Raw genomic sequence first — 55,623 nt, 5'->3', positions numbered from 1 at the left:
CTCATGAATTGGCTAGGTTCACAGATCTAGGCTGGGCTCAGCTAGGCCAGGTTAGAACCCAGACTTATGGTTGGGTTCCACATATCTTAATTCTGGGGCCCAAGCTGATAGGGCATTAGCAACCTGGGGTATGCTTTCTTCTAGTGGCTCCCAAGAACATAGCACTGAATAGAAATATGATGTCCTTTTTTTTTTTTTTTTTTTTTTTGAGACAGAGTCTCGCTCTGTTGCTCAGGCTGGAGTGCAGTGGTACAATCTCAGCTCACTGCAATCTCTGCCTCCTGGATTCAAGCAATTATCTTGCCTCAGCCTGCCAGGTACCTGAGACTACAGGTGTTCACCACCATGCCTGGCTAATTTTTTACTTTTGTGGAGACAGGGTTTCACCCTATTGGCCAGGCTGGTCTTGAACTCCTGTCCTCAAGCAATCCACTTGCTGCCTCAGCCACCCAAAGTGCTGGGATTACAGGCGTGAGCCACCGAGCCTGGCCCATGATGTCCTTTTTAAGGCTACCCTATCCCCAACCAACTGGTGCACTGTAACTTCGGTCCACATTACATTGGCCAAAACAGTCCTATGTCCAAAGCCCAACATCAATGAGGAGGAAAAATATATTCTTTCTACTCTAGTGAAAGGTACGGCAAAGGTACATGTGAAATGTGTAGATATATCATTCTAGCACAGAGAGGAAATAAAGATTTGGGAGCAATGATCCAAACTACAAGATATAACTATAAAGACCCCTTGGATGTGTTGCACAATAGGAGAGGATTAGAGTACTTTAGCATCTTTTTTTTTTTTTTTTTTGAGACGGAGTCTCACTCTGTCACCCAGGCTGGAGGGCAATGGCGTGATCTCAGCAACCTCCACCTGCTGGATTCAAGCAATTCTCCTGCCCCAGCCTCCCGAGTAGCTGGAACTACAGGCATGTGCCACCACACCTGGCTAATTTTAGTATTTTTAGTAGAGACGGGGTTTCACCGTGTTAGCCAGGATGGTCTCGATCTCTTGACCTCGCGATCTGCCCGCCTCGGCCTCCCAAAGTGCTGGAATTACAGGCGTGAGCCACCACGCCCGGCCCAACATCTTAAACTCTCCATGAAAACACCCTTTTCTTTGACATAGAAAAGTAACTGTGGTCTTATGTAAATTGCTATGCCTGTATAGCATTAACTTTCTTATCCAATCAAACTGCTGCTCTTTGCTCCTCCAGTGTAAAAATTCTGGGGCCTGGAACTCACAAAGCTACCCACAAAACTCTCTGCTACATAATGGTAGCTTACTATCTATAGTAACTAGGCTGCTTTCAGTAGCTTATACTTTATATCTCATAAAATGAATAGCATAGAAATGGCTTTTCTAAGATAGTTCCATAGAGAAAAGATGTCATTAAAGACATTGACTTCCTTTGCATGCTACCATCCTCAAGACTTTCCCTTTATTCTTAGGCTTGCTTTCTCATGGTTATCATCTAGGATCATACATAGAAATACTACACACAGCCGGGTGCGGTGGCTAATGCCTAGCACTTTGGGAGGCCGAGATGGGCAGATTGCCTAAGCTCAAGAGTCTGAGACCAGCCTGGGCAACATGGTGAAACCCCATCTCTACTAAAATGCAAAAAATCAACAGGGCATGGTGGCGGTCACCTGTAATCCCAGCTACTCAGGAGACTGAGGCAGGAGAATTGCTTGAACCTGAGAGGCAGAGGTTGCAGTGAGCCGAGATTGTACCATTGCACTCCAGCCTGGGCAACAAAGCAAACTCTGTCTCAAAAAAAGAAAGAAAAAATACTACACACAATACACAGATATCAGCCTCAGAGGAAGAGTATTCATCCCATATGCTTCTTCCCATAAGCAAGTTAAACCTGTTCCCCAGAAGGCTTTCCATCATGATGTGCTGGTCAAACCTGGACCATATACTTGTTCTCAAACCATTCACTAGCCAGAAAAAGTGGCCTAGAGCAGGGGTCAGCAAAGGAAGGCCCACAGGCCAAATCCAGCTCATTGCCTATTTTTGTCCAGACTGCAAGCTAAGAATGTATGTGTTTTACATTTTTAAAGGATTATAGAGGAAAAAGCAATCGCAGCAACTGCTGCAGCTGTTGCAGCACTAAAGAGACCATATGTGGTCTAAATAAAAATTTTAGATTTTTGTCCAGCCCATAAGCTAAGAACATTTTTGGTTTTGATTTTTATACTTTATAAGGATTGTAGAAGAAAAAGAAGCAGCAGTCACAGAGACCACATGTGGCCTAAAGTCTACATTTTTTATTTGGCCCTTTATAGAAAATGTTTGCAGTCTCTGGCATAGACTGTCATGATTCATCTGGGAGGTGAGGAAAGACCATTAGAAGCACTGGGTCAGCCACATCATATATGTGTAATTTCCTTTTGCTTTCCCCAACCCTGAGGAAAATCTTAACCATTGCTGAATGATCCTGTTTGATATGGTTAGGCCTTGTGTCCCTACCCAAATCTCATCTTGAATTGTAACCCCCATAATCCCCACGTGTCAAGGGAGAGACCAGGTGGAGGTAATTGAATCATGGGGGCAGTTCCCCCATGCTGTTCTCATGACAGTGAGTGAGTTCTTATGAGATCTGATGGTTTCATAAGAGGCTCTTCCCCCTTTGCTCAGCATTTCTCCTTGCTGCCGCCTTGTGAAGTAGGTGCTTTGCTTCCCCTTTGCCTTTTGCCATGATTGTAATTTTCCTGAGGCCTCCCTAGTCATGCTGAACTGAATAAATGAAACCTCTTTCCTTTATAAATAACCCAGTCTCAGTCATTAGAGAAATACAAATGAAAGCCACAATGAGATACCATCTCATGCCAGTTAGAATGGTGATCATTAAAAAGTCTGGAAACGACAGATGCTGGTGAGGATGCAGAGCAAGAGGAATGCTTTTACACTGTTGGTGGGAGTGTAAATTAGTTCAAACATTGTGGAAGACAGTGTGGTGATTCCTCAAGGATCTAGAACCAGAAATACCATTTGACCCAGCAATCTCATTACTGGGCATATACCCAAAGGATTATAAATGATTCTACTATAAAGACACATGCACACATATGTTTATTACAGCACTATTTACAATAGCAAAGAGTTGGAACCAACCCAAATGCCCATCAGTGTTAGACTGGACAAATAAAATGTGGCACATTTACACCATGGAATACTATGCAGCCATAAAAAAGAATGAGTTCATGTCCTTTGCAGGGAAATGGATGAAGCTGGAAACCATCATCCTCAGCAAACTAACTCACAAACAGAAAAGCAAACACTGCATGTTCTCACTCACAGTGGGAGCTGAACAATGAAAACACATGGACACAGGGAGGGGAACATCACTGTGTGATGTGGGGGGCAAGGGGAAGGATAGCATTAGGAGAAATACCTAATGCATGTAGAGCTTAAAACATAGACAATGGGTTGATAGGTGCAGCAAACCACCATGGCACATGTATACCTATGTAACCAACCTGCACGTTCAGCACATGTATCCCAGAACTTAAAGTAAAATTTAAAAATAAATAAATAACCCAGTTTCAGGCAGTTCTTTATAGCAGTATGAAAATGGACTAATACACTGTTATTTACTGCTGCTTAGGTAAATTAAAGGAAAAGTTAATGTCTACATGTGTGTCAGAATGTTATGAGAGAGGTGTGGCCATTAGTTTCTGTTTATGAGGGCAATAATGTTTAAGTGAATAATCCCCAAATGGAGGGGACATCTCAAGGGAGAACCATCAGAATGTAAGGTCCAGAAGCCTTCCCTTCCACTGCTAGCATGTCACTCCATTACCTTCTGAGGTGTATAATTTGTGACCAGAAGTCTGTTGTAATTCCTCTGTAAGTAATATGCCTTTTTTTTTTTTTTTTTTCTGGTTGCCTTTAGGATTTTCTTTTTGGCTGGACACAGTGACTCATGCCTGTAATCCCAGCAATTTGGGAGTCTGAGGTGGGCGGATCACTTGAGGTCAGGAGTCCAAGACCAGCCTAGCCAACATGGTGAAACCCCATCTCTACTAAAAATACAAAAATTAGATGGGCATGGTGGTGGGCACCTGTAATCTCAGCTACTCAGGAGGCTGAGGCAGGAGAATCCCTTGGACCTGGGAGGCAGAGGCTGCTGTGAGACGAGATCATGCCATTGCACTGCAGCCTGGGTGAAAAGGGCAAGACTCCATCTCAAAAAAAAAAAAAAAATTAACTGGGTGTGGTGGTGCGTATCTGTAGTTAGTCCTGGCTACTCAGGAGGCTGAGGCAGGAAGATTGCTTGAACCCAGGTGTTCGAGGCTGCAGTGAGCTAAGCAGGTGCCACTGTATTCTCATCTGGGAGGAAGAGTGAGACTCCATCTCTTAGGAAAAAAAAAAAGATTTTCTCTTTATCTTTGGTTTTCAGCAATTTAAATATTATGTGCCTATGTGGGTGTATATGTTTCATCCTTTTGGAGGTTCTATGAGATTCCTGGATGTGTGGTTTGATATCTTTCATAATTTTTGGATAATTATTTGCTACTATCTCTTCAAATCTTTTTTTCTGCATCATTTTTTCTCTCTTTTCCTTCTTGGATTCCAATTATACGTATGTTGAATCATTTTGTTCCACAGCTCTTGGAGATTCTTTCTTAGTCTGTCTTAGTATCGCTATAAAGAAATACCCAACCAGGCATGGTGGCTCACACCTGTAATCCCAGCACTTTGGGAGGCCAAGGTGGGTGGATCACGAGGTCAGGAGATCAAGACCATCCTGACTAACACAGTGAAACCCCGTCTCTACTAAAAATACAAAAAATTAGCTGGGTGTGGTGGTAGGTGCCTGTAGTCCCAGCTACTTGGGAGGCTGAGGCAGGAGAATGGTGTGAACCCGGGAGGCGGAGCTTGCAGTGAGCTGAGATTGTGCCACTGCACTCCAGCCTGGGTGACAGAGCAAGAGTCCATCTCAAAAAATAAAAGAAATACCCAAGGCTGGGTAATTTATAAAGAAAAAAGGCTTATTTGGCTCACAGTTCTGCAGATTGTATAAGAAGCATGGCACCAGCATCTGCTCCTGGTGAGGGCTTCAGGCTGCTTCTGCTGATGGAAGAAAGGGGAGGGAAGCTAGCATGTGCAGAGATCACATGGCAAGAGGAGACACAAGAGACTGAAGTGGGGAGGTGCCAGGTTCTTTTTAACAATCAGCTCTAATGGGAACTACTAGAGCAAGAACTCACTCATTACCATGAGGACAACACCACACCAGTCATGAAGGATCTGTTCCCATTAGGCCCTGCCTTCAACAATGGAGATCAAATTTCAACATGAAGTTTGAAGGGGTCAGATATCCAAACCACAGCACTATCCCTTCTCTATCTGCTCTCACTTTTCTTTTTTTTTTTTTTACTTTATTTCTTTTAGTTTGGGCTCTTTCTATTGACCTATTTTTAAGTTCCCTGATTCTTTCTTTGGCTGTGCTGAGTCTACTCATGAGCACATTGAAAACATTCTTTGTCCCTGTTAACAAGTCTTTTTATTTTTAGCATTTCCTTTTTACACTTTCTTTTCATTTCTGCCCTCTTTTTTTTTTTTTTTTTTTTTGAGACAGCATCTCGCTCTGTCGCCCAGGCTCCAGTGCAGTGGTGCGATCTCGGCTCACTGCAAGCTCTGCCTCCCGGGTTCATGCCATTCTCCTGCCTCAGCCTCCCAGCAGCTGGGACTACAGACACCCACCACCACGCTTGGTTAATTTTTTCTATTTTTAGTAGAAACGGGGTTTCACCGTGGTCTCGATCTCCTGACCTTGTGATCCGCCCACCTCGGCCTCCCAAAGTGCTGGGATTACAAGCGTGAGCCACTGCGCCCAACCTCTTCCCTCTGTTTTAATTCCTCATCTGTTCATTCATGCTGTATACATTTTCTTTTCTTTTCTTTTCTTTTCTTTTTTTGAGACATGGTCTCACTCTGTTGCCCAGGCTGGAGTACAGTGGCACAATCATGGCTCACTGCATCCTCGAACTTTCTGGGCTAAGAGGGTCCTCTCACCTCAGCCTTCCAGTCCCAGCTGCTAGCTGGGACTACAGGCACATGCCACTACACTGACTAAATTTTTTGTGTGTATTTTTTGTAGAGATGGGGTTTTGCCATGTTTCCCAGGTTGGTCTCAAACTCCTGAGCCCAAGCAATTCACCTGCTTTGGCCTCCCAAAGTGCTGGGATTACTGGTGTGAGCCACAGCCCCTGGCCTATATTTTTAATTGAAACTTTAACACAGTATCATAATTATCTTAAATTCCCTGTTGGATAGTTCCAACATCTTTGTTTTTCATTTTTAGAGACAGAATCTCACTCTGTTGCCCAGGCTGGACTGCAGTGGTATGATCGCAGCTCACTGCAGCCTCAACCTCCTGGGCTCAAGCTATCCTCCCACCTCAGTCTCCCGAGTAGCTGGGACTACAGGTGCATGCCACCATGCCTGGCTAATTTTTGTGTCTTTTTGTAGAGACAGAGTCTTGCCACATTGCCCAGGCTGGTGTCGACCTCCTGAAATCAAACAATCTGCCTGCCTCCGCCTCCCAAAATGCTGGGATTACAGGCAAGGGAAAAAAAGCTTGGGGCATCTAAGCAAAAAGAGTAAGTGACTTATAAGAGAAAGAAAATAGAGTGCAGTAGCTCATGACTATAATCCCAGTGCTTTGCGGGGCTGAGGTGGGAGAATTGCTTGAGCCCAAGAGTTCAAGCCCAGACTGGGCACAAAACAAGACCCTATTCTTACAAAAAATTTAAAGAATTAGCTGGATATAGTGGCCAGTGTGCCTGTAGTCCCAGCTACTTGGAAGGCTGAGGTGGGAGGACTGCTTGAGCCCAGAAGTTCAAGGCTGCAGTGACTATGATCATGCCACTGCACTCATATAATGCTATTATTTGAATGTTTATCCTTTCCAAAACTCATATTGAAACCTAACCCCCAATGTGGCATTATTGAGAGGTGGGCCTTTAAAAGGTAACTGAGATCATGAGGGGTCTGTCCTCATGAATGGATTAATACATTAATGGGGTAATGCCTGGGTGACAGAGTAAGACCCTGTCTCTTAAAAAACTGAGAGATAGAAAATTAGATTCTCATCAGATATTAGTGATGCTTTATGCCAAAAAAAATGAAGAACCACACTTAAGATTCTTAAGAAAAGTGAATCAAAGTTTATTATATCCAACAAAACTGATAACAAACATAAAAGGCACAAGATGTTACCAATACTCAAGAACATGCAAGAATATGGATTCTGAGTCCTGCCTGAACAATCTATTAAAGAACTAGCTTCTTTAACAGAAAACCAAAGACTAGAGATATATCAATAAAAGAGCTGATGGTGAACATTCAATATGTAGTGCTTACTGACCTAAGAATGCATGAAGATTAGCTGGGCGCGGTGGCTCACGCCTGTAATCCTAGCATTTTGGGAGGCCGAGGCGGGCAGATCACGAGGTCAAGATCGAGACCATCCTGGCCAACATGGTGAAACCCTGTCTCTACTAAAAATACAAAAACTAGCTGGGTGTGGTGGCACGTGCCTGTAGTCCCAGCTACTCAGGAGGCTGAGGCAGGAGAATTGCTTGAACCTGGGAGGTGGAGGTTGCAGTGAGCTGAGATCATGCCGCTGCACTCCAGCCTGGTGACAGAGTGAGACTCCGTCTCAAAAAAAAAAAAAAAAAAAAAAAAGAATACATGAAGAGTAAAAGGAAGAAAATAAGGCCAGGTGCCATGGCTCACACCTGTAATCCCAGCATTTTGGGAGGAAAGGCAGGTGGATTGCTTGAGCTCAGGAGTTCGAGACCAGCCTGTGCAACATGGTGAAACCCTGTCTCTACAAAAAGTTGAAAAATTAGCCAGGCATGGTGATGGGTGAGGCATGCCTGTAGTCCCAGCTACTCAGGAGGCTGAGGTGGAAGGATCACTTGAGCCCAGGTGGTCAAGGCTACAGTGACCTGAGATCATGGCACTGCACTCCAGTTGGGACAACAGAGTGAGATCCTATCTCAAAAAATAAGAAAAAGGAAGACAATACAGTTTGTAATGGCTATATGTGCTTACAATATGGCTATTATAATACGAAATGTGGGAAAATATTTAACTGTTATCAGTAATCATATTGGGTGTGGTAGTATAAGTATTGTTATTCTGAGGCTGTTGTGTGTGTAATGTGGATGAATAAAATGAGTAATTATGGAATATTCCTTATGTGCTGTGAATCAGGATTCTGGGTGTGGAAATAAGGAGATACAGATGTAATATAGAAGAGGTTTAAGTAAAACAACCTAAATTGGAATTATCAGTATGCCCTCATTAATCACTTCACCCTTAAAATACATACATATTTCCTAGTTCTGTCCTACAAAAAAGGTCTCCAAATGACTGATATAGTAGCAACGAGCATCCTTAGCACTTGGACTGTTATTTATAATTATCATTCCCATTAAAAGGAAAAAGGCTTCTTGGAGAAATGACCGATTCTAGATCTAGGCAGGAAACACACCAGATAACTCTAAAACCAACTGTCACACAGCACTAGCAACACATGGAGTAAGCATAGAGGAAAGATTCACGTGCAGAAAACAGCACAGTACCGTATGGACAATCACTTATGCCCTTTTCCCTTCTGTAGTGAGGCATATTTGGGCTGGGCACAGTGGATGTATAGTAGAATATGTGTCAGGAAAGAGGCTTCTGGATAACTTTTTTATCTTTGTAGGGAAGCTGTGAGAAGGTAGAGACCATCTAGTAGACTGCAACAACAGGAGATTCCTGGCCAAGGAAATGGCCTTGTTAGCGGGGGTAACTTATACAATGCTATTGTTTGAATGTTTATCCCTTTCAAAATTCATGTTGAAAGTGATTCCCTAATGTGACATTATTGAGAGGTGGACCTTTAAGAGGTGACTGGATCGTAAAGGGTCTGCCTTCATGAATGGATTAATCCATTAATGAATTAAGGGATTTATGGATTAAGGGGTTCCCATGAGAGTTGAAATGGTGGCTTTATAAGAAGAGAGAGACCAGAGCAAGTATGCTTAGCCCCCTCACCATGTGATGCCCTGTACATCAGCAAGGAGGCCCTGATCAGATATGGCCCCTTTACCTTGGACTTCTCAGCCTCCATAACTGTAAGACATAAATTCCTTTTCTTTATAAGTTACCCAGTTTCAGGTATTCTGTTATAAGCAGCAGAAAACAGACTAAGACAAATACCAATGGTGTTGACATCTGCTAGATCTTGTCAAACTTTTAACATGCAAGGATTACTAGGATTTTGTTAACATGACGGTTTCTATTCAGTTTGGGCTAGAATTGAAGATTTTGCATGGTAAAAGAAGAGCTAGGATTTGTGCAGTTCCCTTGAGTTCATTAAGATGTGCCTTGCTAACCTCTTGCTAAATAACTGAAAAGGAGAGAATAAGCCTCCAGGGCCATCCAGGTTTGCTTTTCTTCACTGTTGTAAGTAAAATCTAAAAATATGTAATATTCTGTTAGAGTCAGGGCAAGGGGAATGAGCAGTCTGGAAAGAGAAGTCCTTTGTAGGTCAAAATATTTAGTAAAATTGCTGCCTCCAACAATTAGGAAAGCAGGAAATCTTCCCCAGCTTGTGGCTAGTGGAAGTATCTGAAAAGAGCCAGCTTGTGTATGTGGCTTTTTGTTGCCTTGGGTAAGGTGTTGCAAGTCAAGTGTGAAGTCAAGTTAAGAAGGGAATAAAATGTCCAGAAATTCTGAGCCTTCACTAAGTTGAAAAAGCCAACTGTTCATGTATCTTGAAATAGCAGAAGAAAAGACTTGGCTTACAGATTTTTCATAGCCCTTTAAAACTTCTTGGCAAACCCAACCAACCAACCAAACAAACAAAAACAACAGAAAATAAAAATAAGCTAAAGCCGAATCAAATGGATAGAGTTCTCTTCTCATTTAAGCCTACTGTTTCAGATTATTTCACAGCTGCCACAATTACAAAGAGGGCATTAAAAATAGGTTGAGCAAAGAAGCTAGGATTTAAGGCAAGTTTGATAACTACTTCGAGAAATAACTTTGGGTGTGTTTACTGGCATCTGAAACTGTCTGGAAGCACGTAGAACTTATTGAATATTCAATGGAATTATTTTTTTAAAAAAAAAGCAAACACCCAAAAAGCCTGGCCTACAAAAGCCCTCAAGTGTTCAAGCACTAAGGCATTCTCAAAAAGGAAATATACTCAACATCCAGTTAACTTGTATTCAGAAGGTAAAGCTTGCACCCACACAATACAACAAACAATAGAAATCCTCTCAGTAGAACCAAGGACTGACCAAAGAACTTATTCCATTATCAGGGCAGTGAGTATCCATACTTCCTTCCCAGGATTCTGCCATTGTTACGGACCAGTAACTGCTGTGTTTCCCATTCTTCCTTTGTCTGAGTTTTAACTGTGATTGGCCTGTTTCTGCTCCACTGTTGGTTTTTATTGGATGTATGGGCATAGGACACATCAGTTGTTTTACAGTGTATACATCTCTGGACCATGAAACACCACATCCCAATGTGATAGGTTTCTGCATCACCAGATATCCTGAATTTTTAGCTGATGTAGAAAATGAATGGGAAATTGAGCTTTCTTCCCTAGGGAGGGAGGAAGGAGGCTCTACTGTGAGAAGAAGCTATATTACTCAGGGTTCTGCGGAGAGACAGAACCAATAGGATATATATATATATATATATATATATACATATAATGATATGAGAGGGGAATTATTAGGGGAATTGGATCATGTGATATGTGATTGTGGGGGCTGAGAAGTCCCACATCAAGCAGTCTGCAAGTCAGAGACCCTGGGATTCTGGCAGCATGGCTTAATCCAAGTCTGAAAGCTTGAGAACCCAGGGCGCTGCTGGTGTGAGTCCTGGAGTCCAAAGGTCGGAGAGCCTGATGTCCAAGGCCAGGAGAAGAAGTGTGTTTCTCAGCTTCAGGAGAGAGAGACCAATTCACCTTTTCTCTGTTTTTGTTTTGTCTGGGCCCAGCTAACTGGATGGTGCCTGCCCACACTAAGGGCAGATCTTCTTCACTTAGTCCACTCAGACTTACATGCCAATCTCCTCTGGAAACACCCTCACAGACACACACTAATATAATGCTGTAACAGTTAGTTTTCTTGGTATTCCTTAATCCAATCAAGTTGATACCTAAAATTACCATCAAAGGACATGTGGATATTCAGGTGGTCAGAGGGACATATTGTAGTAGAGACTGCTGATTGTCCCTCTAAACTCATTCTTTCCTATTTCTGGGCACAAGGCTGCCCAACTGGAAATTAAATTTCTAGTCTCATTGGTGGTCATATGATTAAGTTCTTGCCAATGGAACATGATCCGAATTGATGTGGGCAATCTCCTAACTTTCTGATATGGTTTGGCTCTGTACCCCAACTCAAATCTCATGTTGAATTGTAATCCCCAGTGTTGGGGAAGGGACCTGGTAGGAGGTGATTGGATCATGGCGGCAGATTTCCCTCTTGTGTTCTGGTGATAGTGAATGAGATCTCATGAGATGTGGTTGTTTGAAAGTCTGTAGCACCTCCCGCTTTGTGTTCTCTCTCTCTCCTGCCGTCATGTGATGACATACTTTCTTCCCCTTTGCCCTTCCACCATGATTGTAAGTTTCCTCAGGCTTCCCCAGTCATGCCTCCTGTAAGGCTGTGGAACTATGAGTCATTTAAATCTCTTTTCTTTTTTTTTTTGAGACGGAGTCTCGCTCTGTCGCCCAGGCTGGAGTGCAGTGGCACGATGTCGGCTCACTGCAAGCTCCGCCTCCCGGGTTCACGCCATTCTCCTGCCTTAGCCTCCCGAGTAGTTGGGACTACAGGCGCCTGCCACCACGCCTGGCTAATTTTTTTGTATTTTTAGTAGAGACGGGGTTTCACCGTGTTAGCCAGGACGGTCTCGATCTCCTGACCTCGTGATCCGCCCATCTCGGCCTCCCAGAGTGCTGGGATTACAGGCGTGAGCCACCATGCCCGGCCTAAATCTCTTTTCTTTATAAATTGCCCAGTTTCAGGTAGTTCTTTATAGCAGTGTGAGAACAGACTAATATACATTCTTTTTTTATTTATTTTATTTTTGAGATTTCACTCTGCCACCCAGGGTGGAGTGCAGTGGCGCGATCTCGGCTCACTGCAGCCTCCGCCTCCTGTGTTCAAGCGATTCTCCTGCCTCAGCCTCCTAAGTAGCTGGGACTACAGGCACCCGCCACCACGCCTGGTTAATTTTTTGTGTTTTTAGTAGAGAAAGAGTTTCACCATGTTGACCAGGCTGGTCTCGAACTCCTGACCTCAGGTGATCCACCTGCCTTGGCCTCCTAAAGTGGTGGTATTACAGGCATGAGCCACCACGCCTGGCTGAGAACAGACTAATACACATTCTTAAAAGGGATTCCTTCTTCAGGTATTCTCTTTCTCTTTCCCAATAGAGGGAATATGCCATTTATCACACATGAAGATGGCAAAAATCCAAAAGTTTGACATCCTTTGTAGTCAAGGCTGTAGGAAGCTGCACCCCTATATATTTCTGGTAGGAAGGCAAAATGATCCCATTCCTATAAAGTGCAATTTGGCAATATCTACCAAAATTGTATGTCTATCCTTTGCCTCATTTCTGGTAATGTTTTCTACCTGTACATATATAATGTATGTAAAGGTTGTTCATCGCATTGATTAAAAATAACACGTCCTATAAGGATTAAATAAACTAAGGCGTACTCTTACTGTGTAATATCCTCTAGCTCCAAAAAGAGTGATTTTGAAAGACTGGACAGCTGATAAGATGTCCAGCTGTCTTAGTCTGTTTTCTGTTGCTTATACCAGAATACCTGAAACTGGGTAATTTATAAAGAAAAGGAATTTATATCTTAGAGTTATGAAGGCCAAGAAGTCTAAGGTCAAGGGGCCACATCTAGTGAGACCCTTCTTGCTGGTGGGGACTTGCTAGAGTTCAGAAGCAGCACAGGGCATCACGTGGCAAGGGAGTGACCTTCCTAACATGCTAGCTCAGGTCTCTTCCTCTTCTAATAAAGCCACATGTTCTCTCCCATGATAACCCATTAATCCATGAATAGATCAAGGGTTTTGCCCTCATGATCCAATCACCTATTTAAGGCCCACCTCTAAATACTGCCACATTAAAGATGAAGTTTCAACGTGAGTTGTTTGTTTCTCTTTTTTTTTTTTTTTTGAGACGGAGTTTCCCTCTTGTTGCCCAGGCTGGAGTGCAGTGGTGCAATCTTGGCTCACCGTAACCTTTGCCTCCCAGCTTCAAGTGATTCTCGTGCCTCAGCCTCCCGAGTAGCTGAGATTACAGGCACGTGCCACCACACCCAGCTAATTTTTGTATTTTCAGTTGAGACGGGGTTTCTCCATGTTGGTCAGGCTGGTCTCGAACTCCCGACCTCAGGTGATCCGTCCACCTCGGCCTCCCAAAGTGCTGGGATTACAGACGTGAGCCACGGCGCCAGCCCTCAACATGAGTTTTGGAGAAGACAATTATTTCAAACCAAAGTACCAGGAAAAGTGCAAAAAAACAAAAAAAAAACCCAAGGCAGAACAAATTATGTGGTGTTACTTGTGAGAGGTAAAATTTTATTTTACTAATATTTGCTTGTATTTGCAGAAATTCTATAAGAATACATGAGTATCGAATGTATACAAACGCAGGCGACCATATAATCTTCCATTGAAATGGAACGGTTTCTAGAATGAAAGGGAGGATGTTATTATTATTATTATTATTTTTTTTTGAGACCGAGTCTCGCTGTGTCTCCCAGGCTGGAGTGCAGTGGCGCGATCTCGGCTCACTGCAAACTCCGCCTCCCGGGTTCACGCCATTCTCCTGCCTCAGCCTCCCGAGTAGCTGGGACTACAGGGGTGCACCACCTACGCCCGGCTAATTTTTTTGTATTTTTAGTAGAGACGGGGTTTCACCGTGTTAGCCAGGATGGCCTCGATCTCTTGACCTCGTGATCCGCCCGCCTCGGCCGCCCAACGTGCTGGGATTACAGGCGTGAGCCACCGCGCCCGGCCGAAAGGGGGGGATATTAATCATTACTCCAGGACGACAGAGGGAAAATCGCTTTGTACTGGACAAACTGGAATGTCTGATCAACCATTATAAAGTGCACGGAGTGGGAGGAGGAATGGGGACTTTTTAATTGTATTTCTAAAAAGTATCGTCTGTGGTGAATTGGAAACAAAACTCATTCTTTACCACAGGCAGTTTAAGCGCTGCCTGAATGATCGAAGGACGGTAAACCACAGACGTGAGAAACGGAACTTTGCGAAAACGCAGTCGTTTTATGTACCGGCTACTCACTGGAGTTACACCAGAGACTCACTACTGGAGTTCATCAGCCAATCCAAAGTCCAAGCGTGAGAGCCAGAGCCTGTAGGAGAGACCTGGGCAGGCCTCAGACCTGAGGAGTGGAGCTCCGCATCACTCAACCCTGGGGGCGGAGCTAGCCCAGGCTCCCACACCAGACGCTCTGGCCCACACAGACGCTACTCTGTAGCATCTCAGGTTCCCTCTGGCTGCACTCTGGAGGACCACACTCGTTTTCTTTTTGGCTGCCAGAGGACCCGCATCCACCGCTGAGCTGGGAGAAAGATGGCGGCAGCCGTGCGACAGGATTTGGCCCAGCTCATGAATTCTAGCGGCTCTCATAAAGATCTGGCTGGCAAGTGAGTATTTCCCAGGAACGCGGGAGTACAGAGGTGGGGAAAGAAAGCCACAGCCTTAATCTCCTTAGGTTGGCCACGGCTCTTGGGCGTGAAGCTAGGAGCCGGCCTGACGTCCAAGGGGGCGGGCCTGAGGTCGGCTGGGGAGGCAAATGTTGGGAGAAGCAGAAAGCTGGAGGGGGACCTTGTGCAGGGGCCTTCGAGGCCATAGACTTGAGGTGATTGTCAGCTTGTTCAGTTCTTGATAGAATCCTTCTGATCCCTTAGGATTTTGGAAGAGCGGTCTGAGAGACGACTGCTACCCTGGCCTTAGCAGCCTTCCCTGGTACCTCTTCCCATCGCTGGCCGGCCTCACACCGAATCTGGCCTCTCTTTGGACCTTCCTCCTCCTTTTTTTTGATTCAGAGAAATGTATATTCTGGGGCCTTGATGCTGCGTTTTTCGGGGAGATGGCTTCTTGGGGCTGGCAGAGGTTGAGGCGGTATGGCCGCTGTCATGTCGTCCAGACCATTCAGACTGTCTTCTGTGGGTCCTTGTGTTTCGGGTATTTTCTCTGCCACCAACTCTGATGGCACATAGGCGGAATGTGCTCATATCGTGGGTCAGGATGTCTAGAGTAGTGATGTTTGCAGGAATCTGAATTTTGTCGAAATTTATATAGAATGCTTAGGTTCACTCCAAGTTAAAATGTGTGATGTGCCTGTTCTGCAAGCAGTTGTCAACAGTATTAAGCATAGGTAGGTAGACGTATATTGTTCATTTTCTCTTTGTAGATGTGACAGCATTGCTCTTTTGTAATGAGCATGCTTTCTGTTTAAAGTATGCCTCTCTAGGCCGGGTGCAGTGGCTCACGCCTGTAATCCCAGCACTTTGAGAGGCTGAGATGGGAGGATCACTTGAGGGCAGGAGTTCTAGACCAGCCTGGGCAACATAGTGAGACACCCCCCCCCCCGTCTCCGTAAATAAATAAGTAAATAAAGTATGCCTCTCAAGTTGATCTTAATGTTTACATCCTGACAGCTGAAATCACTTTGATGTATATTAATGGGATACACCTGTTCTAACCTGGTCATTGAAATTCTGTTTTAAGTAGGCTAGGCTGCCTTTTCTCTGGTGGCAAATGTAATCTACTTTTATCAGTGGGAAATTCAGCCGTATATTTTGGGCTTAACTACTTTGTGCTGCATTTTCCCACTCAGGAAAATGAAGATAATAATAGGACTTACTCTTGTCTGACATTATCTGAGGACAAGATGAGTATGTGTGTGCATATATACTTACCACACTTATATCACGTAGAACAGTACCTGACATATAGAAAGTGCGGTAAGATTGTTGTTGTTACTATTAAGCTGTCAGTAAATATATATTCACTTATTGTATGGGTTGGAAATAAGTTAAATATGTCTTCATGGCTCAATCCTTTTTGCTTGTAATTTTTATAGATATGGATGAAAGTAAAACCAGCTTATATTTTTCCCCATGCTTCCTTTACTTTTTATTTTGTTAAAGAAGAATAAGTGCATTAGTTATCAAAAGAAATAGAGCTTTTCAAGTATTTGCAGAATTCTGAAACTTAAGTATTTACTTCTTCAGGTCTGAATTGGAGATAAACAATAGTACTTAAAGCGTGCTTCAGTTATCTGTTGCTTTGTAACAAACCAAAAACTTACCAGTGTAAAACAACTATGATTTCTCAGGATTCTATGGGTTGACTGGACTGCTTTGCTGGTCTTGTCTGGGCTCACTCATGCAGATATAGTCAGCTGGCAACACACCTGGGGCGGGACTCACATGCATATCTTGCTCTTGCCTGGATCTCTCTCTTTCTGCACAGTCTCTCATTCAGTAGTTTAGCTTGGGCTTTCTTAGGTGCCTATGAGAGGGGAAGTTGCAAGACCTCTTAAGGATAGCCTAGGAAGTCTCACGTCAGTTCTCTAGTACTGGTCAAAGTAAATCAGAAGACCAGCCCAGATTCAAGGGGAGGGGAAATGGAGCTTACTACTACCTCTTTAGTGGCAAAGTTACATTGCAAAGGAGCCTGGACAGAGGGAGACACGATTCATTGGAAGCCGTTGCTGTAGCAATCTACCACATGGTGTTATTGTGAAGATTAAATGAAATAATGTGCTTGATAACTGATAGCCAGTGCAGTGTTAGCCAGTAACTCCTTCAGAGCTGCTTTCTGAGAAAAGTCTTGGCCTTGCCTGCATTTCCTATGTGGGCAAGAAGGTAGCAGGATATTTATCGTTACAACAACATCAGTTCTACCAGCTATATGCTTTAAGAGAAATACCCTTGAAATATATCAGTGTTTTTTTTTTAATGTATTTTTTCTTGTATGTACTTTTAATGAAGGTTTTTGGGTGTTTTTTTTAGGAGCTGAGTAACAAAGGATTCCATATTAAAGAATAATGGAATACATTGTTTCTAAAACATCAATACTGTGTGTTCCTAGCAATTGGGATACCTGTAACAGTAGTTGTTCAATAAATGTGGTTGAATTAATGAATAGCTAGAAAGGGGCAGTGCTTGTATTTGAATCCAGGTTCATCTACTCTAAAAAGCTCATTTTAAACCTACCAGACTATGCTCGTTTTCTTGTTAAAAACTCAATTAGAAATGCTTTCCCATAACTGTGAATTAACACAGCTGTCTAAAGTTTATATAAGAAATTAGCCAGAGGAAAAGCATTTCCTCCATTTTATAGGCTGCTTTTGTGCATATTATGCGTTGTATTTATTATCTCACATAAAGCTTTAGAATAGGAGAGCCACAACGGAGGATAGACTTTATTGAGGATAGCCTCAAAGGCCCCTTCTAACTCAGATTCTGATTCTCTCTTTGTTGTCCCAAACACAACAGTTTTAGTGGTTTTCATCTCTAGAGTGAAAGTTGATAACATCTAGAGTTTACTGTGCGAAGCACAACATTACTTACATTTAAAAATCCTTAACAAGTAGGAGTAGGTGATAGTAGGTGATATTATTTACATTATAATAAGAGAAAACCAAAGTACAGAGTTGAAATACCTTGCTCTGAGGTCACACAGCTAGTGGTGAAGCTAGAAGACAGTCCATATCTGCTTGCCTATGAGCCCTTAACTCTAAACAAACACATCTACCTTTTTGGCCTTATTTTCACAAAAAAAAAATTGACTACACTTCAGATAGTGATTATTTTTGCCTAGAATGCCTGTCTTCCTACTGTTATTAAATTGAAATACTTAGAATGTTTAAAGATCAACCCCATCCAATGATTTCTCTCTCCTAAAAATTATATTAGCACTTACCTGTTTTTTGTTTGTTTGTTTGTTTTGTTTTGTTTTGAGATAGAGTTTCACTCTTGTTGCCTAGGCTGGAGTGCAGTGGCGCGATCTCGGCTCACTGCAACCTCTGCCTCCCGGGTTCAACCAATTCTTCTGCCTCAGCCTCCCAAGTAGCTGGGACTACAGGTGCATGCCACCACACCCGACTACTTTTTTTTGTATTTTTAGTAGAGACAGGGTTTCACCATGTTGGCCAGGATGGTCTCGATCTTTTGACCTTGTGATCCACCTGCCTTGGCCTCCCAAAGTGCTGGGATTACAGGCGTGAGCCACTGCGCCTGGCCAGCACTTACCTGTTTTTAAGATTTTGTCTTTAATTTTGTTTAGCTTCATTATGATATATCTGTGGATTTGTTTTTACTTTTCTATGTCAGTTACCCTTTGCTGTGAAATAAACCCCAAAACTTAGGGCTTAAAACAACAGTCACTTATTTAGCTTATAATTCTGTAGGTTGGTAGTTTGGATTGGGCCCAGCTGTATGGTTCTTTTCTGCTCCACGTGGTCTTGGTTCCACATGGGCTCCCATGTGGGTCTATAGTTAGCTGCCAGCCAGGCCAGGTAGGCAGCTCTGCTTCTGTGGATTGGCTGGCTTGTTGGCTGGGGCAATATAGTTGACTGGGCTACATATCTCATTAGCCAGTATGTTAGTCTGGGCCTGTTCATGTGACAGCAGCAGGGTTCCAAAAGACAAACACATACAAGGCCTCTCGAGGTCTGGGCTCAGAACTAGCACTTCATTTCTACCACGTTTTATTGGTTAACCCCAGATTCAAGGGGTAGGGAAATAAACTCTACCTTTTGATATGAAGAGCTACAAAGTTGTATTGTAAAGGGACATGGGTACTGGGAGCGAAATTATATTGTGGCCGTTTTTTGCAAGCACTCTGTCACATTATCCTGGTTAAGCTTCACTGGGTTTCCTGAATCAATGGATTAAATCATTTCATCAGTCTTGAGATGTCTTCAGTTATATCTCTTTATTTTATTTTAGAGACAGGGTCTTGCTCTGTTGCCCTGGCTTGAGTGCAGTAGAGAGATCATGGCTCACTGCAGCCTTAACATGCTTGGCTCAAGCAATCTTCTCGCCTTAGCCTTCTGAGTAGCTGGGACTATAGGCACGTGACACCATGCCTGGCTAATTTAAAAACATTTTTTTTGGTACAGATGGGGTCTCCCTATGTTGCCCAGGCAGGTCTCGAACTCCTGGGCTCAAGGGATTCTCCTGCCTCGGCCTACAAAAGTGTTGGGATTACAGGTGTGGGCTACTGTGCTTGGCCTGTATCTCTTTAAATGTTGCCTCTGCCCCATTCTGTTTCTCCTCTAGGCTCCGGTGAGATCCCTGTCAGGCCCACTGACTATAACCTCTAGGCCTCTTACTCTGTCTTTTCCATTTCAATGCTTTATTCTGGATTAGTTCTTCAGGCCTACCTTCTAGTTTATCACTTCTTCAACTGTGTTTAATCTGCCGTTAAGTACTCCATTGAGTTTCTAAATTGGGTTGTATTTTTTAGCTCTGTAATTTCTGGTGGTTCTTTTTTCCAATGATACTTTTTATGGCTCCTGGTCTGTTGCTGAAACTTTAAAGCTTGTCTTTATCCCCATGAACATTGTAAGCATAATTGTATCATGCTCTTTCTGATAACTCCAGTCAGTATTTGACGTCGTTGGTTGTTGCGATTGTCTGTTGCTTTTGTTGATTCTAGAGAGAAATTTCATTACCTGAGGGTGCTAACAGTGTAGAATCAAGGCTTCAGAATTTTTTTGGTTTACCTGGGTGGTCTTGGGATAGAATTTGTAACCTTACTTCCAAAGTGTGTGTCTCCTCCTTTGGCAGAATATGGAACTTCCATTCCCATTTGTGCAGCTCTATTAGTCTGCCAGAAATGGCAGCTTGCTTCTCAGTGCTTCCAGCAGATTCGCAGCGAGCCCACCTTCTCCCTACAAGAAGTGCCACTCTACCTCTCAGCCATCTTTCCACAGTCAGCAAATGCCTTTAGACAGAATATATGGTTTATCTTATTTTCCTCATTTTCCCTTTCTTGTTAGGATTTTATGCAATTACATTTTTTTTCATTTCTTTCAGCTTTTTATGTTGGCTTTTTTTTTTTTTTTTTTTTGAGGGAGGGTTGGTCCAGTCATTTAGTTCACCATTACTGTAAGTGGAAGATCTGTTAATACCTACCTTTACCACCCATTGTGATCTTAAATGATGACTGTGGTACATTTTCACGCTTTATTTATCTCCAGATTCCTTTCAAGTGCCAAGAAATTAAGAATCAACATACTGAACTTTGGTTCATATACATTAAAGATGCTCAATTCACTGATGATAAATGGATAGGAGAGATGTATGATGCCTTAGTAATAAAACTTATTTTCCTCCATAAGTTTTTTTTTTTGTTTTTTGTTTTTTGTTTTTTTTTTGAGATGGAATCTCACTCTGTCGCCCAGGCTGGAGTGCAGTGGCATGATCTTGGCTTACTGCAACCTCCACCTCCCGGGTTCAAGTGATTCTTCTGGCTCAGCCTCCCGAGTAGCTGGGACTACAGGCACACGCCACCACGCCTGGCTAATTTTTGTGTTTTTAGTAGAGACAGAGTTTCACCATGTTGGGCAGGCTGGTCTCGAACTCCTGACCTCAGGTGATCCGCTCACCTCAGCCTCCCAAAGTGCTGAGATTACAGGCGTGAGCCACTGTGCCTGGCCAAATTTTTTTAAGGAAGAAAATATTTGGCACTTGTCACATTCTCCATATCAGTCACATTTCTCTTTGTATACTGAGTACTCATATAAAAAGCTATTATTATCTACGAAGCCTTCTTTGACAAATCTAGTCCATTTTTGTTTTACTCTCACTCTGTCACAGGCTGGAGTACAGTGGCTCACTGCAGCCTCCACCTCCTGGGTTCAAGTGATTTTCCTGCCTCAGCCTCCCGTGTAGCTGGGACTTACAGTCGTGCACCATCACACTCGGCTAATTTTTGTATTTTTAGTAGAGATGGGGTTTCTCCGTGTTGGCCAGGCTGGTCTTGAACTCCTGGCCTCAAGCGATCGTCTTCCTTGGGCTCCCAAAGTGCTGGGATTACAGGTGTGAGCCACTTCACCTGGCCTTACTCTCTTTTGAGTTAATATATTACCTCTTCATTTGTCATATTGCTTATATTCAGTTTTATCGTAACTTTTGTTTTTGTATTATTGTAATTTAATACTTTTTTTTTTTTTTTGAGATAGAATTTCGCTCTGTCACCCAGGCTGAAGTGCAGCAGCGGGATCTCTGCTCACTGCAACCTCTGCCTCCCAGGTTCAAGTGATTCTCGTGCCTCAGCCTCCCGAGTAGCTGAGATTACAGGCACGTGCCACCACACCTGGCTAATTTTTGTATTTTTAGTAGAGATGGGGTTTCACCATGTTGGCCAGGCTGGTCTCGAACTCTTGACCTCAAGTGATCGGCCCACCTCAGCCTCCCAAAGTGCTGGGATTACAGGCGTGAGCCACCGCACCTGACCATATTGTAATTTAACACTTGACATATTAACTTTTTATTTTCAATCTTCCCCTTTGTCTTCTCAGCCATATGATCTTCAAATACAAAGGTCATTTAAAAACTTTTTAGTATCATACACAGAATCTCATATAGCATCTTAAAATGCCTAAGGACTCAATTAACACTTTGGGATGATTTTATATGGCAGTATTAAATTTCTGTTTAAGTTCCTGGTTTAAAACAGGTTTGTTAGTCATTTTATGTTATTCTGAAAAAGTAATCTCTGTTGTTAGATACTAGAATTTACATATTAGAGAAGCAAGGGAGCATGTAATGTAGCCACAGTGCTGTACCTCACTTTTTTAAATTAATTAATTAATTTTTTTTTGAGACAGGGTCTTGCTCTGTCCAGGCACACGCCACCACAGCTGGCTAATTTTTGTATTTTTTTTTTATTTTTTAAATTTTTATTTTTGAGACGAGATATCACTCTGTTGCCCAGGTTGGAGTTGCAGTGGCAAGATCTCAGCTCACTGCAACCTCCACCTCCTGGGCTCAGGCGATCCTCCCACCTCAGCCTCCCAAGTAGCTGGCACCACAGGTGTGTGCCACTATGCCTGGCTAATTTTTTTATATTTTTGGTAGAGATGAGGTTTTACTATGTTGCTCAGACTAGTCTCGAACTCCTGAGATCAAGCCATCTGCCTGCCTTGGCCTCCCAAAGTGCTGGGATTACAGGCATGAGCCACCACGCCCAACCAATTTTTGTATTTTTTTTTTTTTTTTTTTTGTAGAGATGAGGTTTCACCACATTGCCCAGGCTGGTCTTGAACTCCTGGACTCAAGTGATCTACTTGCCTTGGCCTCCCAAAGTGGTAGGATTACAGGCATGAGCCACTGTGACTGGCCCTCAATTTATTCATTTATAAAATTGGGAATTTATGTACGCAATTTCTAAGGCCTCTATAAGTTATATAATTTGATGAGTATAAAACTTTGATCACTTTTTAGGTTGGTTGGTTTTCATTTTTTCTTCCTATTCCCAATACAGATTAGTTGATTGATTATGAAACTATGTGTTAAAACTTAGGTTAGGCCAGGCACAGTGGCTCAAGCCTGTAATCCCAGCACTTGGGGAGGCTGAGTTGGGAGGATTGCTTGAGTCCAGAAGTTGGAGACCAGTTTGGGCAATGTAGTGAGACCCCATCTCTACAAAAAGAAAAGAACAGTTAACCAGGGGTGGTGGCACATGCCTGTAGTCCTAGCTACTCAGGAGGCAGAAGCAGGAGGATTGTTTGAGCCCAGGAATTGGAGGTTACAGTGAGCTATGATCATGTCACTGCACTCTAGCCTGGGCGACAGAGTGAGACCCTGTCTCAAAAAAAAAAAAGAAAAAAAAAAAAAAAAAACCATAACAACCACAAAACAACTTAGGTTAATTAGCAAATTTATATAAGTGAGACACTATTACCTTTGAATATAATGTTGTTAGTATAAAATAATCTAAGAGGATATAAATGTAAGAGATCTTAGCCATAACCCTTGATTTAATTAAATATGAAAAAAATAAAAAATAACAAACCATTGAATGTATAACTTATCTGAAAGCATGCCCAGGGCCATAAAGTAATTTATCTTTTAAGGACCCTCAAGCTTAGCAATATTGAAAATATAATTTTCTAAAAACTTAATATTTCCTTGCTTTCTTAGAATAATTTATTTCTTCTTTTGGAATTTGCTATCTTTTCTATCAGTATATCTGCTTTCTTAAAGTCACTTTGATTCATTGTGGTTTTGAGAAATCAGATAACCAAGGTTGTGAGAATTTTGTATGAGTTGAGAGTCAGTAATGCTGAGTGGTAGCTTGAGGGTGTGCCCTACAAAATAAAAGTCATAAATCTGAATGAGTTCAGGTTCTATTTTTGTATATTTATTTCGTAACTCTATTCTGGATGACTTTCCGAATAATTGCAATGCTATGAGATTTGTAAAATGTATTTAGTGCTTTTAAAAAATATTACAATTGGCTGGGCACGGTGGCTCATGCCTGTAATCCCAGCACTGTGGGAGCCCGAGGTGGGCGGATCACCTGAGGTCAGGAGTTCGAGACCAGCCTGGCCAACATGGGGAAACCCCATCTCTACCAAAAATACAAAAATTAGCCGCACTTGGTGGTGCATGCCTGTAGTCCTCGCTACTCTGGAGGCTGAGGCAGGAGAATTGCTTGAACCTGGGAGGCGGAGGTTGCAGTGAGCCAAGATCGCGCCAGTGCACTCCAGCCTGGGTGACAGAGCAAGACTCCATCTCAAAAAAAAAAAAAAAAATGATTAAGACAAAAGAGATAAAGATTAGTGTAGGCCGGGCACGGTGGCTAACGCCTGTAATCCCAGCACTTTGGGAGGCCAAGGTGGGCGGATCATGAGGTGGGGAGTTTGAGACCAGCCTGACCACATGGTGAAACCCCGTCTTTACTAAAAATACAAAAATTAGCCAGGCGTGGTGGGGCATGCCTGTAATCCCAGCTACTCAGGAGGCTGAGGCAGGAGAATCGCTTGAACCCGGGAGGTGGAGGTTGCAGTGAGCCAAGATTGCGCCACTGCACTCCAGCCTGGGTGACAGAGCGAGACTCCGTCTTCAAAAACAACAACAACAACAACAACAGAATAGTATAACACTCATATACTAACCACTCATTAAGAAATAAAACATTACTAATACCGTTGAATATTTGAGTGCTTATGATGTGCCAAGAATTGAGATAATTGTCTCAATACATAGCCGAGAACAAAACACAAAAATTCCTGTCCTCGTGGAGCTTGTGTGGTCACAGATATTAGGTAGAATAGTTATTAGATCTGAATGCAAATAAAGAATAAATAGGTACTGTCTGACAGCATAAATGGTATTCTATCAGTGCATTTGGCTTGGTGAAGTTTATTTTGTACAGACTAAGACATTCAGTCTTTAATGTTTGGTTTCGTTGCCTGGTCAACATTATCCTATTTTTGGTGACCCTACATACATTACGTCTGTAAGAGGAAAAGATTCAGGTCACCTCAAATAATGTTTTTGTGTGTCTATGTATTGCACAGTTGAAAGAAAGATAGCTTATCTTTTAAGGCATTTGAAAGGAAATTGACTTTGTAGTTTAAATTCAAAAATAAAACCTTCAAGAAAAAGTGACACCTTAGATTCAGTAACAGAATTATAGATTCATTCTTTCTTGTGATGAGCTTGAAAACTTAAAAAATTCTGGTATACTATACTGAAAACTAGATGAAGTGGTACCTTATATAATTATAGATTTAATATCTCTTGCGATAGACTAGAAACTTAAAAAAAAAATCTGTGGTATACTATAAAGAAAACCACAAACTATAGTACTATGAAAGAAACCAGGGTAAGTAGAAATGAATAAATACACATCAAAGTTTGCATTAGAAAATATAGTACCCTCAGAACATTATTTTCATTTGGTATTGTTGTAGGTATCGTCAGATCCTGGAAAAAGCCATTCAGTTATCTGGAGCAGAACAACTAGAAGCTTTGAAAGCTTTTGTGGAAGCAAGTAAGTGAAATGGAAATTTCATGCTTGCCTTGTATTACTGAGCTAGGACTTTAAAGTTCTCTCAAGCCTTGTTTTATATCAAATTATCAATATTAAATATGCATTGAGATTGATTGATTTTAGAATTTAAACTGTTTACAACTTGATTAATTTTCAGTGAATTATCTTCAGAATTACAATCCTAATTAAAGTTTTGTATGGTTATTGTTATAATAGCTGATAAGGGACAATATAGCGTAATAGTAAAGAGAATAGTTTGGATTCAAATCCTGGTATGCTATTTTATGAGCTGTGTGATCTTGGGTCAATTATTTAACCTCTCTGTGCCTCCTTTTCCTCTTTAAAATGTACTCTGTAGTACATCTAATGTACCTAAAATGTACTCTATAGTACATTACTGTACTACAGAGTAGTACAGTACTGTACTTTGAGAAGTGTCTGCTTATGTCCCTTGTCAATGTTTTAATGGGGTTGTTTTCTTAATGTTCAACATCACTAATCATCAGAGAAATGCAAATCAATGTGGGATACCATCTAATATTAGTCAGAATGGCTACTATTAAAAAGTAAAAAAATAACAAATTCTGGTTAGACTTCAGAGAAAATGAAATGCTTATACACTGTTGGTGAGAATGTAAATTAGTTCAGCCACTGTGAAAAGCAGTTTGGAGATTATTCAAAGAATTTAAAACAGAAGTACCATTCAACCAGCAATTCCATTACTGAGTATATATCCAAAAGAAAATTAAAAATTCTACAAAAAGAAACCCCACATGCACTTGTATATTCGCCATATTGCTATTCACAATAAGGAAGGCATGGACTTAACTTATGTGTGAATCAATAAATTGGATAGAAATATGTGCCACATATACACCATAAAATACTACGCACACATTAAAAAGAATACAATCATGTCCTGTGCAGCAACATGCATATGTCTGTAGGCCATTATCCTAAGGAATTTTATAGGGAGTTCACATGGAATTTTATAGTGAGTTCACATCATTAATGATATCTGATAGTGCTTTACAGTGTGTTTTCACACACATTACCTGTCACATAGGCTCCTTTTAATAACCTGTGACTAGAACGTATAGGTACAGGTATCCCTGTGTAATATATTGTAAGACAAGTCTCAGGATTGAGTAACTTTTTTTCAAGGACATTTAGCTGGCAGAGCCCAGATCAGAAACTAGGTTTTCTGATACACTGCTCTTACTTGCTTATATTTCCCTGAGTAATACCAGCTTGTATGGTAACTTAAATGCCTAATGACACTTGTAATGAAACTGTTTTCTCAGTCACATCCAGTATTACCCAATAATGAATTCCAATTAATATGTGATTAATTAATTACAACTGCCTTAAAAAAATACTGCCTTAAAAAGTTACTGCCTTAAAACTTAAAAGGTTACTGCCTTAAAAAATCATGGCCTCTGGTGTGAGATAAACTAGCAATGGTTTCCAAAAAACTGTTAGGAGTGGTTTATCAAGAACTTTGCACTGTAGTAGCAGAAGAATAATGCTTTTTATAACTTTGATCTTGGCTGGGCACGGTGGCTCATGCCTGTAATCCCAACACTTTGCCATTACAGGTATGAGTCATGGCACCCAGCCAAGGGATCACTTGAGCTCAGGAGTTCAAAACCAGCCTGGGCAATGTGGAGAAATCTCGTCTCTACAAAAAAATACGAAAATTAGCCTGGCGTGGTGATGCATGCCTGTAGTCCCAGCTACTTGGGACGCTGAGGTGGGAAGACTGCTTGAGCCCCGGTGGTTGAGACTGAAGTGAGCTGAGGTTGCATCACTGTGCTCCAGCCTGGGCAGCAGTAAGGCTGTCTCAAAAAAACAATTAAAAAACATATATATATATTTTTTGATCTTTGTATAAGCTTTGAATCCAGTAAACCACCAGGAAAAGCAGTCTACTGTTAAAATCATTTACATCAACTGAACAGTTTTTGAATCACTTATTTTCATATTAACTGCTGCTTTAAGACTTGAATAATTGGCCGGGGCCGTGGCTTACGCCTGTAGTCCCAACACTTTGGGAGGCCGAGATGGGCGGATCACGAGGTCAGGAGATCAAGACCATTTTGGCTAACACGGTGAAACCCTGTCTCTACTAAAAATACAAAAAAATTAGCCGGGCATGGTGGCGGGTGCCTGTAGTCCCAGCTACTCAGGAGGCTGAGGCAGGAGAATGGCATGAACCCTGGGGGTGGAGCTTGCAGTGAGCCGAGGTCGCGCCACTGCACTCCAGCCTGGGCGACAGAGCGAGACTCAGTCTCAAAAAAAAAAAAAAAAAATAATAATAATAATAAAAAAGACTTGAATAATTTATCTAAGCAATAGTTTACAAGAATGATGCATTTAAAATGATAGTTATAATAGTAACATTTGTTGAGTGCTATGTACCAGGTATTGTTTAAAGTGCTTTGTGTATATTATTGCATTTAAGCTTCATAACAACCTTACGAAATAGATGTTACACATAAGGAAACAGAAGCACAGAGAAGCATAGAGAAGTTAAGTTTCTTGTCTGAAGTCATATAATCAGTAGTGGTAGAAGCAGTGTGGCTCCAGAGCTTAATCACATAAAGTAATATCTTGTAAATGTTTATAAATAATGTCAATACATCTAGTGCTCACTGAAGTTCTTATTTATTGTTTTTATTGGGAAAGTATAAGTGGCAATAACTGTACTGGCAGCACTTGCTTTATTTAAATTTCATGAAAATTATTTTACTGTTTTCTTTTTTAACTCCTTTTTGGAACAAGGTAGGATATAAGCACATAAATAAAAATATAGGTGTTTTTGTGCCTTCACTTTGTAGAAAAATGAGATAAAATTATCAACTTTTAAAACTTTTTTTCAATTATTTCTGTTTCTTAGAAAAGTTGTGTTATTTTTACTGTTTTTTAAAATTTTTTAATTAATTAATGAATTAATTAATTTTGAGACAGAGTCTAGCTCTGTTGCCCGGGCTGGAGTACGGTGCTGTGATCTCGGCTCACTGCAACCCCAGCCTCCCAGGTTCAAGCGATTCTCTTGCCTTAGCCTCCTGAGTAGCTGGGACTACAGGCGCCCGCCACCATGCCTGACTAATTTTTTTTTTGTATTTTTAGTAGAGACAGCGTTTCACCACGTTGGTCAGGCTGGTCTCAAACTCCTGACGTCGTAATCCGCCTGCCTCGGCCTCCCAAAGTGCTGAGATTACAGGCGTGAGCCACCGCACTGGCCTATTTTTACTGTTTTTGTGTGGTCATTGTGTAATCAAGTATTTCAGCATAAGGAAAACTGATGATGTAATATAAAATGATAGGGGTATGGAAATCCTTGAATAATGCATTGAAGGCTGTACTAATATAGATTGTTGTTAGTATTAATTTTAAGTAAAGGTTGATTGTTTAATGACAATTCATCAGCTCATGTTTTCTCATCTTTTTTTTTTTTTTAAACAAGTGGTAAATGAGAATGTCAGTCTCGTGATCTCGCGGCAGTTGCTGACTGATTTTTGCACACATCTTCCTAACTTGCCTGATAGCACAGCCAAAGAAATCTATCACTTCACCTTGGAAAAGATCCAGCCTAGAGTCATTTCATTTGAGGAGCAGGTAAAAATCTAGAGAAGTGGTTTTTTAACTTGAGATAGCAGCAGTTATTTTGAGAATCTGATATTAGTAAATTCTTAAAGGAGATAATCATCCAATTTCATTTTTGACAAAACAGTGTGCCAAATGACATTTTATGATGCAAAATCAAGTAAATATTAGGTTGTTACAACTCCAACTGGCATTTGCTTATAAAATAAAATTTGATTTTGTAAACCAAATATTGCTCTCTAGACAATTTTTAAAAATCAGTAAAATTGGTATTTCAGCTGAAAACACAGGAAAACTCCAGCATCGTGTATGCAGGAACATACAAGCTAAATTTAACGTTTAAACTACAGTATTTTGCCATAATCCACATTGCAGAAATGTGTTGCTTCCATTCACTAGTTTGATATTCTGTAAATGCAAAATTCGTAGGAAAACTTGGGTGGTCTTGATAAACTTTTACTGTTTACGTGGCAGCTTAGTATGTTGAATTGCCACTTTAGAATAACTTTCCTATTTATTTTAATTAGTTACTAATGTCAGTTGAAATAATTTGACATGTATACCTATTATTCCAGGTTGCTTCCATAAGACAGCATCTTGCATCTATATATGAGAAAGAAGAAGATTGGAGAAATGCAGCCCAAGTGTTGGTGGGAATTCCTTTGGAAACAGGACAAAAGTATAGTAAATAGTGGATATTGGATGACTATATATAGGATGTATATAATTGCTCACTTATATTTTTTCTTACATTCTAGTACAGGAAACAGATAATTAAATAATTACAAAATTGTGTAGTATGTTAGAAGTTGATAAGTGCTGTGGAGAAAAGTAATGGGGCAAAGCGGGGACAGGTTGTATGTATATTTAAATAGGGTGATTGGGGTAGTAGGGTGGCCCTGATGTCACTTTATCAAAGACTTGAAGGAGATAAGGGAGTAGCTATGAGTGATCTGAGGAAAGAATATCACCAGATACTCTTTTGTTGTTGTTGTTGTTGTTGTTGTTGTTTTTTGAGACGGAGTCTTGCTCTGTTGCCCAGGCTGGAGTGCAGTGGCATGATCTCGGCTCACTGCAACCTCTGCCTCCTGGGTTCAAGCAATTCTCCTGCCTCAGCCTCCCAAGTAGCTGGGACTACAGGCATGCACCACCACACCTGACTATTTTTGTATTTTTACTAGCTTTTCACCATGTTTACTAGGTTTCACCATGTTAGCCAGGTTGGTCTCAAACTCCTGACCTCAAGTGATCCACCTACTTCAGCCTCTCTAAGTGCTGGGATTACAGGTCTGTTAGCCACTGCACCTGGCCGAATATCATCACTAGATACTCTTAGAGGAGATGGCTAGTGCAAAGGCCCTAAGATGGGAGCAAGCTTGAAGTGTTTTCTTAATAAGAGCAAGGAGGCCAGTGTGGATAGAGTAGAGTGAGCAAAGGGGCAAGAGATCAGGGATGAGAGTAGAGAGTACTGGGGACCAGGTTATGTGGAGTTTTATAAGCCATTGTAAGGAATTTGGCTTTTCACTAAGTGAAATGAGGGGGAGCCATTGGAGAATTGTGAACAAACAGTGAAATGATCTGACTTCTGTTTTAAATAATTACTCTCACTACTGGGTTGAGAATAAACTGTAGGCAAGCAGTGATAGAAGTAGGGATATTGGTTAAGAGGCTTATGAGACCAGGTACAGTGGCTCACGCCTATGGTCCAAGCACTTTGGGAGGCTGAGGTGGGAGAAGATTGCTTGAGCCCAGGAGTTGGAGAACCGCTTGGGCAGCATAGCTAGACCCCATCTCCACCAAAAAAAAAAAAAAAAAAATGCTGGGCATGGTGGCACATGCCTGTAGTCCTAGCTACTTGGGAGGCTGAGGCGGGAGGATTGCTTGAGCCCAGGAGTTTGAGACCAACTTGGACAACATAGTGAGACCACCCCCCATCCCTACAAAAAAATTTTTTTTTGTTTTAAATTAGCTGGGCCTGGTGATATAGTATGGATATGCATCTATACTCCCAGGTACTTGGGAAGCTGAGGCGAGAGGATTGTGTGAACCCAGTAGTTTGAGGCTGCAGTGGGCCATGATTGCACTGCTGTACTCCCACCTAGGGCACAAAGCAAGACCCTGTCTTTTTTAAAAAAGGCTTATACGGTACCACAGATAAGGTGGATGTTGTGAGAAGTATTGAATTCTAGATATGTTTTTTAAGGTAGAGTAAGGATTTCCTGATGGCTTGTATGTAGAGTGTGCAAAAAAGAGTCAAGATAAGCCCTGATTTTTGGCCTGAGCAATTGGAAAGTTGGAGTGGGGAAGAATAGGTTTGTAGGGAATATCAAGAGTTTCATTTTGGACATATGATATCCAAGTAGAAATATGTAGTGAGGAGTTGAATATATTAGTCTGGAGATTAGAAGAGATATCTGGACTAGATATACATATTTGGGAGTTATTGACATATAGATGAAATTTAAAGCCATTAGATTGGATGAGATGCCCAAAGGAGAGAATGTAGATAGGCAAAAGGACTGAGTATAGTGAGGTCTGGAGCACTTCAATGTTAAGAGGTTGGGACCAGGGGAAGATGTAGCAAATGAGAAGGATTATCCATTGAGGTAAGAAGGAAATCAGAATAATGTGGAGGGTGGTGTCCTAGAAGCCAAATGAGGAAAATGTATCAAGGGCCAGGTGGTGAGCTATGGCATTGATAGGTCAAGTAAGATAAGGAGTACAGGTTAACTGTTGGCATTAGTAGTGTAGAGGCCACTGATAACCTTAACCAGCTGAGTTCTGTGAAATGATAGTGAAAGCCTGATTGCATGGTTTAAGAGAGAATGGGAAGAGAAGATTTGGAGATAGTGAGTATGGGCTACCCTGTGGGGGAGTTTTCAAAAAAGGTAGCAAGAAAAACAGGGTAGAAGATGACAGCAGACGTTAGGCTAAGGGATTACTTTTTCTTTTATGATCCAGTAGAAAGCAAAAATTTGATATAGGGGAATTGGGGAGAGGATTCTTGCAGGAGTAGACAAGAGAGGAAGGAATCTAGCAGAGGGATAGGCTTTAGATAGGAATATGGTTAGTTCATCCGTGTCAGAGTTTCTCAGCCTCAGCACTACTGGCGTTTTCGGCTAGACACTTTGTTGTGGGGGCTGTCCTGTGTATTGCAGGAGGTTTTAGCACCACTCCTCTGATTGCTGGATGCCAGTAGTACTGCTGTTCCTAGTTGTGACAATAAAAATGTCTGTAGACATATTAGTGATATAGTGGTGGAATTTGTGTTAAGTACTCTTTCATTGCATTGCTCCAGTGTTCTTTTTTTGTTGGCTTTTTGGTTTTGAGAGAGGGTCTGGCTCTGTCAACCAAGCTGTAGTGCAGTGGTGTGATCTCAGCTCACTTCAACGTCCATCTCCTAGCCTCCCAAGTAGTTGGGACTACAGGTGCACACCACTACGCCTGGCTAATTTTTGTATTTTTAGTAGAAACGGGGTTTCACCGTGTTGCCCAGGCTGGTCTCAAACTCCAGGGCTCAAGCAATCCACCTGCCTTGGCCTCCCAAAATGCTGGGATTACAGGTGTGAGCCACCATGCCCAGCCTTGCTTCAATATTCTTAAGGAGGTTGAAATCAGAGACATCAGCTGGAAGGGTGGATGGGGTTGGAGTGTGAGGTTGAGGAGAGACAATAATGTGAGAAGTAATCCCCTTAGGAGAGTGGGACAATGAATGGACTCAGCATGTAAACTTGGCAGCATTAAGGACTTGTTGAAGATCATAATGATTAAAATTAGATCAGTCATACTGGGCACAGTGGCTTCATGCTTATAGTCCTGGCTACAGGCCTCAGTCCCGGCAGAGGTGGGAGGATCCTGTGAGCCCAGAAATTTGAGCCCAGACTGGGCAACACACTAAGACCCCATCTCTAAAAAAATTTGATTTGGTGATTTTTCCCATCACATTTCAGCTACATGAGTGCAGGAAAGGAGTGAGCAAACAATTAGGTTTAACCACAGTTGCGATTTTTGCCTAACAAGTATGACAGCAAGAGAGGGACAAGGGAGATGAGTACCTATGCGGTTCAATGATGATAAGTTATTACAATGAGTGACCATAGGAGTTAGGCTAGGTAAAGAGGGAAGTGAGGCCTTTATGGAGAAAGGCAGTGACATGTAAGGGATAAGTGGTTTGGAGGGCACAGTGGGTTCAAGGATTGTTGGGTTTGAGATACTAGAGAAAATGAGGTAGAAAAACAATTTAAAAAAATTAAGATGGCAGGGCGTGGTAGCTCACGCCTGTAATCCCAGCACATTGGGAGGCTGAGGTGGGCAGATCACCGGAGGTCGGGAGCTTGAGATCAGCCTGGCCAACATGGTGAAACCTCGTTTCTACTAAAAATACAAAAATTAGCCGGTGTGGTCTCATGTGCCTGTAATCCCAGCTACTGGGGAGGCTGAAGCACAAGAATCATTTGAACCCGGGATGTGGAGGTTGCAGTGAGCCGAGATTGCACCACTGCACTCCAGCCTGGGTGACAGAGTAAGACTCTGTCTCAAAAAAAAAAAAAAAAAAAAAAAAGATGGTTTATAACTCTTACTCAACCAGTCTTACCTCTTGATGTATATGTTTTTTAAAATTTGTAGTTCTTTATGAAACATTTCTCCTAAGTATATTGCACAAGAAGGATGAAAGGTATGAGACTATTGGTTATTGTATTGAAAACACTTCCTCTTCCAGTTGGCAAGTATAAAACGGTACCAACTGTGAAGGACTTAAAAATATCTTTGGCCAGGCGCGGTGGCTCACACCTGTAATCCCAGCACTTTGGGAGGCCGAGGCGGGCGGATCACAAGGTCAGGAGATCGAGACCATCCTGGCTAACATGGTGAAACCACGTCTCTACTAAAAATATAAAAAATTAGCCAGGTGTGGTGGCAGGCGCCTGTAGTCCCAGCTACTTGGGAGGCTGAGGCAGGAGAATGGTGTGAACCTGGGAGGCGGAGCTTGCAGTGAGCCAAGATCACGCCACTGCACTCCAGCCAGGGCGACAGAGCGAGACTCCATCTCAAAAACAAAACAAAACAAAACAAAAAATAACTTCATCTGCTTTTCTACTCGTTTGCCAGGTGAACGAGGGATTCTTTTTTTGTTCTTCATTAATATTTGCAATAGTGAGGCAGACACTGCTTCAGACATCTTGCCTTTTTTGTGCATTATTTATGAAATTACTTGGCAATGATGCTCCTTGAAAAAGCGGCCAGTTTGTAAAAAAGCCTTCATATGTAGATGTTGAATTTTGCATTTCAAGGTCCCTTGATAATTTGGTAGTTTGAAAAAGCTGGGCTTTCTTGATTGCTTTGGTCTTATTCTTTACCTAGCATTTTTTCCCTAGCACAGGGCAATTGATTTATTTTCAGTGGTAGCTGAAACAAATATAAAATTAGATACTGTTTTTTGCAGTGGTCATAATTATCATTTTATAGTACTATAGTGTTATCCTCATCTGTGAGGAAACCAAAGAGATAAAAATGTCATTGGTTTTCTAAACGAGTTAAAGTGACTAAATGTAGACTTTGGATAAATGGGAACTTTTTCTTTCAAAAAATGATTCATTCTGATTATGAAAGTAATTGATATAATAGTTACACTTGGCAAAAAATTGGAAAATTCAACAGTATAGTGCTATGCATAGCAAGCAATGTAAATTTGAATTGTGAATGGAAAAAAGTACAGAATATTAATATATGCAAAAAATAAATTTGCATAAATTTCTCCTCCCATTCTCCTTTGCCCCCAAATCAATAAAGTATAGAATTATTTTCAAAGCTGGGGCCAAGTGAATTATAAACTCTGTGTTCTTGCCACATGGTGGCACCACTTTTGCAGGTAAATAGGATTAATTTTTCTGTTAGGATTAATCTTGTTTCATGTGAGTTTTGAGTTATGTGAGGTCTTTAGTTATGCATTCCTGGCATAAAATGTGACCGCTGAGATGAAGAACAAAATGAAAACCACCTATAATCTGACTACCCACAGATAATTGCTATTAGTATTTTGATATATGTGTATAGAAATATATTTTAATAGTGTTTTACATACTGTTTTATCCAGTTTTTTCATTTAGGAAAAATACGTGGTGACTAGATTATAATTATACAGTATTCTACCTTTTTTTTTTTTTTTTGAGATGGAGTCTCACTCTGTTGCCCAGGCTGGAGTGCAGTGGCATGATCTCGGCTTACTGCAACCTCCACCTCCCGGGTTCAAGCTATTCTCCTGCCTCAGCCTCCCTAGTAGCTGGGACTGCAGGCGTGTGCCACTATGCCCGGCTAATTTTTTTATTTTAGTAGAGACAGGGTTTCACCATGTTGGTCAGGCTGGCCTTGAACTCCTGACCTCGTGATCTGCCCGCCTCGGGCTCCCAAAGTGCTGGGATTACAGGTGTGAGCCACCGCACCCAGCCTTGTATTCTACCATCTTTATGCACCACAACTTGATCACCAATAATATCATAATAGGTGATTTCCAATTTTTTTCCTAGCATAGATATTTATAAATAAATAATTTTACAAATGAATATCCTTTTAGATGCATATGTGTGCACATACCTGGCTATCTTTTTAGGATTTCTTTTCTTTTTTTTCTTTTTCTTTTCTTTTTTTTTTTTTTGAGACGAAGTCTCACTCTGTCACCCAGGCTGGAGTGCAATGTCACGATCTTGACTCACTGCAACCTGTGCCTCCTGGGTTCAAGCGATTCTTCTGTCTCAGCCTCCCGAGTAGCTGGGATTACAAGTGTGGTGCCAACCACGCCCGGCTAATTTTTTGTATTTTTAGTAGAGACAGGGTTTTACCATGTTGGTCAGGGTGGTCTCGAACTCCTGACCTCAGGTGATCCACCCGCCTAGGCACCCCAAATTGCTGGAAATACAGGCATAAGCCACCACGCCCGGCCTTAGGATTTATTTTCTAAAGGTAAATGTATAGTGGGTTAAGGGGATATGCATTTTAAAGGATTCAAAGGATGGTTGGAGAGCATATTTCCCAGTTATTTTCTAGGAAGGTTGTCCCACTAGTCATATATGATATACCCCTAAACTGGGCAGTTGTTCTTTTAAGATCTTTAGCTTGTGAGATTATCTGAGGATTAAAAGCAGCTAAGATATAATGTGATTAATGATAATAAAAATTCAATAAAACTTTTTAGTTTTTGTGTAATGCAGTAAAAAGTTTGATTCCCGGCTGGGCGCGGTGGCTCACGCCTGTAATCCCAGCACTTTGGGAGGCCGAGGCGGGTGGATCACGAGGTCAGGAGATCGAAACCATCCTGGCTAACACGATGAAACCCCGTCTCTACTAAAAAATACAAAAAATTAGCTGGGCGTGGTGGCTGGCGCCTGTAATCCCAGCTACTTGGGAGGCTGAGGCAGGAGAATGGCCTGAACCCGGGAGGGGGAGTTTGCAGTGAGCCAATATTACACCACTGCACTCCAGCCTGGGCAACACAGCAAGACTCCGTCTCAAAAAAAAAAAAAAAAAGTTTGATTCCCTTACGGTACCAGAATATATATCAGGAAAAAACAACATATCTTCTATTATTCCTAAAATTTTCTTGACAAAATGTTGAGTCATTATGTGTTTTTCTGTTACATCCTAGACAGTACAATGTAGATTATAAACTGGAGACTTACTTGAAGATTGCTAGGCTATATCTGGAGGATGATGATCCAGTCCAGGCAGAGGCTTACATAAATCGAGCATCGTTGCTTCAGAATGAATCAACCAATGAACAATTACAGATACATTATAAGGTAACAGATAGTTGATTTGGAATTAATTATGTATTGGAGAATTATAACATACTAAGATGTTCCAGGACATCTGATAGATGCTCTTAAATATTAGAAATTGTTTCTCTGTTTTGTTTTTTTTTTAACTCTTGCTTTTTAATTTGTCCCCTAATTGAAACATTTTCCCTCTGTTAGGTATGCTATGCACGTGTTCTTGATTATAGAAGAAAATTCATTGAAGCTGCACAAAGGTACAATGAGCTGTCTTACAAGACAATAGTCCACGAAAGTGAAAGACTAGAGGCCTTAAAACATGCTTTGCACTGTACGATCTTAGCATCAGCAGGTAAACACGTAATAATTTATACTTAAATGAACAGTTATCTTTACTTAATAACTTTAGGTTGGTTACTGTTGGAAAATTTAGCAAGGAACTATTCTTCAAAAGGATGTCAAAAAAGGTAAATGTAGTTTAAGTGTTTAAAAACAGAAATAAAATGATTTGTTAAATAATTTAATATGCTTATATCAGCCTATTATGCATATGTGTTAAGAATAGTTAAAAGAGGGCCGGGCGCAGTGGCTCACGCTTGTAATCCCAGCACTTTGGGAGGCCGAGGCGGGTGGATCACGAGGTCAGGAGATCGAGACCATCCTGGCTAACATGGGGAAACCCCATCTCTACTAAAAATACAAAAAATTAGCCGGGTGTGGTGGCAGGTGCCTGTAGTCCCAGCTGTGGGGGAGGCTGAGGCAGGAGAATGGCGTGAATCCAGGAGGTGGAGCTTGTAGTGAGCCGAGATCGGGCCACTGCACTCCAGCCAGGGCGACAGAGCGAGACTCTGTCTCAAAAACAAAAAAAAAGAATAGTTAAAATAGATAATGTAAAGTTCTAAAATTTCACTAAAGAAGTGGATATCAACTTAAGTGAGAATTATGCAGAGTGAAACAAAAATTAAAATCTATAGATTGATGAAATGATAATTAATGCACTGCTTTTGGGTTTTTTTTTTTTTAACCTTCAAGCCTTAGTTTTAGCCCTGGCATTTATCCTTTTCTTCAATACGTGTAACAAATATTGTTTGTTCTTTTTACTGAATTTTAGCATGTAAATCACTTATGAAGTAGAATGGGTATTAAGAGGAAATGCTAATTCTAAACCATAGCTTTTCTTAAATTGCTCTATCACCCAGGCTGGAGTGCAGTGGTGCAGTCACTGCTTACTACAGCCTCAATCTCCTGGGCTCAAGTGATCCTCCCACTTCAACCTCCCAAGTAGCTGGGACTACAGGTGCACACCACCATGCCTGGCTAATTTTTTTGTATTTTTCTAGAGATGGGGTTTCTCCATATTGCCCAGTCTGGTCTTGAGCTCCTGGGCTCAAGTGATCCACCTGCCTTGGCCTCCCAAAGTGCTGAGATTACAGGTGTGAGCCACCATGCCCATCCCATTTTATTCTTTATAGACTAGTTCTTATTTATTTTATTTTTTGTTACTGAAAAGGCAGTACATGAACATGGTACTGCTTCTTTTTCTAAAGAACTTTTACTGGTTTCTTACCTATCTTTCAATACAAATGGTAGCATATACACACTTTTGCAACTTGCCTTTTTATTGTAACTGTATACATCATAGTGATCTTTACATGTCAGTACATATAACTCATTCTTTTTGGTTTTCTATTGTCTGGCTTTATCATAATTCATTTAGTCAGTCACAACACTATAGTGATTATGCACATGTATGAGCATATGTATAGGTTAACTTTCTGGATCCAAAGGTACATACTTTTGAATTTTTGATAGACGTTCCACATTGCCCTATACTATTACACTCCAAACAAAAACATTCATGAGCACCTGATTTCTTACACAGGTATTATCACATTCTTTTATCTTTTCTGATCTGGTAGATGAAAAACAGTATCTCACTTTAGTTTTAATTTGTATTTATGAATGCTCTTGAGCATTTTTCGTATGTTTAAAAAAATTGTTGAAAAATCTGTATTTCTTTATTGAGTGAATTATACATTTATGTTGACTGGCCATTTTTTGAGTTGTTTGTCCTTTCTTGGTGGCTTGTGGAAGCTCTTTCGATATAAAGGAAAATTAAAATTTTTCCTAACTTGTCATCTTTTTGGTTTTGTTTATGACATTTTTGCCATGCAGAACCTTTTAGTGTTTACTTAATTACATTTATTAATCTTTCTTTAATGGCTTCAAGGTTTTGTTGACTTGCTTAGAAAAGTCTTCCCTACTCTGAAATTATATGTAGTTTTAAATCCCCCCATGTTTTCTTTCAGTACTTTAGGTTCTCAAATTTCTTGGTGTCAGGACCCCTTTACACTCTGAAAAAGTACTGAGAACCGGAAAGCTCCTGTTTATGTAGATTCTATCTACTGATTATTAGAAATTAAATGAGTAATTTAAGACAATTTATTAATTTATTTTAAAGTAACAATAATAGACCCATTACATATAAACATAAATGACATACTTTTATGAAAAACAATTATATTTTTCCAAAGCAAAAAATGTTACTGGGAATGGAATTGTTTTACATTTAAAAATTTTTTTCAATGTCTAGCTTAATAGGAAACAGCTCAATTCTTCTTCTTTTTTTTTTTTTTTTTTTGAAACGGAGTCTCACTCTGTTGCCCAGGCTGGAGTGCAGTGGCGCCATCTCGGCTCACTGCAAGCTCAGCCTCGCAGGTTCATGCCATTCTCCTGCCTCAGCCTCCCGAGTAGCTGGGACTGCAGGCGCCCGCCACCACACCTGGCTAATTTTTTGTATTTTTTAGTAGAGACGGGGTTTCACCATGTTAGCCAGGATGGTCTCGATTTCCTGACCTTGTGATCCGCCCTCCTCCGCCTCCCAAAGTGCTGGGATTACAGGTGTGAGCCACCGCACCCGGCCGAAACAGTTCCATTCTTATAGGTACTGCCGCATTCCCTCCGTTTTAATAGGTTGTTTTAGTTAAAGTATATGAAGAAAATTCAGCCTCACACAGATGTGTAGCTGGAAAAGACAAGCACATTTTAATTGCATTTTCAGGTAATTGTGGATATTCTTTGATAGTATACTTGACAGATGGTATAGTTCTTTTTTTTTTTTTTTTTGAGATGGAGTCTCGCTCTTTCGCCCAGGCTGGAGTGCAGTGGCGCTATCTCGGCTCACTGCAAGCTCCGCCTCCTGGGTTCACGCCATTCTCCTGCCTCAGCCTCCCGAGTAGCTGGGACTACAGGTGCCCGCCACCACGCGCAGCTAATTTTTTTTTTTTTTTGAGACGGAATCTTCCTCTGTCGCTCAGGCTGGAGTGCAGTGGCACGATCTCGGCTCACTGCAAGCTCCGCCTCCCAGGTTCAGCCATTCTCCTGACGCCAGGCTAATTTTTTGTATTTTTTAGTAGAGACGGGGTTTCACCGCGTTAGCCAGGATGGTGTCGATCTCCTGACCTCGTGATCTACCCACCTTGGCCTCCCAAAGTGCTGGGATTAAAGGCATGAGCCACCGTGTCCGGCCGACAGATGGTATAGTTTCTTACAGATTAGTTGCAATGTGGAATCTGAAACCATATCAATAAGTTTTTTGCATTCCATGACACGAAAAATTCTGTTTTCTACTTTCTTTAACATAATAAGTTAGCAGCCATTAAGAATCCTTGCTTGGGGCCAGGCGCGGTGGCTCACGCCTGTAATCCCAACACTTTTGGGAGGCCGAGGTGGGCGGATCACTGAGGTTGGGAGTTTGAGACCAGCCTGACTAACATGGAGAAACCTCGTTTCTACTGAAAATACAAAATTAGCCGGGCGTGGTGGCATATGCCTGTAATCCCAGCTACTTGGGAGGCTAAGCCAGGAGAATCATTTGAACCCGGGAGGCAGAGGTTGCAGTGAGCCGAGATCGCGCCATTGCACTCCAGCCTGGGTAACAGGAGCGAAACTCTTGTCTCAAAAAAAAAAAAAAAAATAATAATAATCCTTGCTTGGGTCATTCATTACATTCTATGTTACAAAATGGTGATTTGCTCATTCTATTCTTCTGCATGAACTTTTTTTTCCTTTTTTTGTACTTTTATTTTGAACTTTTTACTTTGTACTTTTTTTTTCTGCATATTTTCTGTTGGTATGATATGTACACAGGAAAAGTACACATGAAAAGTATACAGCTTGATGAATTTTCACAAACTGAACACCTCCATGTAACCAGCATCCAGAACAAGAAACAAAATATTGCCAACACCCCTCCTTCTTTGTGCTTTCTTCCAGTCACTAGCCCCAACTCCTAACCCTACAAGAATAATGACTAGTATATATTAGCCTTCTTATTTTTTTATAAATGAAATCATATAGTGTATTCATTCTTGTCTTCTTTTGCTCAAATTTATGAAATTTATCATTATGGCTATGTGTATTTGTACATTCTTCATTTTCCTTGTTATTTAGTATTCCATTGTATGAATATACCACAATTCATTTATCTTAATTTCTTATTGGCTGCTAGGAATAGAACTGCTATGAACATTCTTGTATATTTGACACAGCTTTTTATTTATTCAGGGTATGACAATCAATTACAATTGTTACTCTTTTTGATGTTTAAATTGTTCCAATCATGACTAGATTATGTCTTTTTTTTTTTTTTTAGATGGAGATGAGGTCTTGATATGTTGGCCAGAGTAGTCTGGGCTCAAGCAGTCCCTCCATCTTGGTCTCTCAAAGTGCTGGGATTATAGGCGTGAGCCACTGTGCCTGGCCAGTTACGTCTTTTTGACATGGCCCCATTAATCTTTGAATACTTCCCTGCGAATTAGCAGAAAAAGGAACTTGGATTTATCTTGTATTTTGCCTGCCTCAGACTTGAAATCAGCTATTTTTCAAGGATCCCTAGTTCTTTTTAATGGGCTACCAAGATATGGACAGTAGATATGCTCATTGCTTCTGGGTGTCATTGTGTTTAGGCTCTTTTGGTATAAAGAGCTAGAAACACATTTAGAAAGAAAACCGTTGTTGATAGGATCATTTTCATGAGTTTGATTTTTTTAATGTTATCAGTTGTCACTAAAGTTCCTTAAAAATATAAATTGAAACTATGAATATTAAGTCTCCTATCAGATAAATATTTTTTCATCTTTTATAAATTTTTATTAACGAAATAATTAATGTTTATTGTAGAAGTACAAATAAGAAAAGGAAAATCGAAATCACCTGTTCTTCCAACCACTTGTAACATTTTGGCCCGAAATTCTTCATGTATGACTGTATAGTTGCTCTTCTTTATCTGTGGATTCCATGTTTCTGAATTATCCTCCTTGGTAAAATTTATTCATATCCCCAAAGTCAATACTTGCAGCACTTCCACTGTCATTTGCAGATACGTGCAGGGTGGACAAACATTTGAATGTCCTTACACATGTTTCCACCCGAGGTTGAACATGTAGATTCCCTGCTTGTTTTTTTACTTTTATACTGTACACAAATGTCCTTTTCATGGTCTGTTTAAGATCATGTTTTTCACACTTTCGTTCTGTTACCAGTGATTTTGCTATTTAAAATGGCACCCAGCCATAGTGCTGAAGTGCTGTCTGGGGGTTGTTCTTAAGTGCCCTATGGAGAAAATACGTGTGTTAGATAGCTTCATTTAAGTATGATTTATAGTGTTGGCTGTGAGTTCAATGTTAATGAATCAACAATATATATTAAATAGGATGTCTCTATACAGAAACACACATAAAACAAGGTTACAGATTAATTCATTGACAAAAATGTTGTGACCAGATGCTCACAGGAACCTAGCTTTGTATTCCCATAGGAGCAGCAGTTTAGTGTTTGATAATTCAGCGTCGGCAGTGACTGCAGACCATAATTACCATGAATAATGAATACTGGCTGTATATTTAGTAGACAAAAATGAGGTCATAAGATAGGTTTTTTTTTTCCTAAAGAAACATTGTGAAAATAACATTGTGAAATTTGATGCTCATTTATTTCTCTTAGGACAGCAGCGTTCTCGGATGCTAGCTACTCTTTTTAAGGATGAAAGGTGCCAGCAACTTGCTGCCTATGGGATCCTAGAGAAAATGTATCTAGATAGGATCATCAGAGGAAATCAACTTCAAGAATTTGCTGCTATGCTGATGCCTCACCAAAAAGCAACTACAGCTGATGGTAATGATCCTGTCTTATGTGTATATGGTAGTCAATATTTAGGTACAGACTAGTGAAAGTCATGTTAAATTAGAAGTATCTTGCTATCTTTTAATAATAATTCTATATAACACTTCCTTATAAAAAAAGAGGAATTGTTTTTATTTTTATTTAAACTTTTTTTTTTTAATTTATAAAATTTTTTTTGAGACAGAGTCTCGCTCTGTCACCCAGGCTGGAGTGCAGTGGCACAATGGCATGATCTTGGCTCACTGCAAACTCCACCTCCTGGGTTCATACCATTCTCCTGCCTCAGCCTCCCGAGTAGCTGGGACTACAGGCGCCCGCCACCACGCCTGGCTAATTTTTTGTACTTTTAGTAGAGATGGGGTTTCACCACGTTAGCCAGGATGGTCTCGATCTCCTGACCTCGTGATCCGCCTGCCTCGGCCTCCCAAAGTGCTGGGATTACAGGCATGAGCCACCATGCCCGGCCTATTTTTTATTTTATTTTTTGAGACAGAGTTTTACTCTTGTCGCCCAGGCTGGAGTGCAATGGTGCGATCTCGGTTCACCACAACCTCTGCCTCCCGGGTTCAAGTGATTCTCCTACTTCAGCCTCCCAAGTAGCTGGGATTACAGGCATGCGCCACCACGCCTGGCTAATTTTGTAATTTTAGTAGAGACGGATGTTGCTCAGGCTGATCTCGGACTCCTGACCTCAGGTGATTCGCCCCCCTCAGCCTCTCAAAGTGATGAGATTACAGGCGTGAGCCACAGTGCCTAGCAATACAATCCTTTTAACTGGGTATACTGCTGTACTACTTAAAAAATATATATTATGGCTGAGCATGGTGGCTCATGCCTGTAATCCCAGCACTTTGGGAGGCTAAGGCGGGAGGATCTCTTCAGCCTGGGAGTTTCAGACCAACCTGTGCAACATAGTGAGGCCTCATCTCTACAAAATATAAAGAAAAACAGCTAAGCATGGTGGTACATACCTGTGGTTCTAGCTACTCGGGAGGCTGAGGTGGGAGGATTGCTTGAGCCCAGGAGGTCAAGGCTACAGTGAGCCGTGATTGCCCCACTGCACTCCGGTTTCAGTGACAGTGTAAGACCTTGTTAAAAAAAAATTGTGATAAATATATAAAACATAAAAATTACCATTTTAACCATTTTTCGGTGTGCAGTTCTGTGGCATTAAGTACTTTCACATTGTTGTGCAGCCATCACCAACATCCATCTCCAGAACTTTTACATTTTCCCAAACTGAAACTCTGTACCTATTAAACAATAACTCCTTATTCTTGCCTCCCCTCTGCCTGCTGTACTACTTTTTGACATGGGATAGATTGGGAGAGGAACAGACTGAGGAGAGAAGTTTTTCTTTTTTATTTATTTTTTGTTAGTTACAGTCGTGCTCTGTTGTCCAGGTTAGAGTGCACTGGTGCAATCATGGCCCACTGCAGCCTGGAACAAAGTAACTGGGACTGCAGGTGCACACCACCATGCCCGGTTAATATTTTAATTTTTTGTAGAGTTGGGGGTCTCACTGTGTTGCCCAGGCTAGTCTTGAACTCCTGGCCTCAAAGAATCTTCCCACCTCAGCCTTCCAGAGCACTGGGATTACAGACATGAGCCACTGTGCCTGGCTAAGCAGTCCCTTTTTTTTTTTTTTTTTTACTTTTTGAGACAAGGTCTCACTCTTTTGCCCAGGCTGGCGCTGGCATGATGCCATAGCTCACTGCAGCCTCGACCTCTTGGGGATCCTTCCACCTCCACCTCCCCAGAAGCTTAGGCGTGTGCCACCACACCCTGCTAATTTTTAAATTTTTTTGTAGAGACAGGGTCTCTCCATGTTGCCTAGGCTGGTCTTGAACTCCTGGGCTCAAGCAGTCCTCCCATCTTGGCTTCCCAAAGTGCTGGGATGATAGGGGTAAGCCACTGCACCTGCCTGCTTTTTTGAACATATTAAATTTGAGATATTTATAAAATTACTGGATTGGATATTTAATTTAGGTAGTTGGCTGTGTAAGTCTGAATTCAAAAGGGAGATTTCGATTAGAGATATGTGTCTGATCATTATCAGCATTTTGATGGTATTGAGACAATGTAGGATAAAAAGAGATGAAGGTGCAAAATTAAGCCCTCTAATATTTGAGAGAAGGAAAAGAAGGAGGAAGCAGCAAGGTAGACTGGGAGATAGGAGTTAAGTGAAAAACTAGCAGATCGTGGGTGGAATTCTGGAAAAGGAGAAGTGAGGCATTGTAAGAAAAAGAGGTTCTCAGAATACTTCCCTTGAAGTCTCCAAGTATATTTTGTCCCCTGCACTCATTACAGTAGTTAAATGTTCAGCAGAAATATGTAAGCATTGGGTGAGCCCAGTGGTCTAATACATTCAAAGTAGGACCTTGGGTCCAGAACATTATGAGATACTGTATGACCTCACTTAAAAGAGGATTCTATGCCTGATCTTTCAGGAGGGTTAGCCTGATCCTGGGTCTGGATCTGGATATTTCTCACATTTGCCTTGGTTTGATGCTCCTGGAGTGCCCAAAAGAATAGAGATCACTTTATCAAGCTTGCAGAACAGGTTGCATGATTGTTGTGCTGCTGCTTGCTAGTAAAAGTTTATGCTTGTAGAAAAAAAAGTTAATGGGCTGGTGCCGCGGCTCATGCCTGTAATCGCAGCACATTGGGAGGCCCAGGTGGGCGCATCACTTGAGGGTAGGTGAGAACTGCCTGGCCAACATGACGAAACCCTGTCCCTACTAAAAATACAAAAAATTAGCCAGGTGTAGTGGTGCACACCTGTAGTCCCAGCTGCTCAGGATACTTAGGCATGAGAATCGCTTGAACCTGGGAGGCGGAGGTTGCAGTGAGCAGAGATTGTGCCACTGCATTCCAGTCTGGGCAACCGAATGAAACTCTGTCTCAAAAAAAAAAGTTAATTTGATAGCCTGAAGAAGCAAGATTCTAAACCCAAAGGGGTTAGATCTATATGCTTAATAATTACTTGCCAATCACTCATTTGCTAAATATTATTTTTATTTAATTGTACATTAATGAAACTACATCATATATTGGCTGCTTTTAAAATTTTGATCAGAGGAGTTAAAGAGGATGAGTTATTACATGCCTAGACATTTTCAGAAAAAATGATGCATCTTTTTAGAGTATAAAACTAGTTTCAAACTTGTAACTGTCTTATTTATGTTTAAGGTTCCAGCATCTTGGACAGAGCTGTTATTGAACACAATTTGTTGTCTGCAAGCAAATTATATAATAATATTACCTTCGAAGAACTTGGAGCTCTTTTAGAGATCCCTGCAGCTAAGGTATCTTCTTGATTCCAATACATTTAAAAAAAAAGTTAAGAGATGAAACTATTAAAATAATGAGAAAATAAAATAAATGTTGGAAACAACATTTATTATCTTCCAACAAGATAAATGTTGGAAACAACAACAGAATTACACCTAAAAAGCCACAAGTAAATACATTCTTTAGAAGTTAAAATAGGCCTAGTCTAGTGTTTATTAGTGGAATTGTCTTAGTGTTTTTTGGTGTTTTAAATTGTGTTTTGTGATAAAGTGACCTAGAATAGAAGTCTTTCAGGAGTTTCAGGTTATGACACCCATTTTCTGAGAATGTCTTTGTTTGGTGTCTGTTTAAATCCAACAAAGTACCAATGACATTCAGAGAGTATTGCAGGTATCATTTACAAAATATTCTCTTAACTTTAAATAAAATTCAGCAACCTTACTTTTAGCTAATTTATAAACCTTAAAAGTCATGCAGTTATGGGTCGCATCCCCTTTTCTCTGGCAGTGAAATTTTTTGTCTGTTTATTTTTTTATTTATTTTTTGGACAGGGTCTTGCTCTGTCACCCAGGCTGGAGTGCAGTGGTGTGATCATAGCTTACTGCTGCTTCAGACTCGTGGGTTCAAGCAATCTTCCTGCCTCAGACTCCCAAGTAGCTGGTACTACAAGTACACATCACCACGCCTGGCTAATTTTTTTGTTTGTTTGTTTTCCCCTGAGACGGACTCTAGCTCTGTTGCCCAGGCTGGAGGGCAGTGCTGCAATCTCGGTTCACTGCAACCTCTGCCTGCCAGGTTCAGGCGATTCTCCTACCTCAGCCTCCTGAGTAGCTGAGATTACACCACCATGCCCAGCTAATTTTTGTATTTTTAGTAGAGGAACTGTGTTGGCCAGGCTGGTCTCAAATTCCTGACCTTATGATCCACCTGCCTCAGACTCCCAAAGTGCTGGGATTACAAGTGTGAGTCACCACGCCCAGCCCTTTTTTTTTTTTTTTTTTTTTTTTTTTTAAAGAAACAGGGTCTTGCTATGTTGCCCAGGCTAGTCTTGAACTCCTGGTCCCAAGTGATCCTCCTGCTTCGGCCTCCCAAAGTGCTGGGATTACAGGCATGAGCCATTGTGCCTGGCATGGCAATGAAATTTTAATTAGAATTTTCTAACAATTCCTTTACTTGTACACATTCAATACACAGTAAAGGAAGAACAATTTGGGAGTCAAGGTTTAAGTTACCATTAAAAGAGACTTTCTTCTTGAGGCTTTAAGGTACGATCTCTTGCTGAGACTATTGGAGGTGAATATATTTTTAACAATAAATGCTAGTCACAATCTGTTCAGGACTGATAGGATTGATTGTGAAGATGGTCAAAATTAATAAATGACCAGGTCACAATCCAGTTTGCTTATGCATAGTAAACATTAGGTATGTCTTCAGGAGTTAGGTAGTAGACCTTTTGCTTTCTTTTAATTGTCTTTTAAACCCTTTCAATTTCTTTTTGAATTTCACCATCTACCTTTCAATTTTTAAAGAGTTTCTGGGGTAGCAAATACTGTGGAAATTGAAATAAAATAAGAAAAACTAGTTTGTTTGGGTTTTTTTGAGGTGTGGATCCTAGTAAGAAGAAAAATTGATAGTTTGCTTTTGAGCAGAGGAGAAAATGGTAGTTACATTCTTGTCCAAAATCTCACAAGAAAAACAGATCCCAGTTAACTTAAAATAATGGCTTATGCACAGCAAGAATTGGGAAATAGCCAGATTTACAAGATTTACTCTTCTAGTGGCAGATTAATGTATATGTAAAGTTTAGTGATGGTAGTTAAACCAGAAGCTTTCCGTTCTCTTTTCATATGTGAATAACTAAAAGATATGATAAAGTTTCTGAGAGTTTTTTTTTCCCCCAATAGGCGGAAAAGATAGCATCTCAAATGATAACCGAAGGACGTATGAATGGATTTATTGACCAGATTGATGGAATAGTTCATTTTGAAAGTAAGAGGTTTTGTGTATTTCTGTCATAATGAAATAGCAGTGAACTGTTATATTTGTGATTAAAACATGTTGGACAGTTTCCTTTGACTCAGAATCTTACTACTGGAATGAGCTTATTTCCCAAAGAAATAATTTAAAATAATTTTTAAGAAGTTATATTCATGAGGCTGGGCATGGCGGCTCATGCCTGTAATCCCAGCACTTTGGGAGGCCAAGAAGGGTGGATCACTTGAGGTCAGGAGTTTGAGATCAGCCTGGCCAACACGGTGAAACCCTGTCTCTACTAAAAATATAAAAATTAGCCAGCTGTGGTGGCAGGCACCTGTAGTCCCAGCTACTCAGGAGGCTGAGGCAGGAGAATCACTTAAACCTAGGAGGCAGAAGTTGCAGTGAGCCGAAATTGCAGCACTGCACTCCAACCTGGGTGACAAAGCGAGACTCTGTCTCAAAAAAAAAAAAAAAAAAAATTATATTCATGAATCTACTTACTGCAGGATTTTCTATGTTAAGGAAAAATTTGAAACTCAAATTGTTGTATCAGTTCATTCATTTATGCATCAAATATTTATTGACCACATACCATGTATCAGGCATATGGAAATGACAGTTGCATTTCCTATTCAGCAACTCATTAAACTAATGGAGGCAGACAGGTAAGTGGATCCCTTGACTTTTTCATTGTCTAATACCTTCCCAGCTCCTTATTCCCACCTCATTTACACCCTGGACCTTGCTGTACCCAGAACTTTTCCACTTGCAAAATTTTTATTTGAAATATCTCACTCTGGCCATAACCTTTTTCTTGTTTCTCTAGTGGTCTGTGGTCTGTCTCCGTTACTCCCAGTTCAATTCTTCCTTGACCTTATTGGAGTTTCTGGTCCATTGACTCTTCTGTTTTCTTCCAGTTAGCATAATCTTTTTTGTGCTGGAGAAGAGTCAGGCATCAGACAGGCTGATACCTCTCTAAATTCGAGGTCACAGGTCCTCAGCACTACATAGGATTCATGGTACATTTCTGTAGTCCACTCTTTTTCCTACTTTGCAATGACTATTTCAGGTTTGGTTTTTCTTAAATCTCTGACTTTTCTCCCCATTTATTCTCAGTAGAAAACCTTGTTTCCTATTTCAAAGGGGAAAAAAGCCATCAGTATGAAATATTTTAATTTCCTTTTTTAGTTTTTTTTCTCTCATTCAATTTGAAATTTTAACTTCTTTATCAGATGTAGAAACACTTTAATTTTAGATGTAGATGTGAATCTTTTTCTTCCTTCGTGTTTTACTGCAGATGGTTTCCGTCACCCTGTCTGGTTGTTCCACTTGGGCTTTGGACCTTTTCTCTGATCCTTTCCCTTTCCCCTCCCACCAAAAAACACTGGTTTAGGAACCTGAGGTTAGCAGTTATTTTTGTCTGATTTTATCCTTTTTTTCCTACTGGCTTCTTTCCATCAATATTTACACATCCTCAGGACTCCTTCATTTTAATGAAAATCCTTATATCTTCCAAATCTCATCTTGACTTTTCAACATATCAAATAGTGTTGATCTCTCACTACTTTTTGAACCTTCACCCCACCACCACAGCTTGACTTTTGTCATCTCTTCCATCCGATTCTACTTTTCCTCTTATATCTCCAGCTATCCTTCATAGTCATCTTTGTAGAATCTGTAGTACCTTTAAATTTAAATACTAGTTACTTAGGGCTTAATCCTAGACCTTTCCCCACTTATGCTACTGAGTTTCCATGGGTAATCTCATCTATTTCCTTTGATTCAGTTACCGTCTCTGCATAGACAATGCCTACATTCACCTTTCTAGAGTGATTCTAAGTCCCAGCCCCATGGTTCTAGTTTACTACTAAGGTGTTTCTACCTGATTGCTTCATGGGCATCTTAGCATGAACATATCAAAAACTGAATTTATTATCTTCCCTTCCTGTGTGTCCCCCACGACTAACCAGCCAGCCATCCCGAAACTGTATTGTTAGCTTTCTCCAATATTCCTTATCCTTGGGCTCAAACCATCCTCTCACCTCAACCTCCAAAATCCCTGAAGTGCTGGGACTATAGGTGTGAGCCACTGTACTGGGTCCTTTTCTTCATTTCTTACTATCACAAACCTATTCTGAACCCTACTATTATAACCTCTTCAGGTGTTGAGAAATAACCTCTTTCTTTCCTTCTCATATCTACAATTGCTCCTTTCTAGTTCAGTTCCCTAGTACAGCTGGAGTGATTATTTTCTTTTAAAAAATGCAAGCATAAAAAAGAAAGAAACAAATAGTTAAATCATGTTATTCTTTTGTTTACACTGTGATGAATGTGTTCCCCATTGCTTGTAGAACAAAGTTCTACAAAGTCTCCCAAAAGCTGGTCCTGGTCCTTTCTAGCTTTCTCTTGCATAAGTCTTCTTTTTATTTTTTTCAGCATTGCAAATTCTTCCCCCTATCAAACATTCTGAAATATTTACCCCTTTCCAGCCATCTTCTCTTTGTCCCATGTCTCAATTTGAATATCCTTAATCAGTAATGATTTTCCTGACTCTCCAGATTAGATATGGCTTTAAATTATATATTCTCATGTCAGCCTGAATTTCTTCCTAGCATTTATCTTAGTTATTTTCAGTTGTGTAACTATTTGTCTAAATGTCTGTTTCTGTTTTCAAGTTAAGCTTCCTGGTGATAGGTATTAAGTCTGTCTTATTTTCCATGGTACATCCAACATCTGTTCCAGTGTCTGGCACATTGTAAATGAGAAATAAGTGTTGAATAAACAAACACAGCATATGATGAGTAATATAGCATTTCCCCTTCTGTGCATTAATGTTGCTTGTCTATTTCCTCCCTTCCCTCACACCTCTCTTTCTGGCCTTCCAGTATCAATTTGCTGTAGCTTTTGTTATAATGATTTTTTTTTTTTTTTAAGAGACAACTCGCTGTGTTGCCCAGGCTGAGGTGCAGTGGTATGATCATAGCTCACTGTTGCCTCAAACTCCTGAGCTCAAGCTGTCCTCCTGCTTCAGCCTCCCTAGTAGGTAGGAAGGACTACAGGTGTACACACCGCACCTGGCTAGTTGTTTTTCTTCTTGAGATGGGGTCTTGTGGTGTTGCCTAGGCTGGTCTTGAGCTCCTGGCCTCAAGTGATCCTCCTGCCTCAGCCTTCCAAAGTGCTAGGATTATAGGTATGAGCTATTGTGCCTGGCTTTTTTTTTTTGAGATGGAGTCTTGCTCTGTTGCCAGACTGGAGTGCAGTGGTGCAATCTCGGCTCACTGCAAGCTCTGTCTTCCAGGTTCATGCCATTCTCCTGCCTCAGCCTCCCGAGTGGCTGGGACTACAGGCGCCTGCCACCACGCCTGGCTAATTTTTTGTATTTTCAGTAGAAATGGGGTTTCACCGTGTTGGCCAGGATGGTCTTGATCTCATGACCTCGTGATCCGCCCACCTCGGCCTCCCAAAGTGCCGGAATTACAGACGTGAGCTACCGCTCCTGGCTGCCTGGCTGATAATTTTAACTTTATCTGTAATATGTGTCACAAATATTTTTTGCCATTCTGTCAGGTTTTCTTTTTCTTTTTCTTTTTGAGATGGAGTTTCTTTCGCTCTTGTTGCCCAGGCTGGAGTGCGATGGCTCAATCTCGATTGACCACAACCTCCACCTCCTGGGTCCAAGCAATTCTCCTGCCTCAGCCTCCCAAGTAGCTGGGACTACAGGCATGCACCACCACGCTCATGCACCACCATGCCCGGCTAATTTTGTATTTTTAGTAGAGACAGGGTTTCTCTATGTTGGTCAGCCTGGTCTTGAACTCCCAACCTCAGGTGATCAGCCTGCCTCAGCCTCCCAAAGTGCTGGGATTACAGGCGTGAGCCACTGCACTGCACCCGGCCGAATTCTGTCAGGTTTTCTTCTGGAAGACAATGCATAACATAAACACATTTTTAAATTTTTTTGCACTCAAATAGGTCAATGTTTTATTTTATGGCTTTTGAATTTCCTGTATTGATTAAGAAAGTCTCTTCTACCTTGGAATAAAACTAGTGTTTTCCTAAATTTTTCTAATATTATTTTACATTTAGGAATTTAATCCATCTACAGTTCATTTTTGTGGATAATTTTAGGTTATGGTCTAGTTGTTTTTTTCTAGGTGAATAGCCAATTATCCAAGTATCATTTATTAAATAAAACATCCTTTCTGATTAAATTGTGATCTTTGACATATCTGATTAGGTTCCACATATATGTTTGCATCTATTTCTGTACTCTGTTTGGTTCCACTGATCTGCAATAATATGGTAATAAACAAATTTATAATAAATTTTAGTATTGGTAAAGCAACTCCTGCTTCCCACTACTTTTTTTTGTTAAATTGGAATTCACATGGGCTGGGCACAGTGGCTTACGATTGTGACCCCAATGCTTTGGGAGGTTGAGGTGGCAGAATTGCTTGAGCTCAAGAGTTCAAGACTAGCCTAGGCAACATAACGAGACCCCATTTCTACAGGAAAAAAGAAAAAAAGAAGGAAATTCACCTAACACAACAGTAGCCATTTTAAAGTAAACAATTCAATGGCCTGTAGTATATTTACAGTGTTGTACAACCTCTATCTCTGTCTAGTTTCACAACATTTTCATCTTTCCAAAGGAAGCCCTTGCCCTTTAAGCAGTTACTCTCCATTCCTTCCTTCCCCCAGCTTCTGGCAACCACCAATCCATCTTCTGTCTCTGGATTTACCTAGTCTGGATAGTTCATATAAATGGAATCATACAATATGTGACATGTGACCTTTTGGCTGATTTCACTCAGCATAGTATCTTTAGGGTTCATCCATGTCATGGCAGGTAATCAGCGCTTCATTCATTTTTATAGCCGAATAGCATTTCATTGGATGTATATACCTCAATTCCACCACTGGTTTTCATTTTCAGAATTATCTTGGCCATTCTCAAACACCAATTTTTTTATGTTAACTTTAATAATTTTGGCCTGGTTAGAAAGCAAAATAGAAAAAAAAAAGGGGGGGGTTGTCTTTGGGATCTCTTTAAATTTATTTATTAAAGGAGAAGGATTGATATTTTTATGTTATTGTATATTTCCACCTGGGAATGTGATTTGTGTCTACTCAAGTTATCTTTTGCCCTTTATTAAGATTTTATAGGTTGCGGCTGGGCGTAGTGGCTCACGCCTGTAATCCCAGCACTTTGGGAGGCTGAGGCGGGCGGATCACGAGGTCAAGAGATCGAGACCGTCCTGGCCAACCAACATGGCGAAACCCCGTCTCTACTAAAAATACAAAAATTAGCTGGGCGTAGTGGTGCATGCCTGTAGTCCCAGCTACTTGGGAGGCTGAAGCAGGAGAATCCCTTGAACCTGGGAGGTGGAGGTTGCAGTGAGCTGAGATCGCGCCACTGCACTCCAGCCCAGGTGACATAGTGAGACTCCGTCTCAAAAAAAAAAAAAAAAAAGATTTTATAGGTTGCTTTTTCACTAAATATGTGCCCTTTTTTGTAAATTTTGGTGCTGTTTTGAATGGGACATTCCTCTCAATTTTTTATTTCTAACTATATAGTGTTGGTATAGAGAAAACCCTGGTGGATTCAAGATGACTTTTTTTGAGGGATTTAAATGGTATGATATTTATCCTTCAGTCAAGTACAGATTTGAATGTGTAAACAGACTTGCTTTCCCCAGTAGGTGGCAGTGTCTTAGGAATCTGCAAGCCTTGGTGATGAAAAGACAGCCTCAGTCTTTTTTTGTTGTGGTTGAGGTTGTTGGGTTAGTCGGTTTTATTTCGTTTTCACTAGTAGTAGTAATAACATGCATCTGTATGTATTTGTTTTGTTTTGTTTTATACCTTGTGCCACTAATTTGGGTACTTTTGAAATGCTAGAAATTTAAAAAAAGAAAAAACACTTTTCTTAACTGCTGTTTAAATAGCTTAGTTTTATTAGCCAAGATTTTTTAGAGGGTTTTTTTTGTTTTTTTGTTTTTTGTTTTTTTTTTTGGAGATGGAGTTTCACTCTTGTCGCCCAGGCTGGAGTGCAGTGGTACGATCTTGGCTCACTGCAACCTCTACCTCTTGGGTTCAAGCGATTCTCCTGTCTCAGCCTCCCGAGTAGCTGGGATTACAGGCGCCCGCCACCATGCCCGGCTAATTTTTGTATTTTTACTTTTCTTTTTTTTTTTTTAATTCTTTAATTTTTGTATTTTTAGTAGAGACACGGTTTTGCCATGTTGGCCGGGCTGGTCTCAAACTCGTGACCTCAGGTGATCCGCCTGCCTCGGCCTCCCAAAATGCTGGGGTAACAGGCATGAGCCACCATGCCTGGCCTGAGTTTTAGACTTTTAAAAGCTAATAGAAGTATTGGCTGGATGCGGTGGCTCATACCTGTAATCCCAGCACTTTGCAGGCCAAGGCGGGTGGATCATGAGGTCAGGAGTTCAAGACCAGTCTGGCCAAAATGGTGAAACCCCATCTCTACTAGAAATACAAAAATTAGTCAGTCGCAGTTGGCAGGTGCCTGTAATCTCAGCTGCTTTGGAGGCTGAGTCAGGAGAATCGCTTGAACTCAGGAGGTGGAAGTTGCAGTGAGCCGAGATCCTGCCACTGCAGTCTAGCCTGAGTGACAGAGCAAGACTCCATCTCAAAAAAGAAAAGTATTTATTGTTTTTATTTTTTTTGAATAGCTTTTTTCTGTTTTTTAGGTATTTAAAAGGAACATGCCTGTTCCAAGAATAGGCATGTAAAAAGTATATATCTTTTAACTCACAGTTGCTGTGAATACAAAGGAATAATTTTAATTTTGTACATTTTTTTCCCCTTAGCACGAGAAGCCCTGCCAACGTGGGACAAGCAGATCCAATCACTTTGTTTCCAAGTGAATAATCTTTTGGAGAAAATTAGTCAAACAGCACCAGAATGGACAGCACAAGCCATGGAAGCCCAGATGGCTCAGTGAATCCTTGCAGAACTTCTGTGCACATGACATCTTTTTCCATGTTGTGCAGATCAGTTTCACTATCTCCAAAGCAATTGCATCATGACCTTATACATTTCAATCCCTTTTATGCTGGATTCCGTTTAAAGAAGACATTATTAGAGCAGGAAGTACAAGCATTTAAAAATATGTAGTTCCCATATATTTCAGGGTCTCTGTGTATTAAGCTAACTCAGATGTTTTGAAAGCTTTTTCTTTAAACAGAGGTGAAATATCTGTGGCTAAAAAGTTTGAGATTTGTGATAACTTTGTAGTCATGTAAAACTTAAGTGCTTCATCCTCTCCAAATGTGGTTATTCTAATAAATGGAGAAATGAGCCAAATAAAAGTAGTACTTTGTTTTTAGTTAGCGAAGAGTATTTTGTTCCCTTTTCCTTCAGTTCAGCAGACATTGATTTATGCCCTATGCTAGAAATACAAAGATGAGTCATAATGCCTGTTCTCCAGGCATCCAAAGAGTCAAAGAGCCAAGAGACAGTAAGTTTAATACTTGTATTTGCTCCAGCTACTAGAGCACACAGAGAGTAGCTCTTCAGTTAGGAGAGAGAAGTCAGGGAAGGCTCCACAGAGGTTTATTTTAGCTGAGCTTTATAGAAAAACATGGGGAAAGGACTTGAAAAAGTATGTAGGTGACTTTTAGTATCAGCTCCAACATGTAAAGAGCTTGGAAGTCGTCACATCCC

At 40.9% G+C, this 55,623-nt stretch overlaps 1 protein-coding gene across 3 annotated transcripts; it reads left to right on the top strand.

Annotated features, from left to right (window-relative positions):
- Positions 1-13,197: 13,197 nt before the first annotated feature.
- Positions 13,198-55,268, top strand: COPS4 (COP9 signalosome subunit 4). Of its 3 annotated transcripts, XM_034958551.3 has the most exons (11): positions 14,524-14,727; positions 25,026-25,105; positions 28,575-28,726; positions 29,290-29,393; positions 36,354-36,507; positions 36,682-36,832; positions 42,484-42,654; positions 45,856-45,971; positions 47,862-47,946; positions 52,636-52,783; positions 54,768-55,268. In XM_034958551.3, exons 1-11 carry the CDS (start codon positions 14,654-14,656, stop codon positions 54,826-54,828), a joined length of 1,296 nt encoding a protein of 431 aa, XP_034814442.1. In that variant the 5' UTR covers positions 14,524-14,653; the 3' UTR covers positions 54,829-55,268. The 3 variants fall into 3 exon arrangements, with proteins under 3 accessions (XP_003832298.1, XP_034814442.1, XP_003832299.1); XM_003832250.5 differs by lacking the exon at positions 52,636-52,783 and having other exon boundaries at positions 13,198-14,727; XM_003832251.4 differs by lacking the exons at positions 47,862-47,946; positions 52,636-52,783 and having other exon boundaries at positions 54,768-54,975.
- Positions 55,269-55,623: the final 355 nt, after the last annotated feature.

Source organism: Pan paniscus, chromosome 3 (genome assembly GCF_029289425.2).
Source record: "Pan paniscus chromosome 3, NHGRI_mPanPan1-v2.0_pri, whole genome shotgun sequence".
Lineage (NCBI taxonomy): Eukaryota > Metazoa > Chordata > Mammalia > Primates > Hominidae > Pan > Pan paniscus.
This window is presented reverse-complemented; position numbering and strand designations above follow the sequence as displayed.

Bases quoted from the DNA above. Each gene is read 5' to 3' on its own strand.
- COPS4 (XM_034958551.3), top strand. From the start codon at position 14,654: ATGGCGGCAGCCGTGCGACAGGATTTGGCCCAGCTCATGAATTCTAGC. The intron at 45,972-47,861 runs GTATCTTCTTGA...TTCCCCCAATAG, and splicing joins TAGAGATCCCTGCAGCTAAG to GCGGAAAAGATAGCATCTCA. The intron at 52,784-54,767 runs GTAATCAGCGCT...TTTTCCCCTTAG, and splicing joins GTTCATCCATGTCATGGCAG to CACGAGAAGCCCTGCCAACG.